This window comes from Megascapheus bottae, chromosome 18 (genome assembly GCF_031878675.1).
Source record: "Megascapheus bottae isolate mThoBot1 chromosome 18, mThoBot2.hap1, whole genome shotgun sequence".
Taxonomy (NCBI): domain Eukaryota; kingdom Metazoa; phylum Chordata; class Mammalia; order Rodentia; family Geomyidae; genus Megascapheus; species Megascapheus bottae.
The window spans coordinates 13,118,639-13,190,727 of record NC_143526.1 but is presented as its reverse complement, the minus strand read 5'-3'; the positions used below and the strand labels follow the sequence as shown (position 1 = coordinate 13,190,727).

The window sequence follows — 72,089 nt, the reverse complement described above, 5'->3', positions numbered from 1 at the left end:
GCGAAATAATACATGATTGACGCTCTCTTTCAATGTGTCCTAACTGTTTGGAATAAATCTAAGGTTGTTCCTTGTTGTCATGGCATTCAACCCTTTTCAATGGACTATCTCTTCATTCATTTCTGAATCCGTCCACAATATTAAGGAAACCCCTTCATGTTGACGCTCCCCATTCCTCTCTTTTTCCTCCTTTTTTTTCCTTTTCCCCTTTCTCCCTTTTTTCCCCTCTTACAAGAAGTAGGCATGGGGTTGAAACCATATTCCTCAACACATGACTTTCCATGTCCTTTACTCTTATTTATTTTGCTGTCCCTCCTTGACTGCCCCCTCCCCTTACATGGGAGCTCACTGCCCAAGCCGCGACTTCGGAGGCAAGTCGCTTTTCTGGTGATAAGGGAAGCGCTGAGTTTGGACACAGAAGCGGGGGTGGGCCTGCTCCCAGCCATTGTTACTCGGATGCTAAATAAATAGCTGGTGAGAAAAAGTTCCTCAACCCAAGCATTGCAGAAAAGACCTCCTTTTGTTCCTCTTCTTATTCCTCTGTCCTAAGGGAAGGGGGTGGAGGAGTGTGCTTTGGGGGGGGGGGGAAGCAGGACAGGATTGAAGGCTAAGGCCTGGGGCCAAAAGAGAGCATGGTGGTTAGGCCAGGCCCATTTCCTGGATTGAGTGGAAAGGTGGTCCTTTAGCCAGAAGTGTTCCTTTTGGAATATGTCCAGAGCCATCTTTGAGTGTGTGTGTGTGTGTGTGTGTGTGTGTGTGTGTGCGTGCGTGCGCGTGTAAAGGGGGGAGGAGCTTTCCAGAGCTTGCTCTTTTCCATAGTTTAAATCCATCTAGTTCTCTATAGTTCCCAAGGTTTTTCTTTTCTAAGCCTGGTGGACCTTTCTTCTTCCTTCTTCAGTCTAATCAGCTTTGCAAAGGAGCTTGCAAAGGTGTGTGGAGCACACACACAGAGACAACTGTTTTTCTATGGGCGGCTAAGGTCCTGGGAATTAATTGTAGGGAAGGAGTACTGATTTAAGTGTGAAGATGAAGGTCTCCTGCCCAGTTCACAAAGGCTGGGTTCACCCCCACAGCTGCCCCTGCCAGACAGAACCCTTCCTCCTGTCTTCCTCTCTTCCCCTCTCCTGCCCCCTTCCCCCCAGCACCTGTGTGGGACTTTCCCAGTGAGTACAGGCGTCCACGGCGTGTCTCTTTCTTCCTCAACTCACTCTCACCCAGGAGACTGTAGCCAGGTTTTTCCTTGCCTTGGGACTTCAGGGTTGGGAGAGGCTCCTGCTCTACCCACAAGTGCAGCAGCCAGACCTACAGTGCTGGGTTTCATTTCTCTGAGGACTTCACAAGTTCATTTTCCCCTACCCCTTCGTGACCAGTGCAGTTCCCCAGCTCGCCTCCAAAGTGTTAACATTTGCAATTGAAAAGACCAGGGGAGACCGCTGGGAGGCTCCTAATTGCTGGGGAGAAACTGGGCTTGTTAGTGGAAGATCATAAAATACAACTCCCCCAGGGGCAGCCTGGGGATGCCGGGAGGCCTGTACAGGCCCAGCTGGTGGCTAAGGGAAAGTCCTGTGCCTACAGACGTGCCTTGATCCTACTACTGGGTTTCCTCAAATTCGTGGGCCAGGCTTGGGGTTGGAAGGCCCAAGGGGTCAAGCACTAAATGCACCACTTCTGCCCAAATTAAACAGGTGACTGATGCTATGGACTCTGAAAGAGGCTTCCCTGAGAGTGCTCTAGTCTGGCCTTTTGGGTTTCAGGATCTCCTTTTCCATGGAAATCAGTACACCCAGCAGGCTGAGCAGACCCAGTCCCTCCCTCCTTCCCTATCCTCGAGTCCTGTATTCTTGGCCCCACCAGCCCCACCCTGCCAATTGAGTAGGAATCAGCATCTGCTGGCACCAGTTTCAGCTCTGCATAGATGTGCGCTGGGTCATGTCCACTTGGAGTTACTGTGGGAGGGTGGGCATTGTTCCAGGCTCCATCTGGTTTAACTCTGGGCTGCTTAGCTGTCTTGGTGAGGTGAGCTCAGTGCCTCTGCACTGTGTCTTCTCCTTCCAGGGGAGGAAGTTGGGGTGAGTGCTGGAAATTTTGAACCCAGCGCAGTTCTGAGCCCATGCTTTAGCCAGAGGAAGATTGGCTAAGTATCTCATTAGTCTCTGAGCAACACACACTCTTGCTGGGGTTATCTGAAGAGCTGAAGCCATTCTCAGTTAGCCCTTGGTCTTCATCCTTAGTATTGGAGCTCCTGGTTTAGACTATTGTCTAACAATGTATTCTCCCTCCTCCCAAATTTAAGAGGGTTTCATGGGAGTCACAAGTTGGCTGTGGGGAAGAATGCCTTTCTCTCTGGAGACTGGGGACTCTTGTGAGTTGGCTGCTGTGGGTTTTTGGATTGAAGCTTGAGCTTGGACAACTGGAGAGGGCTGTGAGGGAGTTGAACAATCACTCGAGGCCTCAGAGGGGAGGTGAATGTACACAGGCTAAGTGGCCCCACTCCAGGACAAGTGGCCCTTTAAGTCAGCCCAATGTTTACCTGTTTACTTTCCCAGGTAGCTCAAACAGTAGTGTCTTTTCAGTGCTCTGCAGCCTGGGGGCTGCCCCAATGTGTTCTGCTTTCCTGGCTTCTACCACATACCTCAGTTTACCTCCTCCCACTGTATATGTGGGGGATAGAGAGATGAGTTCTAAATCTTAGAGCAAACAAGGCAAGAAAGATACTTTAGGCAAGTGGGAAGAGGTCTTGATATATAGTTAGGAACCCTCCTCAGTGGGCCTGTGGATAAAGTGGGCATACTTGGGTGGCATTTTCTTTCCAGGGCTGGGGGTTGAACCTAGGACCTTGTGCATATTAATCAAGCACACTACCACTAAGCCAAATCCCCAGCCTTCTTGGGTGGCATCTGATTCCCTCCCCCAATGGCTGCTTTAGTCCGGTTACAAGGTGCACCCTCCAGAGGACTTAGGGGCAATGTCTTAGGGGTAGAGTGGATCTTTGCAAGCTGACTTGAAAGAGAAATGGCCTTAAGGAGTCCAAAGCTTAGACAGGCCTAAGTGGGTGGCACTCTTTATGTTATCTGTCTGTCTGCAAATCAAATCAAATCACTTCTCCCCCCCCCCCGTGTGTGTGTGTGTGTGTGTGTGTGTGTGTGTGTGTGTGTGTGTGTGTGTGTGACAGTATTGGGGCTCAAACTTGAGGCTAGTCCTTAAGGCTAGTGCTCTATCACTTGAGCCACAGCTCCACTTCTGACTTTTTGGTTGTTAATTGGAGATAACTCATGGACTTTCCTACCCCTGGTTTTCAATCTCAACCTTCAGATCTCAGCCTCCAGAGTTAACTAGGATTACAGGCATAAGCCACTGGTACGGGCATCACTTCTTAGCATAAACATATAAATAAATCAAGACCTCACCCCTTTATCTGGAAACACTAATTTGCTTGACTTTATTTCCTTGTTAGTCCTTTCCTTTTCTTTGGAATGAAAAGAAATTCCTTTCCTCGTACAATGTGGTTGAGTCTCTCACCTCTCCATCTCATCTTAGATAACAACCTTCAAATGAATTAGTTTATTGTCTGGTTAGTGCCAAGGTGCAAGTATTTGCCTTGGGTTCACTCCTGAAACAAAGCACATCACACCTTCCAGCTCCAGTAAGAATGAGCAATGCCACCTAAAGGCTTTTTTTTTTTTTTTTTTTTTTTGTCAGAGGGGAGGTTTGTTTTCTCTCGGGTTCAAGACTCCAAGTATGGTCTAAATTCAGAATCATTGGTGAAGGAAAATGTCTCTCATTCTGGTCTCTACTCACAGCAGTAAAGATGACCACCTCTAATAATGCTATCCCCCCCCCCAAAAAAAACTTCCAGGGTTCTTTGGGTTTGGGTTTATAAGCGACAGGGGCAACTCTGGCATCCTGAATGGAAGAAATCTAGGCAATTCTGCCCCTGAAATACCATCCACCGACAGGAGGACCTTTCCAGGAAACGGAAAGTCAATTTGTACTAGCTTCAGAGGGAAACTGAGGTTATTGGAAACCTCTGTGTAGTGACTGAAGAGAGGAGTCCCGAAGCTCCATGGAATGTGCAACTTTGGGCAGGCCAGATCACAACCACAAAGATCTCTGGCGGAGAGGATTCCCTTTTTCCATTTGTCAGAGTCCAGATGGACCAGAGAGCACACTGTGAATGGACACAGAGGAGCCCACTTTGGGTTCAAGCTCTAGGTGAGTTTCCTTCTTTCTTTAGTCCATGTTGAGGATTGACTCCTAAATAGGAGGATGGGAAGAATGAATGGATGCTTCCCAGAAGGACAAGTCACCAGGAAGGTGGTGAATGAATACGTTTTGCAAGCCCAGTGTCTCAGCTCTGGCCCATTGTTGGGTCCCCTTCCGTCAGAATGGCAGGGATCCCTAGAGAGTATGAGGGGGAGGGAAGCTGATGTGGGGGACTTTAAGCCTGGAGCCACTGACCAGGTCATAGTCGTAGAGGGTGGAAGACATAGAAGTGTCTCCCATTCTCTCTCAAGGGAAGATAGACCAGGCTTTCCAATTACCTGCCGCTACCCCCACGAAAAGCCAAATAGCTCCGGAGGACGTGAATTGTAATAGAAATTAGGATTTCTCTGTCCATTAATCAGCCTCATTGTGTGGGCGTAAGACCCCGAGGGTATATGTTAGGACTTTGATAAATGCAATTTAATGAGATCTTTGAAAATGCATCCAATAAAATAAGAGGCGAGCAAAGCCGTTTAACTTTCATGGGTGTTAAATTGAACACGAAATGTAGCCCCGGGCGGACTACAAAACACAACGGGTCTTCTTCCAATCTTTTCTTTTAAAAATGTAGGTTTAAGCCCCCCGCCCCTCGAGCCAAAGGAGCGTGTTCCAGCCAATCCATTATTACTGGCTTATTGGGGGAACCAAACACCACGTCCCCCCAGGCGAACCCCTTTGCTTTATTCGTTCGCACTGCTCTAATGATTAAATATGTTACAATGAGATTATGCACCGTCTGCAATGCCTTCAGGAACGTTCTTGCAGCCAAGCCCGACCTTCTCCCGATAAAGACGATTTCAGTGCGAGAGATTTCGGTTTCTCTAGGAAACCGGGAGCAAAACGCCCTTCCTTATCTGAATTTACTTCTTCACACGTGATGAAATCATTATCACAAGACTTTGGAAAACAAGCCGCCTCTCTGAACATTCCATACTTAAAAGCTGGGTTGGGCAGGCTGGCGTGCAACGTAGCCATCCGTCGCGCGAGGTTAAGGGCTGGGAAGGACCGGGGACCCACCCGCGAGCTCTCTGCCTCCCCCATCCCGGGATTGAGAAGGGGTACCTGGAGATTATGTCTTATCTCTCTCATCTAGACATCCAAGGTTCTCCCTCAGGATGGGTCAACACCTGTCCTAACCCCAGGTGCCACCGAAGTGAAAAGGTCCCTGGAAACGCCCGGGAGGGCCTTCTCGGGGAGCGTGCGGGTGGCTGCTGGAGGAGGGCTGGATGGAGCCAAGGGGGCGCCCCTCCAAGACCCTGGCTTCAGCAGGCCCCATCGAGGCTCATTTCTGATCCTCTGGCGATCTCTACTGTCACAAATGAGAACTGTCCAAAGCCGGGTAGAGCCCTGAGGACATGAATTCTCTAAACTCCAGGATGCGTGGTCTCCCCACCAGCGATCGCAGTTTACTACTCAAGCTCTCCACCCTGACTGGATCTTGTCAGAGACTTCCGACACTCATTCTTCGGTTCCACACAGCTCCCCGTCCCACTCGTTCCCTTTTTTTCTACGAGGCGCCATCTCCAAAAGATCTCGGGACGTTTGGCTTGTGACTCGTGCAAGCTCACGTCCTCCCGCCACCCCCTCCCCATCCCTTCCCACCGCAGAGCCCAAGGGGAGACTTACCCCGCGGAGCACGCGGCCCGTGGCGGGTCCTTTCTCGGAGGAGCGTCCAGCACCGGGCAGTGGCGAGGAGGTTGGCCCGGAGCTCGGCGCGCCCGCTCCGCCTCCCACTCCAGGCGCAACGGCTACAGCAGCGCTGCATTCTCAGGCGCGTCTTTATCTACCCCTCCACCTACCCGACGCGCCCCCCTCCTGCTGCGCCCTTCCCCCGGCCGCGGGCCCTCCCGGGCGGGGCTTCGGGGTCCCTGGCGGGCGTGCGGGGGATGAAGGGGCTGCTGCGCCCCTCCTCCCTCGGCTGACCGAGCGTCCTCCGCACCTCCCCAGTCAGGCCCCTTGGGCAGTGGGCTTTCCCTAAGGTGCTTGCGGGCAAGATCACCTGGCCTATGGGGCAGGTAAAAGTTTCCCTGACGGCGGGAGCGGCGGGGTAGTGGGGGGGTGTCTCTCCATGAGATTCCCCCCACACGTAAAGTCCCGAGAGGACTTGACACCCCCCATCTGCCCACCTGCTGCTTCCCGACTCTGCGCCTGGGGACGTCGGCGAGTGGGGAGCCTCGAGGAGGGACCGGCCGGCGGGCTGAGCCAGCAATCAGACACCGGGACCCAGCTCTCCGGAGACGGTGGCGTCCCGAGATGTCCCTTTCCGCTGGCCCGCCGCTTGGACTGTGCCCATAATGTGTCCGCGCCCTCGGGAGGCTGCGGGGATTCTGCGGAGGCAGAGGCAGGAGGAACTGATGTCTGATGCCTGACAGAGGGAGCTGAGGCCGGAACCCCTCCCCCCATCCTCTCCACGCCGCTCCTCGGCGGCTCTCCGCGCCCCGGGACGGCTAACGGAAACGGGCCAGCAAGAGGCTCACCTGGAGAGCGGCTGCGCCGTGGGAGCCCCGCCTCGGCGAGTGAGCCGATCACTCGCGGTCCTGCGGTCCGGGCCGTGGTCAGCTGGGCGTCGGTCCCCGGTCATTCGCGCCTACGCGCCGCGCTGCGGGCGATCGCTCCCCCTCGCGGCTCCCCGCTCCAGGTTTCCCCGCGCCCGCTCCTCGTTCCCGGCCTGGCGGCCCCACCCTCCGGGCTCCGGGGCCCCGCGGCCCGGCAAGCCACCCCCAAAGGAGGGGGCCCGCTCCCCTGCGCCGCACGCGTTCTGTTTGTTTTCCTTGCCGGACTGACGTGAGTCAAAATATTGGCCATATGTTCAGCGGTAATAAATTGGGTATGAGCGCAAACACACTTGGGGCTTCGATGGCTCTTTCAGCTGCCACAGCCTCGGCTTGCGCGGGAGGTGGGGGGTGGGGGGGCTTCCGTCCTGCCTGGGTTCCATCTTTCCCAGTGCACGGGGGAGACTCATTCTGCGCCTCCCCTTCACCACTCCCGAATTGTGGATCTCGGACCCCCAAGTCTTTCGTCACCCTCGCCCCTCCTCTTGTCTTCAGTGCCTGGGACCCTGCAGCTCCTGGCGAGCCCGAGCTTTTCTGGGTAACAAGGTCGCCATCTATAAATTGCTCGGTCGCTAAGACACCATAAAACCAAAGGGCCAGATGTGGCACGTTATTTATGTGTGAAACCGCGTTTACACTAGATATGCGGATCCCAGGCTGATAGTACGACTTCGCGGGAGGTCGCGGACCTCGGGCCTCGGGTTGCAGGCTCCTCCCCCGTGCACTCCAGATTGAGGGGTGTCGGGTCTTCTGGGAAAGGATTCAGCTCCCTGCAGCCCAGGAAGAAAATGATTTCAGGGCGTTTGTGCCAAGGTGCCACCTGTCCAGGATTAGAAACAGCCTCTGTGTTCCTCTGTCTCTCTCCCCCATGCTCCTTGCCTTCTAACTCCTTACCCTCCCCCCCGCCCCCAGGGGAAAAGCTGTCTCCAAGGGTCGTGAAAGGCTGTTTTATTTCCCAGGCGTTCCATAAAACTTAGGTCTGACACAGGAAAGATGGCCCCTGTGGGGTGGGTCATTGGAGGATGGAGAATTCCTGATGGGGGAGAGATTTTGGGGGAGTAAAGTAGGGTAAGGGGTGGAGCCTGGCTGAAGGAGCACTTCCTGAGATCACTCCTACCTCAGGCCTGATCTGAGGGATTTAAGTGTCACAGTGTCTTCTGCTTCATTTAAATGAATGGTAAGTCAAGAAGGGTGGGGGAGACACACACGGGGGGGGGGTGGAGAGAGAGAGAGAGAGAGAGAGAGAGAGAGAGAGAGAGAGAGAGAGAGAGAGAGAGAGAGAGAGACTGACTATGCTGGGGTTATGAAATCTAGCCAGCCCTGTGTGCTTCAGAAAAAGACAAGTAAATATCATATCATCATAATAATAAAAAAATTGTTTTTCTCCTTCAGAAGACAGTCTCAGGACTGCTTGTACCCAAACTGGTCACCACACACTTTCCTCATATGAATTCATTAAGAGTCATTGTGTCTCCTTGCCATTATTTTACTCTTTCTTGAAGTGAACCCAATTCTCTCTGTGGTTAATAAGCACTGAGCCAGGCCCCCTACGTTCCTTTTCATCTTCAAAACACCTGGGGTTCCCTGAATGACATCTTCCTCCTGGCCAAGGAAAATAAGAGATGAGAAATGTTACCCTACTGCAGGGAAAAACATAAGCATTTGACTTCACTATTACAAGTTACCCCAGGTCTGCGTGCACAGGATAACTGTCCTTAGGTGGCTGTTAAGGGTGGAAAAATGATGTTGTTGAAAGGGGGTTGGGAAGAAGAGGAGAGTAAATATGAGCTAGGATGGGGGAGGATAAACCCATTCAACAGGTGCAAAAAAGAGCTATAAAGTCAGCCTCTTAACCTGAGTACAAATGGTGCTTTTCTGGGTCTATTCCTGTAGGCCTTGACCTGAGCTCCCAGAAATCTTCAATTACTGCAGAAAATGCTACGGTTAGCTCCCCAGGCCTGCAGGCCTTGTTGAGTTTAAAAAAATTACTTATTCTGATTGGGCTGGGATGTAGCTCAGCGGCAAAACGCTTGCCTATCAAGTGTAACGTCCTGGGTTTGATCCCCAGTACCAAAAAGAAATATTTTTAAAATTATCTTTAAGTAGTTGTACAAAGGATTTCAATTCAACAGATCAATGTGTGAATAAAATGCATCTTGATCAATGTCAGTCTTTCCATTCATTGTTCTTCTCTGTCTTTCCCAACCCTAACCATTCCAGGAGTTTTGGGCCTTGGAAAATTACTGCTGCAATTTGTTTTTTTCTCCCTTTCTTTGGTATTGGGGATAGAAGCCAGGACCTTGATAGGCTAGGCAAGTACTCTTGCACTGAACTGTGCCTGTAGTTTGGGTCTTGGATCATTCTTGTTTATGGTTAAAACACACAGGTACATCGAGTCTGTTGTAAACTGCTCCATGTTTAAAATCTTTAAAGGAAGATCTTTGCATGTGACATACTTGTAGGGATGGATATCTTTCCTTGTGAAAAGATGCTCCCCCATTTTTGCTATTATTGATGCCTTCTAGGCAGTATATTCTGATACGCACAGAGGAATTTAGAAAGTCAGTATGTGAATAGTTCTGGTAAAGTCTGAGTGTGAGAGAGCCTGAAACAGAGTGCATAATATGAGGCTTGCTTTCATTAGATGTGCCTAGGAGAACTTATTTAAAAAACATGACGGGGTGCTGGTGATGGCTCATGCCTCTACTCCTAGCGACTCAGGAGGCTGAGAACTAATGATCTTGATTCAAAGCCAGCCTGGGCAGGAAAGTCTGTGGGATTCAAGTGGTAGAATGCTACTCATTTTGAGAAGGTGCCCAGGCCTTGAATTCAAGACCTATGTCCAGCACACACACACACACACACACACACACACACACACACACACACACACACACACACAAGTTATAAGCTTTCCATATCAGAAAATCTTCCACAAAGTTCCTTGAAGTACCATCAGTTGTAGATACTTCCATTATCCCTTTCTGGGAATGAGCGGAACTTAACAAGGAAAATAATCAGCTGAAATGAATACTCTAGGATATTTGAACCTATGTAATTGACTGTCTTGAAAAGAGTTGTATAGCCAGTGGTGGTGCTCTATATCTTTAATTCCAATTCAGAGCATAAGGTAGGAGAATTGCCAGTTCAAGGACAGTCCAGGCTACACAGTGAGAACTTGTCACAGGTAAACCAACAGAATCTCTCACCTCCCTCCCCCCCAAACAAATGAGAGCTCTATAGTAACTCTCTAGTGAAGTATTCTCCCATAGCTGTTTGGGTTGGTGCGTAGTAGATTCAGTCAAGGAACTGGGTGCCATGTTCACGAGCATCGTGTTTTGTATCCAGAAAGGCTCCACTAAGTTAGGTGACTGCTGAGATAGACTCTTCGGAAAAGTGCATAGCCCCACTTCGAGCAACAGGAGGCTGTCACAACATTCTGCATCTGCAAATGTCAGGAGGCACAGTGGAGTGCTAAAATGGAGGTGTCCCTTCCAGTGCCTCACCAGTGCACCTTTGACCTGGAATCCTGATCCTCTGTCTTTGAAGGAACATAGCCCTCCAGGACACCCCTTAGCAGAGCTAGGAGAGAGAGGGCAGATGACAGTCTTAGGAGGCTCCTGGGTTCCAGAGGCCAAGAATGATACCTCTTCTTTTCTGCAGAGAATCAGAGGGAACAAACACAGCAGGGCATGGATTGATTTGTTATAAACCTGGCAACATTTGTCAAATCTTTAAGAAGTAAAAGCAAGCCCAGTCCTGGTTGCTCATGTCTATAATCCTAGTCACTTAGGAGGCTGAGGTCTGAGGATTGAGATTCAAAGATACCCCAGGCTGGAAAGTCTGTGAGACTCTTATCTCCAATAAACTAGTTAGAAAAAGCCAGGAGTGGCACTGTGGTTCAAGTGTCAGAGCACTAGCCTTGAGCAAAAAGAAGCTAAGGACAGTGCCCAAGCCCTGAGTTCAAGCCCAAGGTCCAACACCTCCCTCCCTCCCTCCAACAAACCAAACAAAATAAAAAACAAAATAAAAAAAACCCCAAAGGCATCCAGTGAAGGAAACTAGATTAAAGGTAGTCTAACATGGTTTAAAGAGTGAAGATTAACTTTTGCTTGCAAGTAAGGAATATGCTCTAAAAATGGGTTTGGTAATTGTTACACAATGTCAATACATTAAAAAATCACTGATTTTTACACGTTAAATAGATGAATTGAACCAGGTCCAGTAACCTATGCTTGTAATCCAAGCTAATCAAAAGGTTGAGATAGTTCTAAACCAGGTAGGAAAATCCATGAGATTTTGATCTCCAATCAACCTCTAAAAAGCCAGGAGGAGAGCTGTTGCTCAGATGGAGAACACTAACCTTGAGCAAAGAAGCTCAAACACTGTGCCAGGACCTGAGTTCAAGCCCTAGGACTGGCACAAAAGAAAATGAGTGAGTTGTAAGGTGCACGAATCTTATCTCAACAAAGCTACTTGAAAGACTAATGGCTTTCTTCTTTACTAGACTAGACTATGCTGATCTAGAAGGAAGGATGGAAAAGTTGGGGAAAGATAGGGGATCCTGAAACTCATTTTTCATTTTCTTAACATTTTTTGTCAGTCTTGGGGCTTGAACTCAAGGGTAGGGAGGGCTCTGTTCTTGAACTCTTTCACTCAAAGCTAGTACTCTACTACTTTGAGTCACAGTTCCACTTCTGTTTTTTGGGTTTTTTTTTGGTGGTGAGTTGGAGATAAGAGTTTCACAGATCATTCTTCTGGGCTGGCTTTGAGCCATGATACTCAGATCTTAGCCTCTTGAGTAGCTAGGATTACAAGTATGAGCCACCAGTGCTCAGCATTAAGAATTTTTTGTTAGCATTAATTATTAGCATTAGTTGTACAAGAGGATGGATTGTGACATTTCTACAGATTCATACACTCACCCATCTGTCACTGTCCCTTACCCCCATCTCCTTCATAAAACAACTACTTTCATTGTTTTAGTTTAATAAATTTATATAAAGTATTTCAAATATACTTACTGTTATTCACTCTCATCATCTGCATTTTGTCTCATGCCCCAAAACACAGCTTATTTGAATCTTCAAAAGTGTTTTGTACACTTTTAGACATTTTGCCACATAAAATTTATTACTCTAATTTCTTTGTATGTTTGCCGAACTATTTGGAATTGAAGCTGAAGATATCTTGATATTTCCTCATGGAATATATCAACAAATCTCCTAAGAAAATATATCATTCATCTAAAAAATGAATCACAATTCAACAACATTGTCTGATATCAATTCTTATTCACATTTCTCAAATTTTACCAAAACCAAAATTTATTTTTGTGCCTGTACTAGAGGCTTTTGCTTTTTCCTTTCAAGGCTCTTACTGTGTCTCTAAGAGTCATAGCTCAACTTCTATCTTTTGGCTGGTTAATTGGACAGAAAAGGCTCCAAGATTTGTTTGCCCAGGCTGGCTTGGAAACTTGGTTCTCAGATCTCAGCCTCCTGAGTATCGAGGATTATAGGTGTGAGACAACAGTGACTGGTTCAAAATTATTTTTATAGCAATATATTTTTCCAGATCCAGAAACCATCCAAAATTTATGTACTAATTTGATTTTGTGTGTGTGCCTATCCTGGGGCTTGAACACACAGCCTGGGCACTATCTCTGAGATTTTGGGTTCAAGGCTAGTAGTTTTACTTCTGGCTGTTTGGTAGTTAATTGGAGATAAGGGTCTTATGGACTTTACTGCCTGGGCTGGCTTCAAACTGCAATCCTCAGCTCTCAGCCTCCTGTGTAGCTAGGATTATAGATGTGAGTCACTGGTGCTGGCTGATTCGATTTTTAAAGGTATTTTTCTATCCTTATCCTCTTTGAATTTATGATAGTTCTCCTCTGCTTTCCTGCTCCCCTCCCCTGACCTCTCCCTCTACCTCCCTTTCTGTTTTCCTCCTGTCCTGTTGTTGGAGAATCTGTGTCACTGGCAGAACACCCCATTATCTGAATTTGTTACACTGACTTTTCCTGGTGTTATTTGCCATGCACCTATAGCCTCAACATAGCTATAAGGTGGGGGTCAGATCCAGAGCCATGATTTGACATGGGCCACCCATGTGAGGTAAAAATGCCTCCTGTGAGGTACATCGAATTTCATCTCCTTAAGAGACAAGTCTCATCCCTGTGTTAGTGACCATCACATCACCCCATGTGAGTTAGGGACTGATTAGGAAACAAGCCCTTGGCACTTCTGCAGTAGCATCACTGTGTAGTGATCTGCCTACTCCCCCAAGAACCTTTCATCAAGTAGCTCTTAGCAGTTGTGGTCTGAATTTGCTTGGCTAGCCTCCTCTGTTCCAGTTTCTTTTGGTTTTGTCTTGCCCGGTGGTGTGTTCTTTCTCTCTGATCTGTTAGATTGATGATGGTAATGAACCACTGCCTTGGCTGGCATTTAGGATTAAATAAGTGATGGATCTCTGGGTTATTTTATGGCTTTCCAGTAAAAAGATGCAGAAGGGCTAGACGTTGGTGACTCACTCCATGCATTCCTGGTTACTCAGGAGGTTGAGATCTGAAGGCCACAATTCCAAGCTAAACTGGGCAGAGAAGTCCAGGATAGTCTTACCTTCAGTTAACTAGCAAAAAGCCAGAAGTATATGTGTTACTCAAGTGGTAGAGTACCAGCCTTGAGCAAAAAAGCCAAGCCATAACACAAAGCTCTGAGCTCAAGCTCCAAAGCAGGAATTTAAAAAAACGAGTAAATGCAATACTGTTACCATGAACTGTTAAACTTTTTACATGTAAAATTTCAGGTGATACTTTGCAGTGTCACTATTTAGGGACTTTCTGAGTTTTACTTTGGTTATTTTACAAGTCATAAATTATGTGTTTCCAGTCTAGTAAAATATAGGTAATCATGGGGCTGAGAGTTTGGCCTAGTGGTTAAAGTGCTTACCTAGCGTGCATGAAGACTCGAGTTCGATTCCTCGGTACCACATATAGAACAAAGCCGGATGTGGTGCTGAGGCTCAAGTGGTAGAGCTCTAGCCTTGAGAAAGTCCAAGGACAGTGCTCAGGCCCTGAGCTCAAGCCCAGGACTGGCAAAAAAAAAAAAGATATAGGTAATCATGGGGATCCAGTTTTCAATTTATGATCTAACAGAGCACCTAAGTTTGACAAGCGGTCACAGCATAAATCTCTAGTAAGATATTTCAGCAAATGGCATCAAAGATATATCACCCTAAGGTCAGATAAGGGTTAAAATGTTGATAAAGGCAAATGTACTTTTATTTGTAATCAATTGCACACATTTAGATAAAGATGCCCGAGTAACTGAATTACTTAAAACTCTCTTTCATTTAAAACAACAACACAATGCTGTTGGAAGCTGTAATTTACACATCTGCTTTTCCACGAAGGATGGTATACCTCACATCTACAAATTATTTTTTAATTATCTGGGTGATATGTAGAGGAGCTAGAGTTACATTTGTCAGTTAGTAGGTACATTACTTCTTGAACACAGTGATACTCCTTCCCATGGTTTTCTCCCACTTTCCCCCTCCCCTCTTGTTGTTTTGTTTTTGGCCAGTCCTGGGGCTTGAACTCAGGGCCTGAGCATTGTCTTTGGGCTTTTTCAAGGCTAGGGCTCTACTACTTGAAAAACAGCACCACTTCTGGCTTTTTCTGTGTATTTGGTATCAAGGAGTGGAACCCAGGTCTTCAGGCATGCTAAGCAAGCATGCTAACACTAGGCCAAACCCCCGATTCCTCTCTTGCTTTTTTTTTTTTGCCAGTTTTGGGCTTAAGCTCAGGGCCTCAGCACTGTCCTTGGACTTTCTCAAGACTAGAGCTCTACCACTTGAGCCTCAGCACTATTTCTGGCTTTTGTCTATGTGGTACCGAGGAATCGAACCCGGGTCTTTGTGCATGCTAGGCAAGCACTCTACCAGTAGGCCAAACTCCCGCCCCTTGTTGTTGTTTTTTTTAAATTGACCTTGCGCCATGTATGCTCTGAAAAAAACTATAATTCATTTGAAAACTTTTAATTTCATTTTTTATCAATAAAAACTTTTTACAAAGAAAAAAGAAACGAGTAAAAACTCTGGAACTTTGAAATGTGAAGTCATGTCACTTTCCATTATCATTGATTTAGAGGTTTTTTAAGTCAGTTTCTAACCCCAGAGTTCTTGGATTTTAATTAATTATATATATGTATATGAATATATATTTTGTTTTTGTTGGAGGCTTGTATTTCTCTTTTGGCCAAGAAGTCATCAGGCAGGGGGTAGGACTGGCTTGTATTCAGTCTTGAAGCTAGAACAGGTAGTCTAGAGATCGAGATGTTGTGTGGTATCCCAGTGGGTTCAGCATAGGTTAACTGCTTATTTCCTTTACTCCATAGGGCCCAGCCAAGTGCCCCACAAATTCTATTGTCTTATGGGTTCCCTCATCTGGATTGTGAGCTTCTCCCTAAGAAAGGCAAGGCCAAGGGAAGGCATATTGTGTGAGCATTTACAAAAGAGAGAAGAAACAATCAGCCTAGGATTTCTCAGAAGGCATCTGTTCACCCGTGCAGTATGGGAAGCAGAACACTTATGAAAACATCTGGAGAGTAAGTGGATTGACAATTTCCTCTAATAATTATGGATTTATGGTCGCCAACTATCTTCATGTGTTAGGGGTAGGAGAACGAGGGTAGGAAATTAGATTTGGTTATGTTTTCCTTCCTCTGAGAGCTTTCCATAGATGATGGGCAATTCATTGGCTGAATTATAAGTTAGCTTTTCAGCCCTCTAGGGTTTTCTTCAAGAAGTTAATGCTTATCTGACCCTGGTGTGTTTAGCTCTGAATGATCTTTTGGTGGGGGGGAGAGAAAGGTATCAGGGTGATATCACAATAAAGTAAACGATAAGGTCTGGGCAATTACACAGCAAAGGGAGAAAAAAATTACATTGGGACCCAATCACAAAATTGTCATCTAGATGTGGTTGTCAAATTTGAACCTGTGCTGATGCTGCCATTGGGAAGAGAAACCTCGTCATAAATCTCAGCGACTCGTTGACAGTTTTCAATTTCAATGGGAAGCATCATGGAAGTGAATTTGATAAAGGACTTGGAGATGAAGAAAAGGTTTCGCTCTTTTTTTTCCTTTCCTCTTGTCAATTTAGAGATGATTGGGGAATTTGTAAATCTTTATGGGCTTAAGATTTAAAATTGTTTGCATATAAACTTTTTTCTGTTGGTGCTGAGGATAGAACCCAAGGCCTCGTGCATGCTAATCAGTCACTCTATCATTGAGCTACATCCCAGTCCTGCATATAAACTTTATATTGTGAAGATTTTTACACCAGAGGAAATCACATTCTGTCCCTCACAGCAGAGCTGAAATGACTTTGGTCTTGTTCCATCTAAAATAATTTAAATCATTAAATTCCCAGGATGGTTTTATTTAGGCTGTGTGTCTACTTGGTGTATGGGTTTATGATAGGTACAGTAACAAATACCATAAACCAAGTGTCTTATACAATGCATGATTCTGGAAGCTCTATGTCTAAAATCAAGATGTCGGTTCTTTCTGAAGGAGGTAGAGAAGGAGCTGATCCAGCCCTTTTCTTAGTTTTAGGTGTCCATTTTCTTCATCTGTCTCTTTACAGAATCTTCTTACTATATAAGGCTCACTGTGCTTCCAACTTAGTGATGCCTGGAATTGAACTCAGGGCCTTTGTGCATGCCAAGCAAGGACTCTGCCACTGAGTTACTCTCCTCCACTGCCCTCACCCCAACACTTCCCTCCTTTAAAAGAAGAATGGCAGTTATATTGGATTAGGTGCTATCCCAGTGATCTAAAAATCTTATCTCTGAATAAGGTTCTAGTACTAAGGATTAGGACTTTTTTGGGGTGCCTGATGCTGGAGCTAGAAGTTAGGTTTGGGCACAGCCCCTTGGTTTTTTTTAATTTAAAGCTAGTGTTCTGTCCTTTGAGACACAGTAATGGCCTTTTGGGTGGTTAATTGGAGATATGAGTCTCATGGACTTTTCAGTTCAGGTTGGCTTTGGTTTGCAGTGCTCAGATCCCAGCCGCCTAAGTATCTATGAATGTAAGTGTAATTACTGGTATCCAGTTTCAGCATCTTTTTTTTTCCTAGGAGATGATGATGACCATAGAAGGTTCATATCTGCCCGGCTATGCCATAGTGATGCCAATGTTGTCAAGTTCTAGCCTTTGGTTATGGGATTGGCTATGCAGTATTGTGTTCCATAGGTATTTAGGTATACATGACTTTTAAGTGGCTGGGAAAATTTGAGATAGCAATACTACAATAGTTTGGATTTTGACTGACCTTCAGAGACTGATGGTTGAAGGCTTTGCCTTTTTAAGCTCTGCCAGTAATGCTTTTTCAACATCTCTTTTTTTGTCCAGTCCCTCAACTTTTGATACTTCAACTTTGAACTGTCTATCTTTGTTAGACATCTAACTCTCACTGAGCTGAAAGTTTTTAGATTTACTAATACTATCCAGTGAATGCTCAGGTGTAATTATAATGGCCCCCAACGCTACATGACTGCAGGAGTGTGCAGCACACGGAACATGGTCTCATTACAGTGATCCACTCAGCATCACGTGGACCTGTGTTGCAGGGTCACTGCTTCCTTCTTTGATGAGGAAAATCTAGGGTACAGGACAAGGACTATTGTCTAACAACACAGAGAAGAGATCCTGGTCTCCTTTTCTCATATCCTTTATTCTGCAGACTTCTCTGTTTGGCTAGATGGTCTCCCAATGCCATCCCCATTCTCTATTTTAGCATGCCCAGTTGCTGTTTGTGTATGCTGGCCGAGGCAGGAGCAGTTATGGATGAGTTGAGAAGAAAAACAACAAAACTTCCATTATTATGCTCTGTTTATTATTGGATCAATATGATCGATGGCCACCTGTCAGATCTGTAACATTATCTGGGAACCAGCAGATGGAGCTGTTACAGATAGCATTCAGAGATTTGTTTATTCTTCTCAGCACGTGTTTCCATCCTGGGGGAAATACCACTTCATTGTTAGAACCCCAGAGTTTGGTGCCAGATGTTGAACACACCTTTTCTCCTAGCCCAAGTCTGTAGAACCTGAAGGTCATTTGGATGAGGGGTTAAAGGTTTCATAGGGAAAAGACATCATGACAGTTGTTGACTGCCCATAGGTCCCCATGGCAGGAGCAGATGACTTCTGTGCACAAGAAGAGAATGAAATGTCTGGTATTGCGTCTCTTAATATCTCACACTAAGAATTACATATGTATGGTGATCTGGCAAGTGGGAAAGAGAGGCACAGGTTGATGGGGATTCACTTTGCAGATGCAGCATCAATATTGATAGAATTCCCAGGATGCATATGCAGAGTCACCCTGAGGCTTTGCAGGGACCATTTGTCCAGGGGAACATCCAGTACTCTACATGCCAGCTGCACACCACAATTGCTTTGAGTTGTATGATGAAGGGTATCCTGTCCTTTGTGAGCTTTTGAAGGTACCCAGAAAACTAAATGCATTTGTGTTTCCTTGTATCTGGCCAATCTCTTTCCTGATGGAAAGTAATGAAACTGACTAACCATTTTCAAATATTATATAGAAGAACATTCCCGGGAAGGAAATGGAAGGCCTGACCACTGTTTCTGGTGAAGATAAAAATCAAAGAAAACTTGTTTGGAGGCAGCTTGAAGGACACAGAGGATTTGGAAAACAATGTGGGAAGAATCTCAGGTGGCCCAAAGGTAGGACAGGAGAGGCTAAAAAATACCAACTTGGGGCCGGGAGTTTGGCCTAGTGGTAGAGTGCTTGCCTAGTATGCACAAAGGCCCGGGTTCGATTCCTCAGTACCACATACATACAAAAAAGCTGGAATGGGGGCCGGGAGTTTGGCCTTGTGGTTGAGTGCTTGCCTAGCATGCACGAAGACCCGGGTTCAAGTCCTTGGTACCACATACATAGAAAAAAGCCAGAAGTGTGCTGAGGCTCAAGTGGTAGAGCTCTAGCCTTGAGAAAGTCCAAGGACAGTGCTCAGGCCCTGAGCTCAAGGCCAGGACTGGCAAAAAAAAAAGCTGGAATGGTGCTGAGGCTCAAGTGGTAGAGCTCTTGCCTTGAGAAAGTCCAAGGACAGTGCTCAGGCCCTGAGCTCAAGCCCAGGACTGGCAAAAAAAAAAAAAACCAACTTGTAAGATGGTTTGTGAATGACCAGTCTTTAGAAACTACTTACTACCTGGTGCAATAGTGTGCACTATAATCCGAGTTATTCAAGGGACTGAAGAGGAAGTGTGGGTTTGAGGCCAGCCTGTCAGTTAAGTGAGACTCCCATCTCAAAAACAAAGGAAAAGTAAATAAAACATTAAAACAAAAGAAATTGACTTACTGTTTTTTCTTAAAGGAAGCTGGAGTGAACTTCAACATCAAATGTGTTTTCAGTGTTAGAAGTCAAACCCAGAGGCTTGAACATACTAGGTAAGTACTCTAGTCCCAAGCCCTTGGTTTTATTGGTATTGGCTGTTGCTATTTAGTTCAGCTTGGCCTGCCTTGAACTCTCAATCCACTTGTTTCTGCCACTTGCACGCTTGGATTGCAGGCATATAACACCAGACTTGACTATGTTTTTTTCTCAATCAGAACAAGTAGTTACTGTAGTAGAATTTTTGAATCAACTGTGCATTCTATTTTGGCTAATTTCATTAAAAATTTTTTTTTGTTGTTGGCCATGGGGCTTGAACTCTGGACCTGGGCCAGCGTTGTCCCCAAGCTCTTCAGTTCAAGGCTACCACCTTACCCCTTGAACCATAGTGCCACTTCCAGCTTTCTAGTGGTTAATTGAAGAGTCTCATGGACTTTAGTGCTTGGGCTGGCTTTGAACCATGATCATCAGATCTCAGCCTCCTGAGTAGGTAGGATTACAGATGTGAGCCACCATGCCTGGCGCTAATGTCATTTTTTTTTTTTTTTGCCAGTCCTGGGGCTTGAGCTCATGGCCTGAGCACTGTCCTTGGACTTTCTCAAGACTAGAGCTCTACCACTTGAGTCACAAGCACCACTTCCAGCCTTTTCTATGTATGTGGTACCGAGGAATCGAACCCAGAACTTCATGCATGCTAGGCAAGCACTCTATCATTAGGCTAAACTCCCAGCCCCAATGTCATTTTTAAGAATAAAAAAAATATTAGTTAGAGAAGTGAGTTCTTCATGGTGATAATATTTAAAATTTAATTTAGAGCTCATGTAATTGTTTCATTTCAACCTGCTGTTGGATGTAGTTCTAAAATGTTCCAATTCATATCCTCCCATAGTGATTAGAGACTAATGATAATTGAGGCTGGGAGCAAGAGGCTCATACCTGAAATCCTAGCTACTCGGAAGGATGAGATCTAAAGATTAGGACTCCAAGCCAGTCCAGGCAGGAAAGTCCATGAGATTCTTATCTCTCCACAGAACAACCAGAAGTAAAGCTGTGGCTCATGTGGTAGAGTGCCAGCCTCGAATAAAAAACCTAAAGTGTGGGACGGGGAGTTTGGCCTAGTGGTAGAGTGCTTGCCTAGCATGCATGAAGTTCTGGGCTTGATTCCTCGGTACCACATACCACATAACTGGTGCTATGGCTCAAGTGCTAGAGATCTAGCCTTGAGAAAGCCCAAGGATAGTGCTCAGGCCCTCAGTTCAAGCCCCAGGACTGGCAAAAACAAACAAAAACAAGAAAAACAAAACTTAGGGGCAGTGCCAAGAATTGAAGTCCTAGTACTGGCACACCAAAAAGATTGATAATTGCATATTTTTTTCAAAGAAATTGAATATTTTTTTTTCAAAGAGCCAGGAGTGAAGTTGCATGCCTATAATCCCAGTACTTCTAAGGGAAAGACAGGAGGATTGAGAGTTCCACGTCAGATGGTCCTGGGCTACACAGAGAAATTCTGTCTGAAAAAAAAAATGGAAGGAAGAAAGAGAAAGAAAAGAAAGAGAGGAAAAGAAAAGCAAAAACAATAGTCTAGGGCCTTACAATTTCTGGACTGATTGCAGTTTTTAAAGAAAAGACTAGCCTGGCAATTAGTGTCTTCTCTTTGGGAAAAATTTGGATTTGTTTTTTCTTCCTGGGTGGGGGAATAGATGCTTTGTCCTTGGCAGGAGCAAGTCTGGTCTCCACCTTTTCCTAAGACATGCTGTGTTGAAGAAGTCTGGGCTTTGGATAGTTCAGCTTTAACCAGTTGGTGCTCTGATGGAGACCAGCCTCTTATTTAGGATATCTTTTCCTAAAAAATGGTCTTAAGAAGAAACTGCATTTTGCTGGGGAGATATTTTGGATTTGTTAATTTATGATCTATGTCCAATAGATTGAAATAAGGCATTTTGAAGGAGGATGGCTTTTATTAGCATGAGACCTATATGAAGAGCTCTAGGCCTATACTTGCATACTGAGTACATGCATATATGTTCATATATGTTATGTATCTAACATAAGGTAGCATATACATTATATATCACAAATGATGTATATATAATTATATAATCAACAGAATATTTAATAATTTTATCTACTCATCATCTATTCACCTGTCTTGTATTTCTTTCTTATGTTTCTTTCTTTCCTTCTATCTATCTATCTATCTATCTATCTATCTATCTATCTATCTATCTATCTATAGTGTTGTTGGGAAAAGATTGCACCAAGGTTAAGTTAACATGAGTAAAAGTTTTCCAGAGCTGGGAACCCTGTGGTTAGGAATATTGGATACAGAGAGCACTGGAGACAAGGCAAGAGGGGGGCTCTTGAGGGGATTGCAATCCTGAGGGGATTGCAAAGGTGGCACACGGCTCCATGACTCAGGAAAAACCTGAAGGTAAGGGCATGTCTTTGACAGCAGGGGATTTGGAAAACAATACTGAAGAAATAAATAAGCTAGATAGGGAACAGCAGATAAAAATATCAAGGTTCGAGGCCAATCTGGGCAAAAAAGTTTGCTAGACCCCATCTCTATCTATAATGGCTAGCTGGGCTGGAGGGATGGCTCATGTAGTAGAAGACCAGCCAACAAACATTACATTCTGAGTTCAAATCTCAGTACTATCAAAAAATTAAGTTAGTAATAGTTTTCATGGGTATAATTTTTGAAAGGTATGTTATGCATGCTTTGGAGGAGAGAGTATCATTCACAGGGACCTCTAGGATATCACATAAGCAGTCAAGGAGATTTCCAATCTGCTGTTTGCTGGATGCCTCAGGCACAAACCAGGATGCTTAATCTTGTACTTGATACTTACTGTGTGTGTGTGTGTGTGTGTGTTGTGTGTGTGTGTGTCTGTGTCTGTGTGTATGCACTCTGCTCCTCAGGCTTGATGGGCACTGGGCACTGTTCCTGAGCTATTTTGCTCAAAGCTAGTGCTCTACCACTTGATCTACAGCTCCACTTCCAGCTTTTTTGATGTTTAATTGGAGATAAGAGTCTCTTAGACTTTGCTGCCTACGCTGGCTTAGAACCACAATTCTCAGATCTCAGCTTCCTGAATGGCTAGGAGTGTAGGCATGAGCCAGCAGCTCCCAGCTTTTAAAACTGATTTTAATCGCCTCTTTCACCTAGAATGATAGGTGGAGCCCTGGGATTCCTTTTCTGTATTAGTTACATAATCCTTGAGGTTCTCACCATTATAAAGTGAGCATCCATGCATGATCTGTGGAATTCAGATTCTCTTCTGAAGCTTATCGCTGGTCCAGATGGACTTCATTATGGAAAACCCACAGACTGGTCAGCCAGAGAACCTTGAAGATATGATTTTTGAATGGTGTCCAAGTTTTATTAGACATTCTTTTTTTTTTGCCAGTCCTGGGCTTGAGCTCAGGGCCTGAGCACTGTCCTTGGACTTTCTCAAGGCTAGAGCTCTACCACTTGAGCCTCAGCACCACTTCTGGCTTTTTTCTATGTATGTGGTACCAAGGAATCGAACCTGGGTCTTCATGCATGCTAGGCAAGCACTTTAACCACTAGGCCAAACTCCCGGCCCCTATTAGACATTCTTCTTTCTGCTTATAACCAAGGCGTGCCTCTGTAGAGTGCCCAAACCTAGGCTAGGCCTGGCTGTCATCCCAGCTCAGGAGGTACACACTGGGAGCATCATAATTTGATGGTAAGCCTGTAATCCCAGTTACATGTGAAACACACACACACTCACACACACACACACACACGCAGGAAGATGGAAGATCACTGTCTCAGGCTATTCCCCCCCCCCCGCCCCAGAGGAAAATATGAGACTCAATCTGAAAAATATTCAGAGCAGAAAGGGCTGGGACATGGCTTAAGTGATAGAGCCCCTCTCACAGCAAAGATGGGGCTATGAGTTCAAACCTTAGTACTACAAAAAGAAAAAATGTGCCAAAATCTGCAGAATGAAGTCTGACTTCTTGGTCATGCAAGGCTTTGCAGCAGGTGCATACCCGTTTTCCAGGTTTGAACTCATCTGGAGGTCATATGAGGTAAAAACCGTGAATGTTCTGAGGACAAACCCTCATCATATTCTAAAACAATACTTAGTGATACCAGGATACGAGGTAAGAAAGTACACTCCTCAGCCACCCAGAAGTCACTGTAGATGGAAGTAAACAAAGTTGAATGCTGGTCTCTACTCCATCTGACCTAGACAGCTGAACAGAGCCCCAGAATACACACACCTGGTGGCACAGATGGCACCCAGGTGGAACTGTTACTTTACAATCCAGTTGAATGACAGATGTGATTGGCAAGTAAAGTATGTGGATTACTTCAAGAAAGTAGAGACGGTATTGGCAAGAGAGGACTTCCCCCTCTTGGTGGAGAAAAGGGTGCCTCATTTTCATGGAGGAGTGAGCCAAGATTTTCCAGAGGTGATTTATGCAGTAACCATTCATCAATGATTCCCTGTGCTGGCTGCAGCTGTACGGATCTAGTGTTCTGTTAAGAGATCCTGGGGGAATAGCTACTGCTTGTTTATTTTTTTCCATATGTTTTTTTTATTGTAGTTATTAGAAGGGTTACATTATATTCACCAGATAGAAGGTGCATTACTTCACAAACATTGATATTCTTTCTCATTTCTTGGTCCCCATTTCCCTCCCCCTCCCCCTGCCCCTCATCTTGTTTTCCCCCCTTCCCTATTCTATTTCAAATAACCAAATTTGTTTGGGGTTCTAATTAATTAATTAATTAATTAAATTACCAACGATTTGTTGTACAAGGAGGTTTTATTTTGACATGTGCATATATGCTTGTAATGTACCTTTCATTCATGTGTGCCTCCATGACTCTCCTTCATCCCTCTCTCCCCCTTTCTCAAACCAACCTCAGCAAACTTCCTTCTGCTATTTTCACACATGTACATGAAGTATGTTGGCCATATTCAATTTTCCTTCACCTTCTGTGCTCACTCTCTTGCTAGGGTGCACACGTACACATGTGTGTGCATTCATGCATGTGGCACACACACCATGTTTGCAATTGTGAGAATGCTTCAGGGGATTAGAAAGGGGAAGGAGGAAAAGAAAATGTTAGATAAAGGGTCAACAATACCGAAATACTCAGTGTCTGTGAAAGGAAGGGATAGGGGGCTAGAAAAATAGGAGTAACTGAAGGGTCAGTATGATTCATGTACTGTGGATATACTTTGTGAGATACCTTGTTGAAGCCGCCTTTTTAAAAAAATTTTGTGCCAGTCCTGGGCTTGAGCTCAGGGCCTGAGCGCTGTCCTTGGACTTTCTCCAGGCTAGAGCTCTACCACTTGAGCCTCAGCACCATTTCTGGTTTTTTTGTATGTATGTGGTACCAAGGACCAACCCAGCTTTTCATGCATGCTAGGCAAGCACTCTACCACTAGGCCAAACTCCTGGCCCAGTGAAGCCACCTTTTAACAATTAGCATGTGCTTAAGATGAAACACGCCTGTCTGAGTTTTAACTTAATGTTGCTTCTAGCAGCCAGAGTTGCCATCTGTACACATGAAGACTATATATATATATATATTTAAAACTTGACATCTTCAAAATATGACTATGCTATAAGACTCTTTGGATGAAATATGTCTGACTGACAAGCACATGAGCCTGTGTGTGAGAATTTGGGAGGTAAGCTGATGAGAGGCTCCTGGCAGTTTGTATTAATTCTTAACATGCAAAGACAGCCACATGTTGGAAACTAATACTCTAGCAAAGCTGAAATCTATTATTATTTCCGAGTATTAGCATTGTTTGGTGAAGAATAACTTAACCGTAATGACACATTGAGAAATCAATATGACACAGAGCCAGTGTGCATTTTCTTAAAGATGAACTGGCTGATGGTTTTTAGCAATGTTTTAACAGAAGGAATAAGCAAATTTCAAAAGTAAATGAATCAGAAACTGATAAGCGAGCAATACATTTGTAGTACATAAATGATGTTGGCTTAGCTTGTGGTTTATCACCGTATTGTTCTGAAAATATGTATTATGGTCTTTGACTCTGTGTCCAAATGATTCTATGTGTCTTGTAGTCATATTTTATAGATTTTAGGACTTGTCACTCAACAGCAAGAAACTCAATATTCTCTTTTTAACTATTTTGCTTTACTTTTATCATCTATCTTTAAGTAAATGTACAGGGGGTTCAACTCAACATGTCAGTTGTGAGTACAAAGCATCTTGATCAATGTCACCCTTCCATCATTCTCCCCCATCTCTTCCAACCCCACCCAGCCCCTCGATTTACCTGCTTCCATTTTTATGTAAATTAAATATTATGACTGCAGTAGCCCACTTCTTTTCCTCTCCATTCTCAAATATCTCTTTTCTTTCTTTTTTTTTTTTTTTTTGCCAGTCCTGGGCTTGGGCTCAGGGCTTGAGCACTGTCCTTGGACTTTCTCAAGGCTAGAGCTCTACCACTTGAGCCTCAGCACCACTTCTGGCTTTTTTCTATGTATGTGGTACCAAGGAATCGAACCCGGGTCTTTGTGCATACTAGGCAAGCACTTTAACCACTAGGCCAAACTCCCGGCCCTCAAATATCTCTTTTCTTAAGAAAACCTCATTTGCTATTGCATGACAAAGTGGTGTGAAAAGTTCCTTTCTTCTTGTTTTCTTTCATTTTATTTTGTGCTTTGAAAGTAGAAGATGACCAAACGAACAAAAAAAGAGAGATGAAGTTGTAATTTTACTGACTTAAAGAGAAAAATAACAGCCTACTTTAAGATCTCCTGCTTTTTGTTTTATTTTATTTATCTATGTGTTTTCTTATTTTTAGTGGTGTTTAGATAAAAGCAAGGGCTTTGTATGTACTAGGTAAGTGCCATACAATGGAGCCACACTGCCAGATCCTCTAATCTTGTAATGGAAGGAATAAAAGAAATCACAGTTGAAAGAAATTTGAATATTGCAGAAGTATAAGCTATAGTGTGAAGGTATATGGTGACATAAAAGATGTTTACTAAACTCCCACTGGGATTTCAACTAATATCAATTTGATCTATATACCTCTTAGGTTTTTTTTTTTTTTCTTGGTTGTTCATGGGGGCTTGAACTCAGGGCGTGGGTCCTATCCCTCAGCAATTTTGCTCAAGGCTAGCACACTGCCACCTTGAGCCATAGCACCACTTCCTGTTTTTGGGTGATTAATTGGAGGTAAGAGTCTCATGGACTTTCCAGGCCAAGCTGGCTTTGAACCATGATCCCCAATGGGTAGCAAAACTTACAGGTATCAGTCACCAGTGCCCCCAATGTGATTTTTAAGATATATTAAAAAACAATGTGTACACAAGTGGAGGGACAAATGCAGCAGTGATACTCACTAGATACTATACTGAAAATGAACTATACAGCTTCTAGGTGGGCGTGGGTGGGAGAAACTGGGAGAGAGTGAGGGAAGGGTGATAGTGTCCAAAAAGAAATGTACTCATTACCTGACTTAGGTAACTGCAACCCTTCTGTCCATCACTTTTACTTAACAATACAAAATTAAAAAAAAAAGAATATGTTATAGTTTTACTAGTCCCCTATTGACAGGCATTTAGTATCAAGTTTTCCACGTTTATAATTGATGTTGTAGGTATTATTTTTGTGCATACTTTAGTGTGTCTTTTTCAATGCTAGTTTTAGGATAAATGGTTACAAATGCTGTTGCTTTCCTTTTCTTAATATTTTAAGCCAGAATACCTACTTTTTAGGGTACAAGCGGCTTATCCACAGTGTGCCTGAACGTCTCTGGTCATCATGGCCATGGCAAATAGCATTCCCAGGTGGTCCCTAAGGTTTCAGCCCCCACCATGTGCCACACCATTCGATCCATCTTGCCTCGGCCCATGACTGTGAATATGATGGGATGCCACTTTTGTATTTGGATGATTAATATATTAACCTGAGCTCATCACTGGAAATTTTGCTTTTACAGAGGATAAACACCCAGGGACTGGCCAGGAAGGAAGCATACAGCCACGTGCAGAACTGCCTAAGGTCCACATGTCAGGAAACAAGAGCTATGAGAAAATCTCAGAGACCTCAGTCCTAGAACCAAAAGCAAATGAAATCTGCCAACAATTAGTGAGCTTGGAAGAGGACCCCAACTCACAGGAAGAAGTAATAGCTCTGATCTCTGACTCATTTCTTTTTTCTTTCTTTTTGTAGGTCACAGGGCTTGAACTCAGGGCCTGGGCACTGTCCCTGAACTCTTTTACTCAAGACGAGCACTCTACCACTTTGAGCCACTGCTCCACTTCTGGTTTTCTGGTAGTTAATTGGAGGTAAGTGTCTCATGGACTTTCCTGCCTCGTCTGGCTTTGAACCAGGATACTTAGATCTCAGCCTCCTGAGTCATTAGGAATATAGATGTGAGCCATTAGCCACCAGTGCCCTGCTCTGACTAAATTCTTTTTTTTTTTTTTTTGTCCAGTCCTGGGGCTTGAACTCGGGGCCTAAGCACTGTCCTTGGGCTTTTTCCTCAAGGCTAATACTCTGCCACTTGAGCCTCAACACTATTTCTGGCTTTTTCTATGTATGTGGTCCTGAGGAATTGACCCTGGGTCTTTGTACGTGCTAGGCAAACACTCTACCACTAGGCCAAACTCCTGGCCTGCTCTGACTAAATTCTTAAATTTATGCTAATAGATTGCCAAGCAGAGAATCTTCCTTACCTATATCTAGATTAAATCTGTCTTATTTAAGTCAGTGATAATTTGCTATGCATCAATGGAAACATCATAGTAAAGAGAGGACACATTCTCTAGAGTAAAGGAACATCTTGAGAAAAGGAGCACTTCTGAGGTTCTCACCAGTCTGAAGTGTGGTTGGGAATTTTTTTCTGGCCATCTTAAACTGGGTACCTTGGGTTACAGTTTCATCTCCTTTTGAAATGAACATTTCAATGATGCTTCTCACTTTTTAAGACTTAGATCTAGCACCTAGTTGTCTTTTCTTAGAGATTATTTTCCCCCTTAGCTTCTTTAAATTTAATTAACTTCATCTTTTACCAAGGTATAATTAATTAATTAATTAATATCCATATAAATGCATAGATTCTGACTTTATTTGAAAGGTTATAACCAACTATCATTATCACTTTGATGTTTGTATTTTTCTAGATTTTTCCAGGGGTGCCTCCTTTAGCTGGTTCTAGAGGCCTTTTGCTTCTAAACCTGTGTTGTTGCTCAAGAGATTCCAGGCTTGTCCTGAAATAACCTTGAAAAGAATAATTAGCTTTTTGTTTTTGCGGGTCATGAGGCTTGAACTCTGGCCCTGGGCATTGTCCCTGAGCTTCTTGGTCTCAAGGTTCGTACTCTACCCACTTGAGCCAAAGTGCCACTTCTGGAGTTTTCTGAGTAGTTTGCTGGATATAAAAGTCTCATTCATGGGGGCCAGGAGTTTGGCCTAGTGGTAGAGTACTTGCCTGGCATGCATGAAGACGTGGGCTTGATTCCTGGGTACCACATGCATAGAAAAGCCAGAAGTGGTGCTGTGGCTCAAGTGATAGAGCTGTAGCCTTGAGAAAGCCCAAGGACAGTGCTCAGGCCCTGAGTTCAAGCACCATGACTGGCAAAAAGAAAAAAAAATGTCTCATGGACTTTCTTTTCTGGGCTGGAGTCTGTCCTGAAACATTCCAGTTGATTCTGACATCATGGAGTTCAAAACTCCTGCAACAGTGACTTCATTATTTACTCATTATTCAATCCTATTCAAGGCAGAAAAATTTCAGTATTGTAAACTATTAGACTCATTAAAGTTCGCTATGTAATCCTTTCATTTATTTATCTATTGATTCAAAGTTGGTATTAGGGATTGAAGGTAGGGCCTGCTGCAGGTAGAACATGCCTTCTGCCACCAAGCTGCACCTATTTGATTTTAAACTGAGAATAAACAGAGAAGTGCATTTAATTACTTGAGTTACTTTCGTGTTTATATTTTGTATCAATTCATTAATTTTGAGGACTGTTCTCACTCTGTAGCCCAGCTGGCCTTGAACTCATGACATTGCTACTTCAGACTATTGAGTGTTGGCATTATCATAGGTATTCAGCACATTGCTCAGTTTTAATATAAACATGATTTAAAGTTTTTCTTCTCTCCAGTATAATTATATTACTAATTTGAAATACAATTAAGCTCATTTATTTCTGTTGGGTTTATCCTGCTTTAATTTGCTTTTTAATCCTTTAAAAATGATCCTTTTTTATCCTTGCTGACAGCAAATATCTTAATAAGAGTTTATCCTGAGAAGTCCTGTTCATTCCTGAAGCTGCATTTCAGATCCTGGCGTCTCCTGGATGTCCCCTGGAATCTCGAGGGCAGTGTGGTGATGCCCTAGTTGGTCCAGGGCAGGCTCTCGACACCGTGGGTAACACTAGGAAAAGCCAGCAGTAGAAACGACCCCATGCAGAGATACCTACTCTCTCATGGATTGCTTTTCATTGCCAATCAGCGCTGCCTTGCACATGTGTTGAACCATGTCTGGATAGTGAGGCATGCACACAAGTCTAAAGGAAGAGCTGCAAAGCCCAGTGGTAGGGGATGACTTTCCCAATTCTTTACTAATCTTCTATATAAAGGAAAACAAAAATTAAAGATCCTAGATTGGATCCTGCATTGAAAATAATACTGCTTTGTTGTTCTTAATGTACTATGTTATTTCTCTTTTCCTTTGTTGCCCTTTGGTTAATCTCATATTGTTATAGTATCTGACTTTGTTCCCTGGCATATTATATATACGTTTTTATGTTTATTTGAAATAGGAAAGGGAAGTGGGGGGAAACAAGATGATTGTGGGTGGGGAGAGGGAAATGGGGACGAAAACATGAGAAGGGGTATCAAAGTGTGAGAAGTAATGCACCTTTTATCTGGTGAATATAACTGTACCCCCTCTATACATTACAATAAAAAAGAAAACAATACTGCTTTGAAGTATTGGGAAAACCAATGAAATGGACAAATAACATCAGATATATTTAATATTCGATGACTATTGCATCATTTTCCCATTTCTTGAATGAAATATTTGCTTTCTGATTAATGGAGAGAGATTTTGCTCTTAGGATACACAGTAAAGAATCTAGAGGTAGGGCTGGGAATGTGGCTTAGTGATGGAGTGTTTACCTAACATTCATGAGGCCCTGGGTTTGACTCCTTGATATCACATATGCACAAAAAGCCAGAAGTGGTGCTGTAGCTCAGGTGGTAGAATGCTAACCTTGAGCAAAAGAAGTTCAGGGATAGTGCCCAGACCCAGAGTTCAAGCCCCAGGACTGGCAAAAAAAATTAAGGGAGATTGGAGGTAGGGAAAAATGTCAGATTAGAAGCTTTCTTTATTTGATGTTATGGATGAGAAAAATCAAACCAGAGTAACAAAAGGACTATTTTCTGAAGACAAAGAGAGAAAAATGTCAGGAGTTGGTAGGAAAGTTAAAGGGCAGAGAAACAGAAAGGGGTAGAAAAAAGAGAAAAGTATGAAGCAATCTACAAATTCAACTATCCTGCTTTATGGGAAGAAGAAGCCATGTTCACAAGGGAAGCCTGTTGGCCTTGGTGACAGACTGGCAGACTTTGCCACAGAATAAGCCTCTACTTAAACTCAGTGGGTGATTTGGTGTGACAGTTGTTGGGGACTGAGTATGGGGTCAGTGACCTTGGACCTGCACAATTGAGTACACAAGGAAGTAAGCTGTTATTATGATGACTTTGGGCGATGTCAATCACTTCTCATTTAACCTATTTAGACTTGATTGCTGTTTTGTACGAATGTAACACCTGGCAGTTTCCTGGTTTTAAGAAAAGTATTTAAGGTTGGAACTCGAAATAAACGGAGCTACAGTCTTAAACTCATGGCCTTAGGCTACAGTCTTAAGCTCACCTTAGGCTGGAGGCTTGGGCTGCTGTCCTTCCGACCCCATCTTTTTCTTGTCTTCTTCTTTTTGTCTTCTTCTTTTCCCAGTCTTCACCCCCCAGGTCAGGAATCCCGGTTCGCTGCCGGCTGGCTCTGGCAGACAGTGACTACTTCTATATGACAGGCCAGCAGTAGGAAGAAAGATGTGTGTGTGTGTGCGTGTGTGTGTGTGTGTGTGTGTGTGTGTGTGTGTGTGTGTGTGTGTTAATCCTGGGGCTTGAACTCTACACATGTGTCTTGCTATCCCTGATCTTGTTTTTCTCAAGGCAGTGGTCTACCACTTGAGTCATAGCTCCATTTCTGGCCTGATCTTTCTTTCTTTCTTTCTTTCTTTCTTTCTTTCTTTCTTTCTTTCTTTCTTTCTTTCTTCCTTCCTTCCTTCCTTCCTTCCTTCCTTCCTTCCTTTCTTTCTTTCCTTCTTTCTTTTGTAGTTTATTGGAGATAAGAGTCTCACAGACTTTTCTGCCTGGGCTGGTTTTGAACCACAATCCTCATATCTCAGCCTTCTTCATAGCTAGGATTACAGATGTGAGCCACCAGCACCTAGATGAGAAGAAAGATACCTTATATCTCTCATATCTTAGAGTGCTGGATGAAGGTGGTATCTCGAAAGTTGTAGGGCTATAAGGAGGTGACATCTTGAGAGATGTAGTAGCTCAATTTCTCTCAAGGACCCATGGACATGTTTCCATAGTGTCTGGATGGGAGAGAGCCATGAGATGTGGGCCAAGGAAGAAGGGGAAGCAGCAGAGAGAATGAGCCGTGCACTTGCTCATGTCTCCACCCTCTCTGGCTAGAAGTGAGTCTCCATCACCTAATAGTCACTACAGAAATCAAACTCCAAGTCCATGACTGGCAAAATCTTGACTCTATCTCTCAGCTATATGAATATTGCTCCTAGGCAAGACTGAGAGCATTGAGCCCAAGTTCTGTGGCTCATATGCTTTTCTTGCCATCCTTCTCCCACAGGGTAGTTACTTTCTTGGGGTGGGTTTAAAATTATTCAGATCTTTAGGCAGAGTGCCTGATTCTCTTGGTTTTTTCCTTCTAGTCCAGACTCTGTGCTCCTTGGCATACCCAAACTCTCTAGTGCATTTGGGGGACATCCCTAGGGTTAGATGCCTCTTGCCCCAGGAGTCTCAAAGTCGTGGGTGGGGGTGTCTATGGAACAAGTGATGATCTTTCCAGACTATGGGTTGCGAAGTAAGGTGATTCTTTGTCGACTAGAGAAGCAACCATCTAAAGTGAAAGCATCTCTGCATGGACAATAATCTCTTGATTAGACCATAGATAGCACCAATGTGTACACTAGGACACAGACATTTTTCTTCTCCGTTAGTGATGCTATTTTCAGATTTCAGCCTCCTGAGTAGCTAGGATCACAGATGCAAGCCACTGATACCTAGCACAAGTATTCCTTTATTTATGCTCATTGATTTAGGGTAGATGGGATTCCCAAGACTGCATTCTTTGAGCTTAAAATACAGGCTCTAAGGAGGAAACTGGGGAAAACAAAGAAGGGTTGCCATGGTCTAAAACAGAGAAGTGTATGCATTACCTGAATTGGGAAATGGTAACCCTCCTGTATAATGCCTTAAAGATAACAATAAAATTATATTAAAAAAGAGTCTCATGATCTTTTCCTGCCATAGCTAGCTTTGAACTGTCATCCTTAGATGTCATCCTTCTAGCTAGCTAGGATTATCAGTATGAGCCAGCAGGCCTCAGCTTTTTTGTTTTCTCCTTTCTTTTCTTTTCTTACAGGATAGCAAACTTACTTGGTAAGCATTCTACCATTTGAGTTACTGGTCCTTTTGGTCACTAGTTTACTTTTCATATAGAATATGCTGTGGCAGGCCTCAGACCACAATCCTCTAAATTTTCATCTTCTGAGTAGCTGTTATCACAGGCATGGGCCCCCACTTATTTTTGGGATAGTCTTGGTAAGTTTTTGACTCTCTGGCCTAGGATATCTCTATCTCCCAAAGATCTAGGATTACAGGTATTAGTCACAGCGTCCTTTTATCCCACTTTGGGTCCTCTGAACTCCATTGTTGCTCAAAGTCTTTCCATTGTATTTGATAACACAGGGGGAATATACAGATTTCTTGAGTGACACAAACTACAAAAGCTCATTCAAGACATAGACAACTGTAACAGCCCCATACCCACTAGAGAAATTGACACAAGTTAGAATGCTTTTCATGAAGGAAACTCTGGGCTGAGATAACTTAAAATAGTGTCTCATCAAACTAAAGTCCAGCCTCAAATAAATGATTAGCATAATCATTTTTTTTCTATTTTTGGTGTCTTTATTTTTTTAAAAATTATTTATTTTTTATTGTTAGGATAATGTATAGAGAGGTTGCAATTACATTTTTCAGGCAGTAGATGTATTACTTCTCAAAATTGTTACCCCTTCTCAGATTAACATAATCATTTTATTACCCAGATGTAAAACCAGATAAGGTTTTCCAAAAAAGAGAGCTATAGACCAATTTCTTTGATACACATAAATGCAAAAGTTCTCAATAAAATTCTGCAAACTTAATTCAACAATGAATAAAAGAGATCAGGTTGGTTTCATTCCAGAAATGCAAAGATGTTCCAATATACACAAATCAACAAACATGGTATAGTACATAAATTGAATCAGGCAAAGATTACATGATCATCTCAATAGATACAGAAAAAAACTATGACAAAATCCAATATCCCTTTATGGTAAAAGCTCCGAAAGAACTAAGAACAGAAGGAATGTACTGTGACATAATAAAGAGTACATACAACTAATGTATAGCTGAAATACTAATAAAATGGAAAAAGCAGAAAGTGTTTCTTCTATTCCTAGGTGTGAGACAAGGGTGTCTACTTTTCCACTCTTATTCATAATAGTGCTTGACTGCTTAGCCAGAGCAATAAGGCAAGTGACAGAAATAAAGCCATGTAGGTCCAGAAGGAAGAAAAGCCAAATTATTCCTAGTTATACATGATAAGACATTGTGTGTGTGTGTGTGTGTGTGTGTGTGTGTGTTGTCTCAAATAGTAGAATGCTTGCCTAGCAAGTACAAGATCCTGAGCTCAAACTCAAGTACTGCCACAGCACACATTTCTATGCTCATTTATTGACTTTTCTAAGAACATTGGCTTCTACTATGCTTTGGATGTGGTTTTCATGACTTGGAAGCTTGGTTGGTCCTCAGTGGCAGTGTTGAGGTCATAGAACCTTCAAGATGTGTGACCTTGTACAGGTGACTAGGTCACTGGAGGTGTTGTCCTTGGAAGGGATTAATGAAGTTTGTGTGGGTCACTTGAGTTCTGAAAGAGCAAGACTGGCCTGCTCATGCTTTCTGGCTTTCTGTTTGCTATGTGTTTGCTCCCTCCCTCTCTATCTCTGTGCTCTTCTCTCTTCTTCCAGCCCCAACACTTACCCACTCTCTGTTAGCAGGTGCACCCAGAGTCACTTTGTAGCTAACTTGGTGACTGGAAAAAGGAAAACAATCCGAGCTTCCAATTTCCCCCAGATGAGAAGCACAGAGTTGTTTAAATAGCAGGTGTTATTAATGCATATCTCTCTCTCTCTCTCTCTCTCTCTCTCTCTCTCTCTCTCTCTCTCTCTCTCTCTCTCTCAATTACTATCAATAAAATTCTGGCACAACTAGTTTAGCGATACATTTCTAACTGGGGTTGCAAGACGTGATGGTTCCCTCTCCAAGGTGCTCTGTTTGTCCTGGGATCCCAGGAATTTGTAGATGCCCACAGGTCCATCCTGCAAGGAAAGAAGTACAGAATGATTTTGTGCAGGGGCTTTGGGAACTGCAGGCTGATTTGTATGTTCTCAACACAGCAATTTGTGAAGCCTCAATTTCTGAGGTCTTCCATAGCACACTATAATTTCAGGATTGACAAGATGCTGACAAGAGTGAAAAAGAAAACATATTTAGGGACATGGGAATTTCTCTCAACCTTTATTTTGACATTCAGCAGTAGATGATGGATGTTTTTAAATTACTCTTGATAAGAAGCTATCAGTAGAAGTTATTTTGTTTCACAGATACCTGGCAGGTCAAAAACATACTCAAATTGAACAAATATTCTCAAATTAAGTACAGGGAATGTGAATGGTAAGGAACTCATGCTGCCATGAGGAAGGGAAGTGAGAGGGCCAGGAGCACACCAATTGCTGCAGAGCTCAAGGAAGCCAAACTCCCACCAGGAACAACTTGGAGAGGAAATGAATTTGTTGTGTGACAGTGGAACCTGGGTGGGGCGCAGTAATGTCTGTCTCTCCAGAGCTTCAGCAGGTTTAGGAAGGCCGCACTCAGAAAGTCAGACGCTGAGGCTGCTATGGTTTGGATTTTGAATGTTCCCCAAGGTCCATATGGTAATGGAATGGTTCCTCACCTGGTGCTATATAGTTTCCTTTTTTTAATTAAAAAAATCTAATAAAAGCTGGGCATTCGTAAAAGCTGGGCATACCTGAAACCCTAATTCCTCAGGTGGCTGAGATTTGAGGATCATGGTTTGAAGCCATCTTTGGCTTCAAGAGTCCATGAGCCTCTTTTTATTTTTATCTTTTTGTCAGTCATGGGGTTTGAACTCAGGGCCTTGCACTGAGCCTGCTCTACCACTTGAGCCACAGTGCCACTTCTGGCTTTCTGGTGATTAATTAGAGCTAAGAGTCTCATGGGCTTTAGTTCCCCGGGCTGACTTTGAATTGTGATCCTCAGATCTCAGACTTCTGAATATCTAGGATTACAGGAGTGAGCCACCACACCCGGCTCATGAGATTCTTACCTCCAATTATCGCCAAAAATCCAGAAGTGAAGGTGTGCCTCAGATGGTAGAGTTCCAGTTTTGAGCAGAAAGCTAAGGGACTGTGCCCAGGTTCTGAGATCAAACTTCAGTCTTGGGACAAAAATATTGATTTTAGCATGCATTAATAGTACAAGAGAGTTACATTGTAATGATTTCACAGGTGCATAAAGTGTACTTTGAGTAGGTTCATTCTATTTTTATTCTCATCTCCCCCTCCTTCCCTCCCCCCTCCCTCCCTCCTTCCCTCCCTCCCTACCTCCCTCCTCAGCCCCCATCCTGATACTGGGGCTTGAAGTCATGGACCCCCTACCCCCTGCTTCTAGGTCATTGTCTGGTGAGCAGCTTTGTTCTACCTCATGATCCCACCGTTATATTTCTGTTTCAACACAGATCCTTAAGCAAGGGATGGCAATTAAGCATGGATTGAGATCTCTGAACAGTGAGCCCAAATGCAATCTTTTCTCTTTTTTAGTTGCTTAACTCAGGTATTTCATCACAACACCACAAAGCTAACATACCAGACATTTCTCTCTTAAAAATATAACCCATAGCCTTCAAGGGTAAGAAAAATGAAATGAATGCATTGTAAGGGATGGGTGAGAATGTTCAAGAGAATGACACTACTTGTATTCATAAATTGCTTTGTTGAATGGCAACTATTTTTGTACCATTACTTAAAGACAATAAAATATATAGTTTTTAAAAAAAGTAATGAATAGAGGGATTGCAGTTACATTCGCCAGATAGAAGGTGCATTGCTTTTCAAATACATTGATACTCCTCATGTTTTTGTCCCCATTTCCCTCCCCTCATCCCCTCCCCTCATCTTGTTTTCCCCTCTTCCCTTTCCTATTTCAAATAAACAAATAAAGGTATATACAATATACCAGATAACAAGGTAAGATACTGTAACAATATGAGAATAACCAAGAGGGCAACAAAAGAGATGAGAAATAACATAATACATTAAGAAAAACAATCACATATTATATATTATTATATATTATTGAAAAAAGAAAATATTCCCATGCCCCTCTTTGGAAAAGCAGGCAACTGAGTTGGAATGGTCATTCTGTTGCAAATTCCAGGCCTACAAAGGGTTTAGAAAAATGATAGTATCTTTTTTTTTTTTTTTTGCCTCCTCTTCTTCCCAGGAGGCTGAAATAGTTTATTTATGTGGCTCTCACCTTAGGTGTGAACTCTAAATGAAACACTTACTATGTCATCAGTTAATGCAGGAGAAACCCATCCAAGCAGGGGAGGGAGTAGGTTCTAAAACCAGGTGTAATTGAATGCATATAAAAGGAGTTCAACAAGGTGATCCTTGTGTCCTGGACTCCTGGGAGATTTTCCTTGAACTGGTTCACGTAGTCAAAAGCCTTACATTCATTTCTGAAGGACAGTTGAGATCATTGTATCATAATGGAGAGTGTATGCTGGGGAAGTCTTGAAAAGAATGGAGGAGAGAGACAGCGTGTGTGTGCGGGGGGGACAGGTGATAGGCCAGCTCTAGTGCTCGCATAGCATGCCTCTTGTCTGGAAAGCTCAGTCTCCCCCTCACCAAGACTCTGATAACTAAGAAAAGTGAAGCGAGGCTGTACGAGAGGCCACGGGTGTTAAGCGTGTTAACATTTCCATTACATCTAAAAGCAGAAAATGGAACAAATAAAGTAGGTAGGATTTTTTTCCCTCCCACTATAATGTATGCCAGGATGTCACAAGAACACATTGTCTGCAAAGAATGTGAAAATATGGGCAATTCAGGCCCAACAATAAAAGCATCCGTGATTCTATAAAAGAGTCTCATTCGCATTAAGTTCATCTGGTGTGGTTTTGCCCTTATGATGATTATTTTTTTTTCTCCCCATCCTAAGGCTGTTTCTTGAATAATCTTTAAGTTTAAGCTGTATGTACAAGTGCATCTTTTCTCCCTTACCACCTTTTCTGCTTTAGAACACAAGACATACAGAATGAAATCAATCAGAACCAGGGAATTTGTTCTCTTGGCCAAATGCTGTTGTGATTTTGATGTAAACATCCTCTTTTTACAGGAAGTGGAGGTGAGGGTCCTCCCTCCTAGCAGTGAGGCATTTTTTGCCTTCAAAGGCAAACTTGTCCCTTGCTCTGGCCTTGGTCCAGCTCAGGCAGCCATAGAGCTATGCTCACTCCTGAATCAGGCGACATGCTTTTTCCCAACATGTCTCTGACAAGGTGATTCCCTTTTCTTTGGATAAATAGTAGAAGCACTGCTGGATCACATGCTGCATCTATTTTTAGATTCCCGCCCCCCCCTGGAATTTCCACACTGTTTTCCACAAGGAACTGTGCTAATTTGCATTCCCACCAACAGCATACAAAAGTTCTTTTTTCTACCTAGGATGACACAAGCATTATGTCCTCATCTTGGCATGAACACTCAGTGACCCATTTGAGATGAGTTACAAGGTCGCATGGAGATGACCTTGGTACACCCTATTTTAAGAGTCTAGGAGTTGTCTGGCCCTGCTGTCTTACACCTTTAATCCTAGCTACTCAGGAAGTAGAGATCTGAAGCTCAAGGCTCAAAGCTAGCCCAAGCAGGGAAGTGCATGAGACTTTTACTCACAAAAAGTTGGAAGTGGCACAATGGCTCAGGTGGTAGAGCACTAGCATTGAGCACAAAGAGAGTCAGGGACAGAGCCCTGGATCTGAGTTCAAGCCCCAGGACCAGAAAAAAAAGAGTACAGGAGTTGTACAAGACTTACAATGGGTTTGAAATCAGTCCACAAACTTTAGTGTGTAAACATATGAACTTAATGCTGATAGCTCACACCTTTAAACCTAGATAATCAGGAGGCTGAGTTAACCCAGACAGACACATCTGAGAGTTAACCAGCAAGAAGATGGAAGCAGAAGTATGTCTCAAGTAGTAGAATGCTGCTCTTGAGAAAAAAATCAACAAAAAACTAAGCCAAGTAAGAACATGAAGATTTGAGTTCAAGCCCTAGTACACACAGAGAGAGAGAGAGAGAGAGAGAGAGAGAGAGAGAGAGAGAGAGAGAGAGAGAGAGAGAGAGAGAGAGAGAGAGAGAGAGAGAGAGGGAGAGAAGCTCTTTTAAAAGAATTGTATTTTGGGACTTAGATGCTAAAATACAAAAAGAATTGTATTTTGCTTCTTAGATCAAGGCTAATTACTCTTTGATGTCTGCAGTTCTTAGAGAATTTGAAAACAAGTAATGGCATAACTGCCACCAAAATGCTGATTCTGAGTAGTTCTGTCACTCTCAAGATTGTCTTATACTCATGTCAAGTCACCCTCTCTTCAGTCACCCTTAGTGACCCCCTAGCCTGCCATTTGGCCTTGGTGGCCATAGACTTGGAAATGCACAAAATGTAGCCCTGTGAGGCTGTCCTTATTTTTTCTCAGCATGTCCAGTCCTTGAGCATTGCAACTCCAGGCTCTCAGCCTTTGGACTCCAGAATTGACACCAGTGTCTTTGGGGTCCTTAAGCCTTTGGCCTTAGGCCAAGAGTTACACCACCAGGCCCTTAGAATTTTAGTAAGCCATGCTATGGGAATCCTCGAGAGTCTCTGGCTTGCAGATGCCTGTTGTGAGACTTCTCAGCCTTCTGAATACATGAACTAGTCCCTGTAATAAAATCTCTCTCTCTCTCTCCCCTTATATCTAACTATATATCTGTATCTGTTCTATTGGCTCTGTCTCTAGAGAGCTTTAACACAGTACTTTTCCATAGTATGGGTGGATGACTGTGTTTCCATTTGCTTATTGGAAAAATTTGGGTTGCTTCCAGATGTTTATGAAGGCAGCAGCTACAAGCATTTGCATGTTGGGTGTTTTATGTGACTATAACTTTTCTTTCTCTAAGGTAAGATCATGGAATATATGATACGTGCATGTTCAGCTTTATAAACTTATAGAGGAAAGTTTTTCTTGTTCTATGTTCTTGTCAGCACTTGGTATTGTAAATTTTTTGTCTTCTGAAGCCTAGTGCTCTAGTACTTGTGCTACAGTTCCACTTCTGGTCTTTTGGTGGTTAATTGGGGATAAGAATCTCATGGACTCTTCTTTCTCTTCTCCGGGAAGACACCAAACGGTGCAGCGGGAGGGCCCGGAGACCCAGGCTGCCCAGGCTGGGGAGGGCTTCCGAGGAGGTTTTGATAGTGGTCTCCAGGGGGAGGGAAGGGGGGAACGAGGTCTTGGTCGTGGTAGAGGCCAGAGTCATGGCCCCAGACAAGGAATGGATCCCCGTCACCAAGCTGGGCCGCCTGGTTCAGGACCTGAAGATCAAGTCTTTGGAGGAGATCTTTTTTCCCTTCCCATCAAGGAGTCTGAGATCATCGACTTCTTCCTGGGGGCGCCTCTCAAGGACGAGGTGTTGAAGATCATGCCTGTGCAGAAGCAGACCCGTGCTGGCCAAGGCATTTGTGGCCATTGGCGACTACAGTGGACATGTTGGCCTGGGTGTGAAGTGCTCCAAGGAGGTTAACCACTGCCATCTGAGGGGCCATCATCCTGGCTAAGCTCTCCATTGTCCCCGTGCGGAGAGGCTACTGGGGGAACAAGATTGGCAAGCCTCACACTGTCCCATGCAAGGTGACAGGCCACTGTGGCTCTGTGCTGGTGTGTCTCATCCCTGCCCCCAGAGGTACAGGGATTGTTTCAGCTCCAGTCCCCAAGAAGCTGCTGTTGATGGCTGGTATGGATGACTGCTACACCTCAGCCAGGGGCTGTCCTGCCACCTTGGGCAACTTCGCCAAGGCCACCTTTGACGCCATCTCCAAGACCTACAGTTACCTGACTCCTGACCTCTGGAAAGAGACAGTCTTCACCAAATCTCCTTACCAGGAATTCACTGACCATCTTGTGAAAACCCACACCAGAGTCTCCGTACAGAAGACCCAAGCTCCAGCTGTGTTCACAACATAAGATTTTATACGAAAATAATAAAGTGAATCAAGCTTAAAAAAACAACAACAAAAAAGAATCTCATGGACTTTGCTGCCTTGTCTGGCTTGGAGCTGCAATCCTCAGATTGACTCGTAGTGTCAATTTTGTTTAGTCATTTCCATAAGTTTTCATGCACATCTCATCAAGACTTTAATTTCTATTTCCTCAATAACTACTGAGTAGCTTGGTTTGATCTGACTAGCCTATTAGCTCCTTCTTTTTCCTTATATTTTTTCAGTTTTCCAGTCCACAGTTGCTTCTTTGCTTCTAGGCTTGTAGCGAGGTGGTATATTATGGTCGGAGTCTGTGGTGGAGGGAGCCATCTCACCTCACAGTGGCCAGAATGTATGTGAGAAAGAGAGAGAAAGGAAGGGACTGAGATACAAAGAGGGAGTGAGAGAGAGAGAGACAGAAAAAGAGAGAGAGAGCGAGAGAGACAGAGACAGAGACAGACAGAGACAGAGACAGAGAGTGACAGAGACAGAGAGACAGAGAGAGACTGAAACAGAGACAGAGAAAGACAGAGACAGAAAAAAAGCAGAAACAGGAGTAGAATGAAGAGGAAGAAGGAGGAAGAGGAGGAGGAACAGGAAGAGGAGGAGGAGAAGGAGCAACAGCAGCAATGAAGATCCCCAAACTAACTTCAAGGGCATAACCCATGTGACCTAACCTTCTTTCACAGAGGTTCCACACTCTGTTACTACCACAGTGACCAAGCTTTTATCCAAGCCATAATAATACTCTTCTTTGATAAAATGCTTATTTAAAAAAGTTTTCTGTTTTTTTAAATTGGTATTTGTTTTGAATTTTTCAAGAGAATTCAGAAAATGAATCTTTTACATGAGGCTTTCTGATGTATCAAACCATGCCCAGTTTTTATAGAAACCAGGTTGAGATTTGGAGAGATTGTGTGGTCTCCATATGGTTATTTGATTTCCGATTCCAATTTTTCTGAGTGCAAATCCAGTGTGCCTTCTTACTCCACTAGGGACAATCAAGGAAAATTCTGATCAGCAAAGCCTCATCCATTGCCCCATTTTGTGAACTGTGCTTTATGGTGCTTGTGAGTGCTTCAGAGGCATCTAATCTGGGAGCTTCTTTACTGAGTGGGTGAGACACTGGAAGCCGCCCTTCCCCCCCCAACTAGGAACCAAGCAATGAATCACAGAAGTATTGGATACAGAAATAGACTATGTGTAGATTTTCAGACATGAACTGAAGAGTGGTGTTTAGGGCTGAGGAGACATATATATTGTAACAAGTCGGATTAGTATCAACGACTATAAAGAGATGGTGTGCCTTTTACAGTTATTTTATTTTTTAACCCACCAATATCAGAACTGTCTTCCAGTGTAAGACCATCACCATGTCTTTGCTGCAGTGGACGAATGAACCATCTGGAGGATTCCAAGTCTTCATACCCTTTCTCCTTGGGACTACAGTTCCTTTGGAGCTTTTATGTTCCTGAAACATTTTGGAACCAATATGCTTAGTTGCCCTACTCACTGGTTCAGTAGCGGCCGCAAGTGGCTTTTGCCGATGTGGGTCAAGGTTACTGTACTGGAAGTGACTTGGAAGGACCACAGCCCAGGGCAGGGCTGAGGTCGGGAATTCTCGGTGCTTAGATGTGAAATACACTCACCAGTTTTCATTATGCCTCATGATCGAGGAAGCCATGTGTGTCCCTGTCCTCCTTAAGAATCTGTGTCCAAGGTCGCTGTGGGTGCTTGTTGATTGTGAAGACCCCTTCAGGCCCAACCCTGTCTGTGACAGGCAAGGAAGCCTCTGGGCCTCCTACTTAAGGCCAGTGGGGTCTGTATAACACAGCAACTGCTCTTCACTGGGAAAATGTTCTGTTCAGGTCATTAAGGCCCAAGTGGTTTCTTTATGTCTAACAGGGAAAGTCCCTAAGTTGTTTGCTTGGATCACACTGAAATGTGGTAGTTTTCCACATAAAGAGGGTGAAGGGATGAGAGTCAACATGCAAAACAAATAATGATGTCGCTCCCCCCACTCCAGGCCCTGCTGCTGGTGCAGGGGGGCTCTCCAACCAATTGAGGGTAGGATTAACCTTCCTAGATGAGATAAACCCTCTTGCCGGGGCACCCCTAGGCTTCAGTGCTCCAAGATGATACTTCCTGACATTTTCCTCTTTTCCTAAGTCATCTACATGTACTTTGCACTTTTCATTTAATATACTTTAGACCCATTTAAATAATTGACTTATCAGTAGACTGTAGTTCTCAAGGTAGAAGAAGAAAAAGGAGGAGGAAGAGGTGGAGGAGGGGGAAGAGGAGGAGAAAGCAACAGCAGCAGAGGCCCTTAAACAAACTGAGTCAACTCACTTGGAGGCTGATTGTTGAGCCCTGACCCTGGAGGGGCGGAGAATTTGCACCTCTACTCATTTCATAGTTAACATCATTGCTGTGATTGGGTGGGGGACCACATTTTACTACTATGGTTCTAAGTATTAGTAGTCCAGAAGCAATGGATTTAATAAACTCTTTATTCTTTAGCTGTGGTCTATTTTGCAGTGTTGGCAAGTACTCTATGATTGAACAAAGCCCTGCCCCTAAAATGTAGGTTTGGTGAATTGCAATTGGAGAAACTGAGCCGCAGAACAAAGTGCAATAACATGCAGAAGAGAACACTTGTCCCGGTGATGGTGTCTTTGAGAAGGTGTTATGGTTAATGTCCTCATAGCATGGAGTGGCTGTGGTACTCAATTGCTCTGAAGGCTGCGATGTCTGGATTTGATTGTGTACCTGGTGGTGCCAAGACCTTATCAGAGACAAGGAAAACATCTTAGCTGATAAATCTCAAAAGAGTTGAATTTTGGTTTTGTGGGAGAGTTTCTTGAGCAATGAGTGCATCATAGGCAGTAATCATGGAGGGTACCATGATCTCTAGGCTATTGACTTTGTTTGAGGATGCATAAAAATGGTCTTGAACAAAGATCCCAGAGCAACTTTACTTCACAGGTGATGCTAGCAGCATAAGTGGGCCAGGGGAGGGGCAACCAACTGACCTTAGTGGGAGGGTCACTACTGTGAGTAACTGGAGCCCATGTCTTAAGGAAGCTTTGTGGGACGGTGGAACATGGGAGTTATTGCCATTCCTCAGGAGGGGCAGGAAACTAGGTTATCTAAAGGCAAATCCCTATCTTTGCAGACAAAGGACAAATTCTGGTATATGAATCTCTCAGATCACAGCAGATATTTCTCAGGGCATAGGATGCATGGTCAGGGCAGCTCTGTGACTGGCAGAGGAGGGGAAAGGATGTATAAGGATGGAGTCTGTGTCCTACAAGGGCTCCAGTGCTTCCCAGAAACTAAGATGGAAACAGAGCCCTGTCCCTGCCTCAGGTTTCCAGCCAACTGCATTGTATGTCCTATTGGACTCTGACCTGCTGTTCTCCCAGCGAGCCATTTTAGCTGGGGTCAGTGTTTGTCTAAGTTATTTCCCCTTGAGCTCATTGGAGCAAAACACTGCCCTGTAGGTAAACATTTTCTTTGGCCCCTGGGGTCTGGGACAATGTCCACAAGTGTGGGGACACAGGCATCCAGGAGTGTGATGTGGTGGCTTTCTATTCCATGCAGTAGCCCCTGTAGAACCAGAACAGGGGACAGTGGGGCCCCTGGGTACATGTGTGGGTCTGGCTTGAACTGAGGGCCCCATTGCCTTAACCCCTCCCTGCTGTAGTATTCTCCTGTAAAATGGGAGAAGACCTAGTTTATAGTCAAGTGACTGATGCATAATTGTATAGCTCTAACCAGCTGAGCTCCTGGCCAGAGACTTCTGTGTGTGGTCTCACACACTCCTCTGTAGACCCAGGCATCAGGAATCAGAACTCGACAAACTTTCTTAATTTGTTTTCCTTTAGTTGTAAAACATTGAAGAAGACAGAATAACTTTCAATTTTAAAGAATAGTATTTAAATTTGCTGCTGTTATTTTGACTCAGACTCAATTTTGGACTTTCTAAACTAAAATAAGTCACCTCACAGTTTGCTTTCTGTTTCATTGTCCTGAATGTTAAACACAAATAAAAAGCAGCAGTCACAGCTACTGACAGAACTGAAATCACTGAATGGGTTTCTTTCCTTCCATACACATAGGGCTACCATCATTTATCTGATAATTTGTGTCTGTGTGGCCCCCTGAGGGCGGGAGACTGTGGTTTTGTTTAAAGTGAGTTGAAACAACATGGAGATGGGAACTCACTTTTCTTTGTTTTATTTTTGACAGATACCTAATCTTTATACATGTTTATGGGGGTATGGAGTGATGTTTTGAGTCACACACATTGTATAATGCCTGAACTGGGTAATTAGCATATAACCGTCAATTTTTCTTCAAATAACATAAACATAGTTCTTTTTCCTTTGCCTTTCAGTTTTGTATGTGTTATAATTCAAGTGTCCTTATTTATCTGGGTCTTTTAAAATTTGTTTTTATAAAGGTGATGTACAGAGAGGTATCAGTTAGATAAATCTGGTAAAGAGTATGTTTCTTTTTTGATAATGTCACCTTTTCCTTCACTGTTTCTCAGTTATCTGGGTCATTTGAAGAATATTCTGAAATATAAGGATAAAAATATAAGAAATAATAAGAATAATAGGAATAATAATAGTAATATAAGAAATATAAGAATAGCCTGAGAAGCTCCTAAAATGAAAACCTTAAAATACTGAAGAAGTTGAAGAAGACACTAGAAGATGACCTCCCAAGCTTATGGTTAACAGACTAAACATTGTGAGACATACTGATAAAAGTGAACTACAGATTGAAGGCAATCCTTGTCAAAATCCCAATGCAATTATTCACAAATATAGAAAAATCAATCCTAAAATTCAAGAACACAGTAGGTTTACAATAGTCAGTGCAATCCTGAACAAAAACAGCTGTACTGCAAGTATCACAATACCTGAAGTGAAATGAGAATACAGAGTCAAAGTAACCAAAATAGCATGATTCTGGCACAAAAATAGACACACGAAGCTGGGCACTGGTGGCTCACACCTGTAACCCTAGCTATTCAGGGGGCTGAGATCGAGGATCATGGATCAAAGCACAAAAGTCTGTCAGACTATTATCTCCAATTAATCAAAAGAAAACCAGAAGTGGTGCTGTGGCTCAAGGTGGTAGAGGATTAGCCTTGAGCTGAAGAGCTTCAGGACAATGCCCAAGCCTAGAGTTCAAGCTCCATGACTGACCCCCCAAAAACCCCCACAGAAGTAGACACACAAAGTAAAAGAGTAGAATAGAGAATCCAGAAATAAGTTATAGAATCTGATACTTTTATTCTTTGTTTATAAATCTTTTTTTTTAAAGTGATGTACAGAGGGGTTATTTTATTTTATTTTTTTGTAGGTCTTGGGGCTTGAACTCTGTGTCTAAGCACTGTCTCTGAACTCTTCAGCTCAAGGCTACTGCCCTACCCCAGGGCCTGGGCATTGTCCCTGAGCTTTTCAGCTCAAGGCTGAAAAGCCCTATCCCTTTGAGCCTCAACACACTTCCAGTTTTCTAGTGGTTAATTGGAGATAAGAGTCTCATAGTCTTTATTACTTGGACTGGCTTTGAACCTCTATCCTCAGGTTTCAGCCTGAATTGCAAGTGTGAGTCACCACGCCTGTCTTTTAAAAAAAAATTAATTTGTCAAGGTGGTATACAGAGGGGTTACAGTCATATTATAAGACTACATTTATTTTTTTAAATAATGTCACCCCTCTCCTCTCTATCTTCGTTTTTCCCTTCCATCCCCACTCAGAAGTTCATTTTCAGCAAAGGGTTTAGTGAGTATCAGTGCTGCTTTTATGTATCCTTTGTCCCACCATTTCTGTGGCCCTCTCTCCTTCCAAAGGCCCGATACTGGGAAAATATTATTGGAAGAAATAGGGGAAATACTGGGGAAACCTCTGTACAGGTTAAGATTCCGAATCACAATCAATCAAGTAAAGACTGGATAGTTTCTTCATGGCAAAGGACATAGCTAAAAAGATATCTGGTATGTGCCAGAGGAGAGGACAGTGTTTTCAACAAATGGTGCTGGATTTACTGGATAGCCAAGATTCAAACTCTATTCCTATCTCTCACCCACACAAACATAAATTCCGAATGAACTAAAGATTTTAATGCAAGACTTAAAACTGAAACCACTACATAAAAACAGAAAAAGAATACTTGAAGAATAGGTGTAGTAGCAACTGCTTAGGACTCTAACAGCTCAGGGAATAATAGCAAGAAATAGTGAATAGGATTGTATCAAATTTAAGATTCTATATAGCAAAGGAAATAATCACTAAAGTGAACAACTTTTGAAATGGGACAAAATCTTTGTCAGTCATTCATCTGATGAAGGAATAATATCCAGAATATACAAAGAGCTCAGAAAACTAAACACCACAAGAACAAATAACACTCTCAGCAAATCAGTAAACTGATTAAGCAGACAGTCCTCCAAAGAACTATACATGGCCAATAAATACATGAAGAAAAACTCAACATCCTCACCACTCAGAGAAATGCAAGACACTGAGATTTCACCTTGCTCCAGACAGAATGGCTATCATCCAGAAAAGAACAACCGATGATAACAAGGATGTAGGGTAGATTGGGGAGGAAAAAACCCCTTGTACACTGTTGGTGAAAATATAAATCAGTGTAGTCACATGGAAATCCATATGTAGGGTCTTCAAAAATCTAAAAACAGCTCTACCATGTGATCCAGTTATATTGTTTCTGGGTACATGCCCCCCTCGCCCCGAAATCCAAAGTGACATACAGAAGAGATAGATGCATATCCATGTTTATCACAATGCTATTTATGATAGCCAAAGGATGGAAGGGGTCTTAGGGTCCATCAGTATATGAGTGAATAAAGATAATGATGTACATACACACTATAGAGTATTATTCAGCCAATTAGACATCATGCTGGATGAAGTAAGCCAGTCTCAGAAAGACAAATGCAGTATATTTTCTCTCAAATGCAAAATCTAGATTTAAAAAAGAAGAAAAGGAAAGTAGATGAGAAACTATTTGTGGAAGACAACCAGTAAGAAGGAAAAAAGGATAAAGAGAGGATGATGGGAGATAAATATGATCAAAACACATTGTATATCTCAATGTGTGAAAATGTCATAAGGTGACCCATTTTTTTACAACTGATATGTACTAATAATAAATCAAGAAAAAGTCCTCCATCTTATTCCATTAATGTAGTTTAATGACTCTCTCTCTCTCTCTCTCTCTCTCTCTCTCTGTATGTGTGCTGATCCTAGAGCTTGAACTCAAGCTCTGTCTGAGCTTTTTGTGCTCAAGACTAATGTTGTACCATTTGAGCCACAGCTCCACTTCCAGCTTTTTGGGGTGCTTAATCAGAGATAAGAGTCTGAAGGACTTTTCTACCCAGGCTGGCTTCCAGCCAAGATCCTTATATCTTAGCTTCCTTAATAGCTAGAGGCATGAGCAATAGGTCCTGGTTAGTTTTCCAGCTTTTAACTGATACTACACTGCTTTGATTAGTACAGTAGTTTTTTTCTCTCTAAAAGAAAAGCTTAAGCTGGTGCTGGCAGCTCATACCTGTAATCCTAGCTACTTCCAAGACTGAAATCTGAAAAACTTGGTTCAAAGCTAGTCCAGGCAGGAAAGTCCTTCAGACTCTTATCTTGGATTAACCACCAGAAAACCAGAAGTGGCGCTATGGCTCAAAGTGGTAGAGTGTTATCCTTGAGTGAAAAAGCTCAAGGACAGCACCCAGCAGGCCCTGAGTCCAAGCCCATAACGGACCCAAAAATAAATAAATAAAAAATAAAGGAAAAAGAAAAAGTAAAAGAGCTTGGCAACCTTATGCTGTTTGACAAGTGAGATTAGAGAGCTTGTTCGGAAGTTCTAGCAGGGGAGAATGGCTACTTGGACATCTGTGAGACAGTAGCAGTCCTTCTCTGTTGGGGAATGTCATTCTCTTTGTCCTAACATGTGGCTTCTCAAGGAGCACACATGGGATGGGAAGGGAAAATGGAGGCATTCATTTAGCTAGCCAGGACAATCAAAATTCATCCTGCCAATGTTTGGGTGACATGTCACAGACACATCACCTTCACATTCATGTAATATTATTTAAGTCTTGACAGTGGGTGAATCCAATTCATTGTCTGCTTTCTTATTTATGAATATGGCAATGTGTGTGAAGGTTCTTTTCATTTCCATATATACTTTAGAATCCGCATGTTAATATTTCAGCTGGAATTGCAATTAGTGGGGGTACTCATATGGTGTGCTATTTGTGTTTTTAATGACACTGGATTTTTCAGCCTGCAAATATGGTGTTGTTCCTCATACTTAATAAAAATGTAGGTTTTTTGCATGGCAATATTGAAATCTATTGTTATGTGATATTCTTTTGGCAAATGTAAGCAACATTTTCTTTTAATTGCATAGCCCAGCTGCTTACTATAAACATAGAAGCAATTATTTTATATTGATTTTTTTATAATAAATAATGTTGTAAAGCAGTCTCATAACTTGAACTCTCTTATAGATTCTCTTAGTTTCTTTTGTATGTAATTATATTATCTGCAAAATACAGATAGCTTTCTTTGGCAACTCCTTTGTACAACTACTTAAAGATTTTAAAAAAAATCCTTATGCTTCTTAACAATAACAATCCTGGCCCACAGCTGCAAGGTCAAGGACTGGCCTCATGTACTGAGGGTGTCATTTTCTTAGTTCGTCTTCCTTAACTCTGTGCTTTCATACCACCATGCATGCTTAATGTCTTGGGACCAAGATCCTCCTGTCTGTTGAATAGCTGGGATTTCAGGTGGATATGGTTATGTGTAGAATGCACTTCTCAGAATGTATTATCTTCCATGGAGGATACCTGTGTGTATACTTCTCTTGTCCTACTGTATCAGATAAAACCTCTCTTAAAAATGTTGAAGGGATATGGTCATTCTGTATATTCTTGTCCTCATCCTGACTTTTGAAAAAAGTGTTTAATACTTTACTATTGTGTTGAATGTTTGCTGGAGGTTTCGTATTGGTACCCTTCCATCATAAACTCCCCCTTTCTCTAAGTTTTTGATAGTGTTTACTTTTAAATCATAAATGAATCCTACATTTCATGAATTGTGTTAGTTTGTATACGTCAAATTATTTTTTAAAAAAAGATGCTGAGAATTGAACCTACCTCCTCATTATGGGACACTGCCCTGTCCCTACGTGTCACTTCTAATCATACTTTATACTCAATGTGATAAATTACAATGCTTTATTAATGTTAAATCAATCTTTTTTTTTCCAGTCCTGGGGCTTGAACTCAGGGCACTGTCTTTGAGCTTTCTCAAGGCTAGCACTCTACTACTTGAGCCACAGTACCACTTTCGGCTTTTTTCTGTGCATGTACTGAGGAATCAAACCCAGGGCTTCGTACATGCTAGGCCACACTCCCAGCCCAAATCAATCATTCATTATCAACATTTAATAGTAAGGTATCTACCTGTTTTGTATCACTGTATTCAAGTGGCTATTTTTGTGTTTGGGATTTTTTTGCCTATATTTTCATGCCTAATATTTATGGATAATTTTGTCCCTTCTGCTATGAACTTGGGTGTGAAGGTTTGTTAGTTTCATAAGATGTGTTGAGGGATATATCTTCTCTTGTGGTTCAAGGCTGGGTGCATGCCAATCAATCAGGTACTTGGACACAAATGTGTTAGGATTATGGTCTGAGGTCAGTTTGGGCAAAAGTGTTCTTTCTTAAAGAATGAGGTAAGAGCAAAAGGACCGAAGATAGACTCAAGTGGTAGAGTGCTGGCCTAGCAAGTTCAAGGACCTCAGTTTAGTCCCCAGTACTGCATATATGTAAAATCTCCATATTCAGGAAGAATCCTAAAAGAGTTGAATTATTTTCCACTTAGTTGTTTTGTGGAATTTGCACGTTTAACACCTTTACATAAAAAGGACCATCCTGAAAAATCACTTTAAAATTCCCTTTGCCAAGTTTATATAGTTGTCAAAATCGAAAATTAAAATTACATAGTTAATTCATAGTTACTAGTAGGTAAAATAAACTCACATAGGTTAAAACAGACAAAAATTATATAATATGATAGTTACATTACCTAAATTTCCTCTCCTGTGGGAATCATTGATCTGCTGTGCATTCTTCGTCCGTCTTTTGAGTTCTCTGATCTCTCAGTGCTCCTGTCTCTAGTGGGAGTTTGCTTAGTGCTCCCCTTTCCTCCCAATGATATCAGAAACAAGTGCCATGACCACATGTAATTAGCTTTGGGCTGGGTATGCATTAGATATTTAATACATGATAATGATGTTGCTAGGTTGCCGCTCTACCTAGCAATATTGGTTATTTTGGAGAAATTTTTTTTCTTCTTGTCCTTGGCATACCCTGAACTGCATGCAATCTGCCCATTTATGCTTCCCATGAATGAAGGATGACAGGCATATGCTACTGTATCTGGCCTTTGATTGAGGAGAAGTCTGTGAAATGTTTGCCTGAGCTGGCATCAAACAAGAATTCCCAAGCAGTAATTTCAGGGATTATAGACGTGAGCCAGTGGTGTCCAGTCATGGTGATAGTGTGTGTGTGTGTGTGTGTGTGTGTGTGTGTGTGTGTGTGTGTGTGTGTGTGTACCAGTCAGTACTGGGGCTTGAACTCAGGGCTTGAACTGTCCTTTAGCTTTCACCCTCAATGTGGTCACTCTACCCGTTGAGCCATTGGTCCACTTCTGGTTTTTTTGGGTGGTTAGTTGGAAATAAGAGTCTCTTGGAGTTGTCTGCTTGGGCTGGCCTTGAATTTCAAGGCTAGTTACTCAGATGTCAGCCTCCTGAGTAACTAGCATTACAGTAGTGAGCTACCAGTGCTTGGCTTCCAATCAGACTTTTGGGGGAGAGGCAGTATTTACAAGTTATTTACTCATAACTAGTGTTGCTCTAATCCATCCAGGGACAGGGAAAGATGGCCACGTCTGGGTATCTCTGGAGAAGACTGGCATCCTGCCTCTTTTTGCAGTCATCTTTCCTGCCCCACAGTGTTTGCCATTGTGAGGGCATCAGATGCCAATGGATGGAATCAATGCAGAGGAAGCTGGTTCTGCGAAAGAATGAATGGCCACTACTACTTCTGTGCCAAAGGATTGGGCCTCCTGGGGTCAGCAGACAAGGAGAACTGGCTGGAGAGGGCGGGGGATGGCAGCATCTTGTGAGGGTCTTGGCCAAATTCAGAGCTGGTACTCTTGTTCAGAACCAGTTAGCTGGTGGTAAGAAGCCAGGGAGGTTTCTTTCGCAGAACTTTAATGCTAGATAAACGCAGCATGAGGTGTTCCTGACTGTGGATTTATTTGGAGAAGGGTTTTATTACTGGAGAGAGGTAAGAATCTTGAAAGGTTTTAGATCTGGCTTAAAAAAATGCATTTTTTTTTGTTTTGGTATGAGAGTTTTCAGACCGTGGCTAGAGAATAAATTTTCAACTGGCAAGACTTCTCTGGTAAGTTAAAAAAAAATCCAGATGCTGAGTGGGAAATGTTGTACTCATGTAAGAATATGGGAAGGCAAAAAAAATTGTTTAGCATGCTAAAAGATTACCTGAATGCTCTTTAAAAAATTACAGGTACCAGGGCTCGATGGGTCGAGTCAGGTCTAGTGTTCTGAAGTATAGGAAGGTGAATGTAGTTAACACAGATGCACAATGTATCTCAAAATAGCCCAAATAGAGCTCAAAATAGAGCTGGCATAGATTTACTAGAAAGAAGTGATCAAAGCTTGATGTGGTGGGCACTGCTCGCTCTAGTGCTCTTAATACTCACACGAATCAAGGCATCCCAATGCAACTTGCAAAATATGACAATACGTATATTTTTGATATGCCATGCAAAATACATGTATCAGCATATATCTAGCAGCTCTGGAGCCATTCTGTCTGCTGTTCAGTTTCCAGTCCAATGCAAGGAAGAGGTGCCCTCACCGCAGGAGAGAAATCCAGAACCATACATGACATTTGTATCTCAGAAGTTATCTTCCAAACAGTACAGAGCCTGTTTTTTCTATGCAATACAGAGACCTAGATCTTAGAGAAAATTGGATTCGAGTAGACTAAGAAATTTGAATTTTAAAGCCGGACACTTGTGGCTACTCACACCTATAATCCGAGCTACTCAGGAGGTTAAGATCTGAGGATCATAGTTCAAAGCCACCTTGGGTAGGAAAGTCTGTGAGACTCTTATCGCCAATAAATTACTCAGAAAAATCCAGAAGTGGTGCCATGACTCAAGTGGTAGAGTGCTAGCCTTGGGCAAATGAAGCTCAGAGTTCAAGTCCAAGGACAGACAAAAAGGAAAAAAAGAAGAAATTCAGATTCTGGTTGCTAGCAAACCCTCAGGTGGTGGTGATGTGGCTGATCTGTGTAACATATTTTGAGAAGTGCTGAGCTAGTGGGTGCGTTTATTTGTGTATTTATCCTTTCACTTGCTAGGCAAGCACTCTGCCATTTGAGCCATATCTGTAGTCCTTTTGCTTTTTTTTTTTTTCAGGTAGGTATCATGCTTTTCTCTGGGACCTGGATCCTCTTAACAGTTTCCTGAGTGGCTGGGGTTACAGTTGTGCTTACCATGTTTGGCGAATTTTCAGGTTTTCTAGTGCACGTTTGGCTGCATTAGAATTGGCTAGAGCTCTACCACTTGAGCCTCAGCACCACTTTCGGCTTTTTTCTATGTATGCGGTACCTGAAGAATTGAATCTGGGTCTTTGTGCATGCTAGGCTAGCACTCTACCACTAGGCCAAACTCCCAGCCCTGCCTCAATCATTTTTAAAAAGCCTTCCAGGTGATTCACTGCAAGGACTATGTGCAGAGCCATTGCTTGAAATAAATTATTTGGCGCATAGCAGCCAAACTCTCCAGCCATCAGAATCTTTCCCTTTTCTTTTATGAGATGGAATCTCAGTCTGGTCTTGGTCTTGAAGTCCTAGACTCAAGCCACACTCTGGGCCTCAGTTTACTGAAACTCTAAGGAGATGCCACTAGTCTGGCTCATAGTCACTTTGGGGGCCCTAAGTATTTTGTATTCTTTCCTTTCCCACCTTGCAAAGGAATTCATAAACTATGATTCAAATCATTTACGAAGTCTTTCTTGAGTACAAAGGGAAAACAAAAGGAAGCTTGGGAAGGTTTTTATTTTTGTAAGTTTACATATTTATATACACACATAAGCAAAAGCTCAGGCACTGATTCTCTAGAAGATTTGAATACGTAGCCAGGTGCTTGTCCTGTGACCAGCAGAGCCCCAGTGGGGACAAGCTTGAAATATTCACTGCCCAGCTTCATGATTATTGTGGTAAACTTCTAAACACAGCGAAACATCCACCTGGGTATCTGTACAATTCCGCTGTGTCTATCCGTTGATAGAGTTAGGCTAGTAATTAAAACTTGTAAAATGACCTTCAGTTGTACAAAGGGACACAGCATAACCACTTCCACGTACAATGAATATTAGATCAGGTACTTATTCATAGACTGCCTACCACCATGCATTTCAGGCTCAGTCTGGAGTATTTTGGAAACTTGAGGCTTGTTCTTCTTCCCACGAAAGCCATAATTTCACTCTACTCTCATAGAGTAATCATAAAGGTCCTCTCATAAATTTCTTGGGGGGGCCCTTTCGAAGGCAGCCATTGAATCAAGGAATGAATTGGAGAGCATGGACCTTTCCTGGGCTGCTAAAGTTTCCTGTGCTGGAACACCATTCTGCACCTGTGACACTCTCTGATGGACAGCGAGCTGATGGAAGATGGATAAGTACTTCCCAAATCGCTCCAGGCTATGGTTCAAGTTCTCTGTCCAGTCTGGAGGTGTTCAAAAGTCCTTTGAAGAAGAGATAAGGAAACCTGCACAGAAACCTGGGAACTATTCAGCAATCTCCAGTGCCCTCTAGTGGTGGATACTTGTCATACCCAGCACAAGCATACTTTAATTTTTATTGTTTAAAAGATTACAAGCAACTTATATCTATCGGAAGATGTATAAGTAGAAATGTCCAGCTATCATGCATTTGTTTCTCTCTCATGTTACTACATCTTTGCAGGATGTCTCTACACTTTCTTTGCACTTACAAAAGATACAGATGTGTGTTGTATTTGTTTCCATATATGCACATAGAAATGTAGACATGAACAGACATAAGAAATATGTCTTGTACATGCCCATGAAAGTGTATACTTTGTATGTATAAATTATTTTAAAATGCAGAATTTTAAAATTCATATGAATATATATTATATATCTAATTTATGCAGTTAATTTAACAATATTATTAAAAGTATAATATACAGTATAGTCAATAGCATAATTGTTAGCATGTATTTGTATGAAGTCTGCATGTTTCCATTGGTAATGTATTTCTAAATATTATATGAAAATTTTGAAATATATAAGATTTCATAATATAAATTATTTCTAAATATTATATAAAATCTTAAAATATTTAATATTTCAAAATATAAGTCATGGCTGTGCATTGTGGATTTGATGTGCTCTGAATTATTTCATTTTCCTCAGAAGATGGGAATATTAAACTTTGAGTGTGTGTGTGTATACCATTTCTGGGCCTTGAACTTAAGGCCTGGGCACTGTTCCAGAGCTTTTGTGCTTAAGGCTAATGGTCTATATTTGAGCCACACCTCTTTTTCTACCTTTTGGTGAATAAGTGGAGATAAGAGTCTCATGGGTTTTCGTGCCTGAGTTGGCTTTGAACCATGATCCTCAGATCTCAGCCTCCTGTGTAACTAGGATTACAGGTGTGAGCCACCAGTGCCAGGCTCACATTGCCATTTTCATTAGACTTCTATGTGATTGGGGCGCCTAAGGGAATTTTTCTATAGAACACTTAGGTAGAATGATCCAACTGCCCACTCAAGTCACAAACATGAGAGTGAGATGCAAAAGCTTAGAGGAGTGAGAGGAGTTAGAAATCAGGAAGTCTTATAAACCTGAAGTAAAAGCAAAAAAGGTAATTACCATCTCTCACCTGTGAGCAGTGAAAGATGGTGGGATTGCTTCCCTAGCTCTATTCTGGTTCTGAAATTTTTGTCTTTTATTTTTAATCTGGAAAATAGATGATGCTTCTATCTGGTTCAAAGTTTTTGTTTTTGTTTTTATTTTGTTTTGTTTTGTTTTGTTTTTTAGAATGAAAGTACATAAGTGAGAGTCTCCATCTCCACTGCATGGTCTTCATAAAGCCAACCAATGCCATGGCCTCTTTTGTAGCACTCCAGAGATCATTTATGGCTGAGCAAACAAGAAACAATTCCTTAGCAGTGGAATTACTGGCTAGGAGAATGGGTGCAATTCAAAAAGTCTTGCAAGGTGTCCTGTGGAGGCCTTTCCATGTTCCACCTTAATTGGAAAGTCTGGGATTTGTTTCACTTTGCCAACACTGAAGGCAGCAAGCATTGTGGTATTTGTCAATCTGGTAAGTAAAAAATGAGATTAGTGCAGGCTATTTGTCTAGCAAGAGTATGGCCAAATATATTCTCAAATATCAAACAGGAGCCTGGAACTCCATTGTGTGTGTGTGTGTGTGTGTGTGTGTGTGTGTGTGTGTGTGTGTGTGTGTATGTGTGTGTGTAATGGGACTTGAACTCAGGGCCAGGATGTGCTCCCTTAGCTTTTTTTGCTTCAGGCTGGCAATCTACCAGTTGAGCAAAAACTACACTTTCAGCTTTTTGCAAGTTATTTGGGAATAAGACTTTCATGGACTTTCCTATCCAGGCTGGCTTCAAGCCTGGACCCTCAGATCCCAACTTCCTGAGTAGTTATGATTATAATTGTGAGTCTGTCTCAAGGTAAATATCTCAATCCCTAAGATCTAAATTGTTCTAAAATCCACTGACATGAACCCAGAAAAAGAAAATTTCACATCTCACCTCAACAATGAGTCATGCAAATAAAGGGACACTAAAATTATTCTAAATATTACCTCCCCTTAATTTATAAATACACATGCACATAAAAAATAAACAGATTTCATGCATAAACTTGGGTCCTGTATGTATATAAAATATCATTATATACTTGTATATATATGTACATGTAAGTATGTAATACTTGTATATACTTAGAAGTATACCCACACAAATATCCACAAACTGGAAAAAGATATCAGAAGCAACCTTTGTCTCAAGTACTTCAGATGTGAAGTACTTGACTCCATAAAGTGCTTGGGTTAAGTCTCTGAGTTTGAGGCAGTTTGTATGTCAGCAATACGTAATTGGATCAAGTCTTACCTAAGATGTGGAGTGGGGGCAGAAATATAAATTGTGTAAATTATACACAGGATACCGTACTGTCCTGGGGTCCTATCTATGCTTTGGCTAAAGTCATAAACTCAGCCCTTTGTCTTGAGTTTTTCAAGGTTTATTTGATAGGGAGTGTCCGCCTAATAAAATAGCAATTGTGGTAGATTGCCTAGCTCACTGCTTCCCTTTCTCTTCACCTTTCCTTCCTTATCCTCCCTACCTCTTTCTTCCCTCCATCCTTCCTGTGTGTGGACTGCTGGGGTGAGGTTTACCTCACTGCAGGGCTATCCAGCATGTTTGCAACTGGCCCTGGGGAACAACAAAAGCTCTGGCATGTTTGCCCTACAGCAATCGTGGCTACGTGATAAATCTTTCTGGAGGAAAGGACCACCCGTCTTCCCGTTGTCTGTGAAGTTCCATGTGAAGGTGGTCAGCTTGCTGGAGGTGTACGCGGTGACTCCATAGGAAGGGGCACGCTCATGCGCAGTGCGTCCAGCCTGCCAGGGCTCAGGTTGCATGCTCAGGGTTGTTCAGTACCCAACCTGCATAACTATGTTCTAGTTTTGGCTAGGCTGATTTGTTCAGGAAAGAGTGCTTACCACCAAGTCTGGAGATAGTGGGTTCTTTTTACAGAATTGATGCTCCATCAATTCCTCCCCAAACAGAAAAAAAAAAAGAGAAAAGAGAAAAAAAAGCAAGCTGGAAATGCTTAAAGAAATGGTGATGTTGGAGGGCTTAGGAGTGTGACTTAGGGAGAGAGTGCTTGCCTGGTATGCATGAAGCCTTGGGTTCAAGTCCTCAGTATCATATAACCAGAAAAAGCCGGATGGTGCTGTGGCTCAAGCGGTAGAGTGAGTGCTAGACTTGAGCAAAAGATGCTCAGAGGCAGTGCTCAGGTCCTGAGTCTAAGCCCCAGGACTGGCAAAAAAAAAATGATGATGCTGGTGGTGGTGGGGATGATGATGATGATGATGATGATGATGATGATGATGATGATGATGATGATGAAACAGTGCATTAACCCTTGCCCTTCCCTTTTCTCAGATGCCAAATACTTGCCAACCAGTGTGGTCTGTCTTCTCTGTGGATGATTTCAAAGACCTGATACTACATGCATCATCTACCAAGATGAGAGATAGAGGCCCTCCACCAGGCTCCAGGTACAGCGAAATGGGGCAGGTACAAAAGGACAGGAAAAGAGGCTCCCATTGGAAGGGGAAGGCAGCCCAGTGTCGATCCAAGGCTAGAACCAGGTGAGCACTTGTTCCCTTCCAAACCCAGGAGGAGCGCCTCACCCTTTCCCAGCCCATGGAACCCCTGAAGTCACACAGAGAGACTACGCCAGTTCTAATCTTCTCCTTGGTAGCCAGCCTCTCTAAGCAGACTGACCTGCGATCTCATCACTCACAGTTGTAATAGTGCTCTATAAAGGCTCTGTAAGTACTTAAGTATCACATGCTGACCCAGGGCGCTGCGAGGCAGACAGAGTTTGATTCCTGCCAGCCTCTGCTATGATATCATTTCGTCAACTTATTCAGCAGAACCAAACCTTTTGCACATGTTTATTAAAAGATGCCTTCTGTAGTGGACAGTCTAATGGATAAACATTGAACTCTTTACTGTCATGCCTGAATGAAGCTCTAACCCACATCTGAACAAAGTTGACCCATATGACCCATAATAATGATTTTTTTTCTCTGTGAGGCCTGTTATGGTTTTCTTTCGAGCCTAGGCTTGGGGTCATTTTAATCATCTACCTCATCTCCCCAACACAGTGTGGGATCTGGACCAAAAAGATAGTCATCTTGCTCCCCCTCAGCTGGGAGCTGGTGTGTTGTCAACTCAAACTTATCTCGGTTCGGCATGTGGCTTGAATGACTGGGAAAACTAAGTGTGTCTGGGATTGGAAATAAACTTTAGTGAATATATGCACAATTAAAGAATCCACAAATGAGGATCAACAGTATTTTAGGTTAACTGCCCTCCTTCCCTCCCTCCCTCCTTTCCTCCTCCCCTCCTTCCCTTCCTTCTTTCTTTCCTGTCTTTCCTTCCTTCCTTCCTTCCTTCCTTCCTTCCTTCCTTCCTTCCTTCCTTCCTTCCTTCCTTCTTTTACTACTGAAAATTGAACTCAGGTCCTTCCTTGTACTTGCTAGGCAGATGCTCTTTGTGTCTTTGTTATTTTCAAGAGTAGACTCTCACTTCATACCCAGGCCAGTCAGATTTGCGATCCTTCCTTTGTCATTGGGGCTGGCAGGTGTACACCATGGCGCTGTAGCTGGGATAATAGGAGGGGACCACCATGCCCAACGTTGAGTAAGATGGGCTCTCTCCAACTTTTATACCCACGCTGGTCTCAAACCCCAACCCCCCAACCTCTATCTCTCAAAGGAGTGAGAATTAGAGGCTCGAGCAGCTGTGCCTAGCATTTCATGGTTCCACCTCCCTTTTCGCACTTATCCATGTAGGTCTCTGACAGCCAGGGTCTGGCTGTGACTTGAGTCAAAATGTTCCCCCTTTGGTTGAACTTGCTCTGGGACTGCCTGCTAGGATGGAGCTCAAAATTCCCTCTCTCTGCTCATCCTCTGATGCTACTGGCAAGACTTGATTGTCTCCAAATTACTGTTTTTTTTTTGTTTTTACTTTTTGAGAGAGAGCGAGAGAGCGAGAGAGCGAGCGAGAGAGAGAGAGAGAGAGAGAGAGAGAGAGAGAGAGAGAGAGAGAGAGAGAGAGAGAGAGAGAGAGAGAGCTGGAAGGTCATATTATAATCTGAAGCATAAGAATTTTCAACTATGAAGCGCATAATTGAAAGACTACAAACGTCATGTCAATCTTAGTGAAAACAGGTCCATCTGGACACCAGGCTACCATGTCCCTAGGTATTGTTGCCAGCTGGGGTAGAGAGGCTGCTCCCAGGCTCAGGGATTTGCCTACCCTATACTTTCCCACCTAGTCTGTTTTCCTTTGCATCTATCCATTAACAAGTTTGTGCTTCAAGTTATTAGGGGGTGAATCTTGGGTCTATCGAGTCAGGGTTAGGCTGTAGTAGATTTAAACTCCTATCCATTTGTGCTAGGGCAGAAGGCCAGATGAATTGTATTAACAGCATTCTGATACCAGGAACTACACCGATCTTCCCCACAGCTGGCAAAAACTTGTGTCTGGCAATAATGTGGGAAAATAGCTTCTACACAGAGAATGAAGATGGCCTCAGTGCTTTTAAGTATAGCTACCTATTTTCCAGTCAGTTGTGTATTTAGGCTTTAGTTTTCTTTTAAATCTTTGTTTCTTGAGTATGAAAGTTTTTTGTGACCTTATATCCATGAAAGCAAAATGCTGTCTTTCTTTTTCTCTTTTCCTTTTCTGTAAAAACCTGGTAATGAGCGATTAGGATAAGACTGTGCTGTGGCTACAGTAGCTGTCAAGGAGCCTTTTGAGAGGGTCTTTTTCTGTTGAAATCAGTTAATGAATTGGAATTTTCCACAGAGCTCCCAGAAGATGGCTTTGCAGAGCAGGCTCAGCAGAAAATCACAGACACTTTTTCCCTGTGATATGTTGGAGTGTGTGTGGGGGGCGGGGAACATATCTCTGTGGTCTTCCTTTGGTCTGGCACTAACTTGGTTGGGTCTGAGACAAGTCTTGCTAATTACCACAGGTATATCTTTGACCCAAGGAAGAAAACAAGACATCAGGACACTTATGGGTGGCTGCCTTGGGACCCTTTGGAAGGGATGAGCTGCTGGCTTGAAGGCTGCTTTGGTTTATAATGATTCTTGAAAGGGCTTTTTATGTGGACAAGCAACAAGACCTAAGCCGTCAGGGACATGAGAAAGGACACTTTTTATGCAGCTGGGGCTGTGAGCGGAGAGCAAAGGCAATTTCAAAAGTATCATGGGTCTTTCAAACATACACAGCATTGTCGCAAAGACAATGGGGCAAACCTGTTCAGGGTTACACTTCAACTTGGCATTTTGGAAGAGCACAGTGTGTGCTTTGCATGTGCCATGAGCTATGTGTAGACTGTTTTTTTTCAAAATTGAGATTAAGAAGTTACATAAATTTTATAAGACTGTGACATAGTTATACTTAGCTAATATCACAATCACTTTTGTACTTTCATAATACTAAGCTTCATTGTTCTAGTCTACAGATTTTATAAATGTTAAAATATACAAAAACCTCTAGTCTTACATAGAACAAAAGGTTTAACAAGAGTTAAAGCTTGATAATAAACATTGATGATGAAACCATTTTGTCCAAATCGGGTATTATGTATGTTTCTTCCTTGGCTAGGGTATCAGTTTTTGCCTTTTCCTTTGTTTTCATTGTGTATGGGCATCTTAAGCCCTGTTTAGTTTGTCTTGTCCTGTCAAGTTTCAGATCTAACATGAGCATATCAGAGAGACCATATGCCATTTGTCTTTTTGGTCTTGGCTTCTCTGTTTATCTCACTCAGTGTGATTTGCTCTAGTTCCATCCATTTCTCAGGGAAAGCCATTTTTTTTGTCTGTTATGGGACTTGAACTCTGGGACTGTGCACTGTCCCTGAGCTCAGGGCTACTGCTCTACCCCTTGAGCCACAGTACCACTTCTGGTTTTTCTGGTGGTTACTTGGAGATAAGAGTCTCATGGGCTTTCCTGCATGGGCTGGCTTTCAACCATGATCTTCAGATCTTAGCCTCCCGAGTAACTAGGATTACAGATGTGAGCCACTGGCGCCTGACAGGAAATGCCATTATTTTATTTTATCTGATGGCTATGTAAAATTCCATTGTATATAGGTATCATATATTCGAATCCATTCATCTATGGTGGGGCATGTAGGTTGTTTCCATCTCTTGGCTATTGTGAATAGTGCAGCAATGAACATGGCTGTGCAGGTGTCCTCGTTGTATCCTGGGTCCTATTGTTCAGGGTAGACACCTAGGAGTGGTATGGCTGGGTTGTGGGATAAGTCTATGTTTAGGTTTTTTTTTTTTTTGCCAGTCTTGGGCTTTGAGCTCAGGGCCTGAGCACTGTCCTTGGACTTTCTCAAGGCTAGAGCTCTACCACTTGGCCTCAGCACCACTTCTGGCTTTTTTCTATCTATGTGGTACTGAGGAATCAAACCCGGGTCTTTGTGCATGCACTCAACCACTAGGCCAAACTCCCGGCCCCTATGTTTAGTTTTTTGAAGAAGCTTCAGACAGCTTTCCAGAGTGGTTATACTAGTTTACATTTCCACTAGCAGTGCAATAGAGTTCCTCTTTTTCCACATCCCTGCCAGCATTGACTGTTGTCAGAATTCAGAATATTGGCCATTCTGATTGGTATCTCAGGTGTTATCTCAGGGTTTCTCTTTATTTGCATTTCCTTTATGGCCATGGATGATGAGCATTTCCTCATATGTTTCTTGGCCACTTTTACCTCTTCCTCTGAGAAGTGTCTCTTTAGCTCCCTTGCCCATTTAGTGATTGGTTTGTTAGGCTTGGGGGAAATTAGTTTCTTAAGTTCTCTGTAGATAATGGATATTAAACCTTTGTCTAATGTATAACTGGTAAATATCTGTTCCCAGTTGGTGGGCTGTCTGTCTATTTTAGTGGCTATGTCTTTAGCTGTGCAGAAACTTTTTATTGTTTTTAAGTAGTTCCATTTGTCGAGCCTCTCTCCAATCTATTGTGACCCCGTGAGTCCATTCAGGAAGTTCCTGCCTGTGCCTATGAGCGCCAGTGTCTCCTCTACTCTGTCTTGTAGTAGTTTCAGAGTTTCAGGTCTGATGTTTAGATCTCTGATCCATTTTGAGTTTATGTTCATGCATGGTGACAAGCTGGGATCCACTTTTAGTTTTTTGCATGTGGTAGCCCTGTTTCCCCTGGACTGGGGTGTTTTATGTGTGTAAGATCTCATTTATTTAACCTGTTCAGTGATTTGGAGTGGTAGGGATAGTTCTGGCCCCCATTATAGGAGGGAAGAGCTTGAAGTCAGTCAGCTACTGCAGAGCACAGCTGGGATTTAGGTTTAGGTCTGTTGATTCAGAGCTTCTGCTTCTTGAAGCTCAAGAGGCAATAGAGACTACAGCAGTAAGTGAAGAAACACAGCTTGTCCTGAGCTGGTGAAGTAACTCACCAATAGGCAGATAATACAATGCAACATAGTTTACTGACTTAACATAGCTTAGTAGAGTTGCCAGTATATTCTAGTTACTATCTTCTAGTCCTAACTTGCCTGGTCCTAATCTGCCCATTCAGCACACCAGCTGGACTCCCCTCTCTGACATCTCTTGGTCCCCAAGTGGAACAAGGCCTGCCCATCAGATGTTAGACGCAGCTCCCAGTCCTGCCACGATGTGAGCTCTGGGGCTGCACGGTGAGTCTCTGTCCTCGTTGGTCTTCTCCGGCAAGGAGTAGCTTCTGCATGGCCAAAGATCCTTGAAGCACAGACTTAGTTAAGGCCAGCAGAAGGGCTATCCTTCATTCTGGATCCTTGGTTTATATTGTTCCTTGGCCTGCTCCTTCCTGGCCCAAACTCCTTCATGCTTGATTTGGATTGGTTGCATCTTGGTCCTTGCTTGGTCTGGATTGGTTACACCCTTTGGTCAGTGGTGTCCAGAGATGTGCTTGTTGCTTGCTCTATCTATTCTGCCCAGGGGTGTGGGCTCCTATGATACTTCATCTTGTAAGCCAGGCTCCTGACCGTTCCTATGGTTACAGTCATACATGTCTTTACATCATTTTTATCTCCCATGTCCATAAGCCTTTAGGTATCAGTTTGTAGTGCAATGTGTTTCTTAGTTTCATTTCATTACTGTATTTCATTTAATTACTCTACTCATATTATTATATCACTATTTTATATCATAGTAATTTAGCATTCCACAATATATTTATCATATATCATTTTCATATTATATTTACTATATCCATCATGCTAATATTTTCACCCTATTAAATGCTCACAACACAGCTCATCTCACCTATCTGTTCTTTTCGTGTGTGTGTGTGTGTGTGTGTGTGTGTGTGTGTGTGTGCCTGTGCATGTGCATGTGCATGTGCATGTGCATGTATGTGCCCTGGTACTTGGGCTTGAACTCAGAGAATCACACTCTACTTATGTTTTCCCCTTAAGATGTATGCTCTTGGTACTTAGGCCATGCCTCCATTTCTAGCTTTTTGCTGGTTTATTGAAATTTTCTGCCTGGGCAGCCTTCATTCCAATCATTATTCTCAGCCTTCTAAGCAGCTAAGTTTACAGGTGTGAGCCACCAATGCCTGGTGTTTATCTGTTCTTATGAAATGAGCAGGAGAGGGAGACAGGCTGATGGGGTAGGAGATAGGAAATTCCATGGTTAGGCCTTCCTTCCATCCTTCCTTCCTTCCTTCCTTCCTTCCTTCCTTCCTTCCTTCCTTCCTTCCTTCTTTCCTTCCTTCTTCCTCCTTTCCTCCTTTTCTCCTTCCCTCCTTTCCCCCTTCCTTTCTTGGGCTTGGACTCAGGACCTGGTGTGTGTTTTATTTTGTTTTGATTTTTTGCTTTGCTTAAGGCTAATGCTTTACACTTGAGCCACAGCTTTACTTCCAGATTTTTGGAACTTAAATGGAGATATACTTTTCTTTCAGGCTGACTTTGAACCTAGATTCTCAGATCTCAGACTATGGAGAAGTTAGGATTATAGACGGGACCCACTGGCTCTCAGCTAGTTATATATTTCTAACTACCTTGGAGACTTCTCTTAAACCACGAGGACTGCTGCAAATTTGTTGGCATTTGCATGTCTGATGTTCCAAAAATCTCTCTTTCACATAGAGTAGCCCATCCAGTGCATAGTGGATGTGCTTCAAGAATATCCTAAGGAATATTTGAGACCAAGGATAATGCTGAAGCCTGGACACATTATGTTTTCATATATATATATATATATATAGCGCTTAATTTATACATTAGGCAGAATTAGATATTAACAGCAATAATGAACATAAGGAAATACAACAAACATAACAATGTGCTATAATGAAACTACTGTGAATTCTCTCTGTCTCTCAGAATGTCTTACAGTACTGTATTACTTTTTCTCCATGATGGGAGATGACTCAGTGCCTGTAAGCTGGAGTAAGTGAATGACTAGACATTATAGAATAGTAGGCTACTTAAGAAAGATGCCTTTTCTCCCTCCTCTTCCTTCCTCCTCAATCTTTCCTCTCCTCCCCATCTTTCTCCTCCCTTCCTCTCTTCTCGCTTCCCCTCCCCTCTCTTTTTCCTGCCCTTTCGTCCTCTCCTTTCCCCTCTCTACCCTTTCCTTCTCCCTTCCCTTCCTCTCCTTCTCTCTTCATCTTCTCTTCTTTTTGTCAGCACTGGGGCTTGAACTCAGGGTACGTCACTCAAGCTCAGCTTTTGTGCTCATGGAAGGTGCTCTACACTTGAGCCGCACTGAAGCTTCTGGCTTTTTGCCGGTTAATTAGAAATAAGAGTCTCTTACATGTATCTACCTTAACTGGCTTTGAACCTCAGTTCTTAGGTCTCAGCCTCTTGAGTTTCTGGGATTATAGGCATGAGCCTCTGGCACCTAGCTCTTTAGACTTTTTTCTTTTGTTCCCTCCTTAGAATCTACGCCAATGCCTCCATGCACCACGATGTGTTAACAGGAAATTTCATTCTTTGTGTTCTTCATCTTCAAAAATATAGAATTGGCCAAAAGAAATAGCATAATTCATACTGATTATAATTCATAATTAGGGAGAGGGAATTTAATTCCTTTTACAGGAATTCATGTCGCCTCATGGTCTCAGTTGCACATGGAGCCCCTTCTGGGAGGCCTGCAACCTAGCACCAGTTCTGAGTAATAGAAAGGGTAAATAGCTCCTTGTCTTGTCTTGTCTGTTTACCTATTTATTTTTATTTTCAGAATGGAAGAATTCATACTGCTAGAGTCCCAGGACTTGTGAGGATCTGCATCTCTACAAACTCACATTGCCCCCCTAGGGAAGGGGAGTCATGTTTAGGATTGGGATTCCACTGAAGCCTCCTGTTCTCTCTTGGGTCGTAGTGAGAAGGAGCCATTGCATTGGGTCCTCCAGCCTTGGAACTTGAGCACTGGGTCTGTCAGGGTCACTATTCTTCTAGTTGGTGTTTCTAAGTTTGGCATCTCAATAAAGCTTCCTTCTAGTTCTTTCTAACCATTTAGTCACCCACCAGGCTTCTGTGCCCTGTAGGAGCTCTGCCTCAGTGCCTGACGCAACCTGCAGCACCCCAGGTTGGACCCTATGTCTGAGTGGCAGGCAGTTAAACAGAAATGTGCCTGTTAGGAAGTGTAGGGAGCTGGTAATCCACTGGATTGGCTTTCCAGAAAGCTGCTAACCCAAGCACTTTAGGGAATTGTCTTCCTTTGTCCTTGTTGTGGAAACCTCACCAGCTGCTTTGTGGGGGAGGTTAATTAGTGCAATTAACAACGGATGCCTTAATTGCAGATGTGTAGAGAGACACTTTACTACTATCATCGTTATTATTATTGTTTTGTGTGCAACTCTCTGTACACTTGGATATCTCTTTATTAAACCAAGGAAAACCATAATTAGGTGCAGCCTAATTCAAACAGTAGCAGCCGCCTGGAGAGCCGGAAACCATAATTCAAGAACAAGAGGCATTCTTGACAAATATTACATTGTTGGCCTAGTAACTGGTTGTGTGCCAGAAAGCTGTGTGCTGCTCCAGAAAAGCTCTTACCTGCTCTGCCTAAATCCTGGCCAGAGAAGAAGGACTGAATTGAAGGAGACAGGCTCTGGGAAGCCAAGACCGGGTGGGGGATTTGTGAAAGCCAGTCTTTAACAGGCCAGGAGATGAGGCTGAAGCTGCAGAACTGGTGTTTTAGGAGGCTTGGTTAGAATCTAGGAATTGCACCAAAGCTGGAAGTTAATAGAGAAGTAAAAAGCAGTTTGGTGACATTCACATTTTGGTTTTGGAGGACTGAAAGGAAGGAATCAGAGATCAGATCAGACTTTTTAAGGGAAATGTTCAAGAAAACACGAACTCTGGGCCTTGACCACACATTAGTGCTTTGACCATGGCATCTTTAGCTACGTTGCCCAATAGCAAAGGAAGCTTCTAAAGGAAAGTCAGGTGCATCAATATGCAAATGATGGCCTCTTTAAGTGAAATTAATGCTTGAATTGTGTGCATAGAGCAGCCCTTCATTATTCCTTGTGATATGAAGATGTGTTGAAGATTCTTCTCGGCCTCTCAGTGACACTCTTCATACAAAATTTATCTCTTTTATGGGTTTGAAGCTCTTTCAGATACATATCAAAGACCTTTCATGCCTCTACCATGCATAATATATTCTGCAACAGCTTATAATAAATCATCTTCTTTCCCTGACTGGTTAGCCGTGAGCAAACATGGATATTGCTAGCATGGGAAAGATGCAAGATCCTCATATTTAATGTTTTGCCTCTTGTGTTCACATTTTCTATCTTTCTACTTTTCCTAGGGAGCACCACAAAATGGCAAGGAATTGGGTTTACCCAAACATGGGCTGATTTTAAAGCTATCATATTGGATTAGTGATACAGAAAATGTAGCCAAGCACTGCTGGCTTATGCTTGCAGTCCAAGCTACTCAGGAGGCTGAGATATGAGAATCACCATTTCAAGCCAGCTTGGGCAGAAAAGTCCCTGTGAGACTCATATCTCCAAAACTATTATTTTTTCTATCTCCTTGGGTGCACTTCCTACTTCTAGAAATAGATGTGTTATAGTACTTGCCATATTTCCAAAGGACACAGATTGGTTTCAAGATAGACTAAATTGGTAATTGTGTCTTAGCTGAGCAAAGAAGGGTTTTGTTGGACCTTGTTGAGGAAAGACACTAAGCAAGACAAAGGGGAAGGCTGTCCAGAATAGTAGCCTCTGGGTTGTTGCTGGCTGCTTGCCTGGGGGAAAGGCCCCAGTCTGGTGGCTTGGGAGAAAGCTGTTACCACAGAAGCTCCCGTGTGTGAGACCAAAGCGGTCAGCTCTCCGGTATTCACAAGTCAGCTGGAGTCTGCATATGTATTGTGGGTGAGGGAATGAATATAAGGTTAGGTCTTTTTTTGTCAGTAACATATTTTGCTTTTGGTGGGATTATTCTCAAAGGCCAAAACCTGTTTGAAGAAATGCACAATATGATGGAGATAGTTAGACACTCATTCTGAATCTTCAAGTTTGTTTCCTCTTCCATTGGAGCAAAACCTAGATTTATAATTTTATAGATGATTGCACAGAGTATGTCTGACACTTTTCAGACTCTCTTGCAGCTATGTATGGCCATTGTGGATGACAAAGACCAAATTTTCAATATCATGCAGCTGGAAAAATAACAGGGATAATATGTAATAATTTGTCTGTTTTCCAAACTAGTGACATTTGTTGCTTCCTTGTATTTCCTTAGAGGCTTCAGCTTTCCAGTATGATCATTTCTAGAATTTTCTAGAAAATAAGAAATAGCAAAAATGAACTCGACTCATCTTTAATGTATTAGTAATATTATGCATTAGAGATAACCTAATAAATAACACATTATACAATGAAAAGTTAAAGTATATTACTGGAACAATCCTTGAATTGTCTCTCATAAGTTACAGAATTATTTTAAATTGGTAGGAACAAAATTTAATTAATATTTAATACATTTTGTGCGTGTTTGATGGAAAAAATGTTTATAGTCACTCTTCAATCAAGAAATGGACATGCTTACCACCTCAAAGGTTTCCCAGGCTACTTTGTAGCCAGATTCATCCACATATTTTCAGCCTTTAGTAGCCTCTGATTTTTCTTTCTGTAGCTACTGTTTTTAGTTTCCTAGAAGCATGCATGTCTACACACACACACACACACACACACACACACACACACACACACACACACGCACACTATTTTTTGCTTTATGGTCAGTCTAGAGGCATAGTTCTTACTAGAATACTGTTTTCAGTATACAACTTGTGTGTTTTTGACAGGTGGACACTGCCTCATGGACTCAGGATACTGTCTCCATTTTCAGTATAGAAAGAATGGAATTTTCCTGTTGAACCAGCCCTATAAAATGGTTATGAAGTCGCTCAGCCACTATTTCAATGGTCTAAACTGAACCATCCATATTTGCCAATGACACTTCTGAGCAATCTGTTCGTCTACATGAAGAGGGATGCTTATGCTTCCTGTAGGTGTGTATGTTCAAGACAGAGCATGTAGACTGGATGTGTTCAAGAGTAAGAAAGGGCAAAGGATCCAAACTCTGAAGACTTGAAATCCATTGATCGGCCCCTAGTAAATGAGCAAGTGTTTTGTTGTTGTTGTTCAGCAGTAGACCTGAGGAAGCGAACAGCCACTTATCTGGTCCAGGAAGCCAGACCCCCAAAAGAAGATGAGGGCTCCCTGGTCAGCTATGTGGGTGTGTTATTCTGTCTGCTCTTTAGATGGAATCAGAACCTGGAGCACTAGAACTACTCATGGCTAAATTCCACATGCTTCCCTACAAAAAGAGATGTTGTAGTTTATGTTTTTTGGAATTGAACTTGTGTTTATGGAATCCATAACTTATTTATTTTAACTTTTATTGTTATTATAAAGATGATATACAGAATGACTACAGTTATGTAAGTTGAATAAAGAGTACATTTCTTTTTGGACAATCTCTCTCTCTCTCTCTCTCTCTCTCTCTCTCTCTCTCTCTCTCTCTCTCTCTGCACTGGTTTTGGAACTGAACTTGGACTGAGTAGAACATCTCTATTTAGAAGCAGTTTTCTATTTTTTTTTCTGATTTATATAGAAACGATATCTTCAGGAGGTTCCATTTCAACGGGCCCATGTCAGCTCTTGCTAGTGTAATACCAGGAAGTTCTCCTCAACCAGGAGATCCTTAGGAATGCTTGGAGACATTTATTTTTATTTTTTGGTCAGATGCCAGTGGAGACCTTGGCATGTAGTGGGCAGAGGTTAGACATACTGGTAGACAGACTACTGGATAGGAAAAACATGGCCAGTAAGCTCACTTAAATGGCTTGTAAGTTCTGAAAATACAATGACATTCATTTCTTTCACCCAAACTGGTATTGCTAAAGATTTTTGTGGCTTAAGGTAGTCACTTTGTTCAGATGTATAAGTATAAGTTTATGAAAAGAAGCATACACCATTTAATTTACAAACTATTCAAGAATGATTGACATCTGTCAATCATTAGAGAAAAAGACAAGAATCCCATTTGAACCTTTCTACCTACCCACTCAAAATCCCCTTGCCTTTCTTAGAGGTGCCTATGGTTAGACTTTGGTATATATTTTAGGTATTTCGTGTCTGTGTTTTCTGTACCTCTATAAGCACAAGTATGCACATAGAAACACAAAACCTTGATTTTAAGATGTATTTCTTATGTTTGGTCACATTTGTGCAACTCCTTTTCTTTTTTACTTAATTTTGATGTGACTTAAAGACGTCTTCATGTGGGACTGTCTGGCATCACCTTATTCTCCAGCTCCTGTGTAGTGTGGCATGGTGAAAAGGGATTGCACTGAGACAATTACAAACCTGCAACTTGTAGCTAGCCTGCTTCTAAGTTGAAATTGTGGCTTTACCATTTGGTACATACTTGGCCTTGGACACATTGCTTAGCACCTCTCCTGTGTTCTGATTTTCTCATTTGTGTGCTGGCTCTTTTAAATGTCAAAAAAAAAGTGAGATTGTTGAGATCATTCTTTACTGACAAACTTACAAGTTGTTAGTTTGTTAATTGTTAGTTGGGTTGTTATAAGCACCGTTTTCCATATTTCCTCAGAGTTCCAAGTGAGAAAAGTAATGTTCCATCAATTTAGGAAATTCTTTTCTAATTTTTTTCAGCAGCCACAGACTTAAAAGGTATAGGTAGTTGTTGAACCCCACGTCTGAAAACTTCCAACTTAAGGAATCGTATTTTTCTTTAGTGCTTTAGAAATGTCCCTTACTCGATCTCCTGGGTTTATAGGGAAGATATCAGTTGATTCCAATGATTCTTCATTTCACCTTGGCGTGTCTTTTATCTGAAATCATATGGAAACTTTTTAATTTATGGGCTTTTATTGCAATCCTCAATTCACCCTGAGTAGTCTATTATTAAGAGTTCTAGAGGTTCTTATTGTCCCTTATCAGAGAATTGTATCTTAGTGCAATTCATCTGTAGTCATTCTTCACAGAGAGAATCTTTCATATTACCTTTCTTTCATCATGCAACGACAACTCTTGAATACATCATTATTCCACAATGAGCTTATAAATTATTATCATTAGGCAATTTTTCATATAATCTGATTTTATAAACTGTTCCTTTTTATTATCAGTAGAGGGAAACCAGTAACTGCGTCTGTCTGTTTTGATCCATTGTGATAGCTGTAATAGAAAAATGAAGGAAGGACATCTTACTGAGCTGCAAACATACTGGATGGGTAATGACTTCAGATGGGACATTCATGTGCAAATAGCCAATCACCATGGCTCCTTCTAGTGGGTCAAGTTGCTACCTACCATGGCATCTTAATGGATAATGCCCAGGGATCAAAATGTTGAACTGGATTTCTTTTTCTCTTCATAGAAGTTCTAAAACTGAAAATGTTTTTTAGATGAAGAAATATTGTTAAATGAAGAAAAACCAATATAGATGATACAGGGCTATGGATGACCTGTGTGAAATGGTAACCTAAGGAAGATGTCTTAACCACCCAGCTACTCCAATGTCCTCCATACCTCTTAATGGATGTGGATGTGTGTGTGTGTGTGTGTGTGTGTGTGTGTGTATGTGTGCGTGTGTGTGTGTGTGAACTTGAAATTACACTCCTGTTAAGCTTTGCTCAAC

General features: G+C 42.6%; 1 pseudogene; it reads left to right on the top strand.

Moving 5' to 3' along the window:
* Positions 1–21,647: 21,647 nt before the first annotated feature.
* On the top strand, positions 21,648–40,937 carry LOC150050123 (small ribosomal subunit protein uS5-like; annotated as a pseudogene).
* The last annotated feature ends 31,152 nt before the right edge of the window (positions 40,938–72,089 follow it).